At 33.3% G+C, this 56,341-nt stretch overlaps 6 protein-coding genes and 3 non-coding genes across 10 annotated transcripts; 2 read left to right on the top strand and 7 right to left on the bottom strand.

Moving 5' to 3' along the window:
* Positions 1 to 16,560: 16,560 nt before the first annotated feature.
* LOC108199590 (suppressor protein SRP40) lies at positions 16,561 to 20,310 on the top strand. Of its 2 annotated transcripts, none has more exons than XM_017367487.2 (4): positions 16,561 to 16,951; positions 17,337 to 18,442; positions 18,596 to 18,693; positions 19,939 to 20,310. In XM_017367487.2, the coding sequence occupies exons 1-3, from the start codon at positions 16,882 to 16,884 to the stop codon at positions 18,686 to 18,688; spliced, it is 1,269 nt and encodes a 422-aa protein (XP_017222976.1). In that variant the 5' UTR covers positions 16,561 to 16,881; the 3' UTR covers positions 18,689 to 18,693; positions 19,939 to 20,310. The 2 variants fall into 2 exon arrangements, with proteins under 2 accessions (XP_017222976.1, XP_017222975.1); XM_017367486.2 differs by having other exon boundaries at positions 18,596 to 18,711.
* A 403-nt stretch (positions 20,311 to 20,713) lies between these two features.
* On the bottom strand, positions 20,714 to 21,759 carry LOC108199591 (membrane protein PM19L). The gene is made up of 4 exons (XM_017367488.2): positions 21,555 to 21,759; positions 21,236 to 21,455; positions 21,112 to 21,157; positions 20,714 to 20,988 (listed from the first exon to the last, which is right to left on the bottom strand). The coding sequence occupies exons 1-4, from the start codon at positions 21,679 to 21,681 to the stop codon at positions 20,902 to 20,904; spliced, it is 480 nt and encodes a 159-aa protein (XP_017222977.1). The 5' UTR covers positions 21,682 to 21,759; the 3' UTR covers positions 20,714 to 20,901.
* A 976-nt stretch (positions 21,760 to 22,735) lies between these two features.
* On the bottom strand, positions 22,736 to 24,785 carry LOC108197348 (large ribosomal subunit protein eL32z). The gene is made up of 4 exons (XM_017364937.2): positions 24,658 to 24,785; positions 24,452 to 24,563; positions 23,143 to 23,324; positions 22,736 to 23,061 (listed from the first exon to the last, which is right to left on the bottom strand). The coding sequence occupies exons 2-4, from the start codon at positions 24,539 to 24,541 to the stop codon at positions 22,932 to 22,934; spliced, it is 402 nt and encodes a 133-aa protein (XP_017220426.1). The 5' UTR covers positions 24,542 to 24,563; positions 24,658 to 24,785; the 3' UTR covers positions 22,736 to 22,931.
* Positions 23,601 to 23,683, bottom strand: LOC135148594 (small nucleolar RNA Z196/R39/R59 family). The gene has a single exon (XR_010286671.1). It is a non-coding gene; the product is annotated as a small nucleolar RNA Z196/R39/R59 family (small nucleolar RNA).
* LOC135148593 (small nucleolar RNA Z195/SNORD33/SNORD32 family) lies at positions 23,770 to 23,845 on the bottom strand. Its single transcript, XR_010286670.1, has one exon. It is a non-coding gene; the product is annotated as a small nucleolar RNA Z195/SNORD33/SNORD32 family (small nucleolar RNA).
* Positions 23,935 to 24,020, bottom strand: LOC135148610 (small nucleolar RNA U31b). Its single transcript, XR_010286687.1, has one exon. It is a non-coding gene; the product is annotated as a small nucleolar RNA U31b (small nucleolar RNA).
* Positions 24,786 to 25,668: 883 nt separating the features above from the next.
* On the bottom strand, positions 25,669 to 34,546 carry LOC108200124 (uncharacterized). The gene is made up of 10 exons (XM_017368201.2): positions 34,293 to 34,546; positions 33,445 to 33,581; positions 33,206 to 33,343; positions 32,123 to 32,233; positions 31,410 to 31,691; positions 30,205 to 30,404; positions 28,660 to 28,897; positions 28,216 to 28,326; positions 27,452 to 27,643; positions 25,669 to 26,082 (listed from the first exon to the last, which is right to left on the bottom strand). The coding sequence occupies exons 1-10, from the start codon at positions 34,495 to 34,497 to the stop codon at positions 25,741 to 25,743; spliced, it is 1,956 nt and encodes a 651-aa protein (XP_017223690.1). The 5' UTR covers positions 34,498 to 34,546; the 3' UTR covers positions 25,669 to 25,740.
* A 3,469-nt stretch (positions 34,547 to 38,015) lies between these two features.
* LOC108197617 (cold-regulated 413 inner membrane protein 1, chloroplastic-like) lies at positions 38,016 to 41,053 on the top strand. Its single transcript, XM_017365283.2, has 6 exons — positions 38,016 to 38,197; positions 38,286 to 38,441; positions 38,969 to 39,064; positions 39,219 to 39,283; positions 40,552 to 40,621; positions 40,700 to 41,053. Exons 1-6 carry the CDS (start codon positions 38,076 to 38,078, stop codon positions 40,869 to 40,871), a joined length of 681 nt encoding a protein of 226 aa, XP_017220772.1. The 5' UTR covers positions 38,016 to 38,075; the 3' UTR covers positions 40,872 to 41,053.
* Positions 41,054 to 42,103: 1,050 nt separating this feature from the next.
* Positions 42,104 to 44,369, bottom strand: LOC108198724 (PLASMODESMATA CALLOSE-BINDING PROTEIN 1-like). Its single transcript, XM_017366500.2, has 4 exons — positions 43,995 to 44,369; positions 43,100 to 43,699; positions 42,758 to 42,800; positions 42,104 to 42,680 (listed from the first exon to the last, which is right to left on the bottom strand). Exons 1-4 carry the CDS (start codon positions 44,053 to 44,055, stop codon positions 42,419 to 42,421), a joined length of 966 nt encoding a protein of 321 aa, XP_017221989.1. The 5' UTR covers positions 44,056 to 44,369; the 3' UTR covers positions 42,104 to 42,418.
* Positions 44,370 to 56,341: the final 11,972 nt, after the last annotated feature.

Raw genomic sequence — 56,341 nt, 5'->3', positions numbered from 1 at the left:
CGAGCTCGTTAACTTAACGAGCCGAGCCGAACGAGCTCTTAACGAGCCGAGCTCGAGCTTGTTCGCGAACAGCTCGGTTCGTTAAACAGCCCTAGCAAAATTTATGTTTTATGTTCTCCCAACTGCTATTCCAAAGTCGTGTGATGAAAAAAAATTATTTAACAAAATTAAATAGACGTTTTTAATTTCATTTTTAATAAATTCATAATTATCTATCTGTTAAAAGTGATTTTAATTTTATGTGAAGTTTAAAATAGGGAAAATAGATTTTTTTACCATCCAACTAATTATTTATTTAGAAACCTACCACCGAACTATAATCTTTTTCTTTTTTGTCACTAATGTTAGGTACGGATTTTTTTTGTCACTAACGTTAGGTTCGGATTTGATTATTAACACTATATTATTCATTTTAGTATTATTAAAATATAGTGATAGTCTGCAATATAATGATGATCTGATATGTGTCGATATTTTTATACGTAATACTCCATAATATTGCAGACTACCACTATATTGTTATAATGCTAAAAAAATAACATATTGTTAATAATCAAATCCAAATATAATGTTAGTGACCAAAAAAATCCAACGTTTCGTAACTTTTATTTGAAAAAATTTCTTTTTTTAATAAAAGTTTAAACATCAAACTTTTATTCAGAGAAAAAAAATTTAAAAAATACATTATGGAACTATACTTTAAATGAGAATGGAAAAATGTGTCAAAAAATAACGTAAAGAAATGAAGGGGGCAGAGGGAGTATAAAGATATAGACACATATCATATCACCATAATTTTGCAGACTAACACTATATTTTAATAATGCTAAAAAGAATAACATAGTGTTAATAATCAAATCCGAACCTAACGTTAGTGATAAAAAAAATCTGAACCTAACATTAGTGACAAAAAAGGAAAAAATTATAATTCAGTGGTACGTTTCTAAATAATTAATAAGTTGGGTGGCAAAAAAATCTATTTTCCCTTTAAAATAAAAAGGTTAATTATCTAGTTGGTCACTGAAGTGAGTTTAATGTATATCAAGATGGTCACTAAAGTCACCATAAATATCAAACAAGTACCTTGAAATATGAGTTCAAGCAATAAAAATATTATTTATAGAGTTTTACACATTATTCTTAAATGTTCCATAACCAAGTAAAAGGTTGTGACTTCTAGTATTTATGATAATATAATTAGACTTTATCAAGCTTATTTATTATTTATTAGTTATTTTGTATTATATAGTTATTTTTTAGTTTTAATTGAAAATAAATAATAAATAAACTTGAGAAAATCTAAATATATTATCATAAATACTAAAATTCATAACTTTTTAGTTGGTCGTGCTAACATTTAAAAATAATGTGTGAACCTCTATAAATAATATTTTTACTGCTTAAACTCATATTTCAAGATATTTGTTTGATATTTATGATCATTTTAGTGACCATCTTGATACTGTTTTCAGTTCAGTGATCAGCTTGATATATTTAACTCACTTCAATAACCAACTAAATAATTAACCCTAAAATAAAATATCATATAACTGATGCCGTATTTTTAGAATCTAAGCACACTGTCTCATCTAGCTCATGGGTAATGGAGAAATATTGAAAACATGAAACAATTTGACTAATACCGTCTCTGTTTCAAGTGGGTGGATTTTCAATCTGATTTATCTTGTTTTTGTGATTATGCTCCAGATCTAAGGTTTATCAATCTTTAATTACTATTTCGGTTTGGTGTAGTCTCTCCTTGGTGAGAGTTAGGTTGTTTCTCTCCTTTGTTTGTGAGAGTATGATCTTTATTTTAGGATAAACATTGTTAAGGGATTGCAATTATGGCCGATAGCTCAAACAAGATTAACTCCAGTCGGCTATGGAGAAGAGTGTACTTTTAAATATTTAATCTTCAACGAATCGCGTGATTCCATAAAGAATGGATTAATCAGCGATTGTTTCTGTTTTATGTTTGTTCGACGCAGCAAATTTCGTACGACTTTTCATTATTGAATTGATTTTCTACTCTTAAAAAAATTGACTAATACCTCAAAATCCATCAAATTATAAAATCCATCAGTTTTTAAATATCATGAGATTTTAATAAATTTTAAATAATCTCAATTGAATAAGCGTATTGAACACAACGTGTTTATTATGCTTATAAAACGGGCTAACTTTTTTAATAACCGAAAAGAAAACTCATTTAAAAGGCACAAGATTTAAAGAAGGGAAGAAAACAAAAAAGGTGAAAAAAAAAAGGGAGAGAAGGAACAAGTAAAGGGTTATCCCGGACAACAAAAAAGGTCAACTTAAAATAATACTCCCTCCGTCCCACTAGATTCTTTACAGTTTCCTATTTTGGACGTCCCACTCATTTCTTTACATTACAAAACTTTCCTAAAATAGCTAATGGGTCTCACCATTTTCCCACTTTTTCTTACTTTTCACACTACCTTTACTCCACTATCTCTCTTTTATATATTAAAAATCAATGGGTCCCACCACTTCACCCACTTTTCTTTCTCTTTTCCACTACTTTATACATATTTCTTAACCTCCGTGCCCAAACTCAATGTAAAGAATTGAGAGGGACGGAGAGAGTACAACTGTTATTCAAAGACAAAACAAAATTGCCATATGCAGTCAAAAAACATCAATTATGGAAATACTTCGAAAGAAACATAATAATATAAACAGACGATACACAAAAGCATTACCACAATTTGCAATATATAATATATATCTAGCTACGAATGAATTAAAAAAATAAACAACAAAATACATAACCAAGAACAAAAGATAAATATTACACATACTAAATATATTTATAGGCTCATAATCAAAGAGAAACCACTCGTAAAATAAACCAATACAAGTTAGTGATATTCTCAATACAATTTAGTGATATTTTCCTTAGAATTTAGTGATATGTGTTGCAAAAATTGGTGAAAATCTCTAGGAGTCAGCGAAACCTCCAGATCTGTGCTTAGATCTGTGCTTGTTACCAATTCTGGGAGTAATAACGACGGTGGAGATAACGGAGGATGTGGACATGGGAGGGCGGGAGCATGGAGGGGATGGGGTGAGGCAAAAATAGGGCTGCAGAGGAGGCGGGGCGGCAGTGGAGGAGGGACGATAGATGAGGCAGCTGAGATGGCGGATGAGGTAGACAACGGGATGAAGCTGTGGTCTTAGACGGCGTAGCTTCGCCGGAGCTGTGGAAGACAACTGGGGTTGCAATTAAAAGGCGGCAGTTGAGTTGAAAGAGGCTGTCTGACTCATCAACTCACCCCCAATTGCTGAGTTTTACCAGAGAAGATTCAAAATTCCAAATATGAGTATGTCAAATTTTCTTTATCATCTTACTATTGATAACAAATTTGGTCTTTATCAATTTCTTTACCAGCTTTCTCACTAGGTTTGTAAACGGATCAGATCTAACTAAATCAATATCATAATCCCTTTAATTTATTTGGACTCGGATCGGATCGGGAGTCGGATATTTTACAAGTTAATCCATATCCGATCCATTCGGATCATGGATAATCGGATCGAAGATCCGATCCACTAAAAATTAAAAAAATAAATATATTTTGTACCATCGACAATGTATTAACCGTTCATAAAGAAAAAAAGTGATATTTTCTAGCTATATTAATTCATGAATTTTAACTTAACAAGCACAAAAAGGAACTAATAAAGCACTAAAGTAAAGTTTACAGTTTCATGTTATTGACAAAAATGCAACTGAAAAATTTTGTTGACTGGTCCAGTAAAACCTTCAACAGTAGAATGTATCAAGTGAATAGAAAATAATAAGTAAGTTGCTTCCCAAATGCCCACTATGATCTGCTCCTGTATGTATAAGGATTTAGGACTTAGGAGTGGCTATACGGTCATGAGAAAATATGATGTAGTGTTTTGTATTGTATTTTTTAATTTTTTTGATTTTTGTATGTAATAGAGTTGGGCTCAATGGAGACCAAAAACTTTGGAGTCCTTAAAGACTACAAGATCTACCGTTAAAATAATCTGACAATTAATGGACATGATTAAATATTCTTTGTCCTGCATTTCTTGTCCAACATTTTTAGTAATGTAATATTAATAATTTACACTATTCTTGTTCTGCATTTCTACTAATGTATTATTAATATTCTTGTCCTGCATTTCTTGTTTTAGTTTTAATTCAAAACTATCTTTATAATTTACATTATTCTTGTCTTGCATTTCTAGGTGTGTAATATTAATAATTTGTCTCGCATATTTGTGATATATTAAAGTGTTATTTTGTCTTGCAACAAATCCAATTCGTTGCAGAACAATGACAATAAGTTTAGTGTCAATCATAGCAATGTCCAACTACATTTTTGTTTTGTATGCAATTATTATTTTTATTTGTTAGGATTTCGGTGATTGAACACCAATATAATGGAATTATTATTTTATGTTATGCAAGATTTAGAAGTACCGCCTGTTGTTCACCGATTTAGAAGTGCAGAACATGATAGGGAGAGAAAACGAATGTGCAGGACAAATAACACGAGCCCTTGGATGTGTCAGAAATGAGTGGCTGTGATTAAGTCTCTCCATCCTCCACATAATTCAGTCTCCATAGAATTTTTCTCTATATACATATATGTATTGAAGTTTTAATTATAAAATAATTAATGTATATTAATGAATATATTTATTAATGTCTAATAAATAGGTTATTATGAAACGCCAATAATAACCTCTCTGTATATAATATATTTATAATGAGTAAGGGCAGATTAGTCTCTTCGAATTAAATTACTCATTATTGTTTTATTAGATATATAATAGAATCGGGCAAAATTATGTTAAAATCGATGACTAATTGGGTAAAAATTGGATTAATTGGTTGAAAATCAGGCTGAATATTAAAATTTACAAAATTGTGGGGAAAATTTGAAATTTGAAAAACTATTATATATATTTACTATTTTTACATATATAAGATAAAATTAATTCTGAATAATGATCTTATTAATCATTCGGAATAATCGCCGATTTTCAAATTCTCGCTTTTTACAACTCTGGATATTTATTTATCTATTGTTAAATCACTAGCTTTTTTGGCCCGTGCTACGCACACGGGTATTGATTCTTTGATTTTTATCGACTTAATCTATACTTTGCTTAAAAAAAAAAAACTTAATCTATACTTTATGTCGTGATTAACCCCAAATCTGGCGGGTAATCAGCGTAGTCAAATTATTTATTATGAGTTTTAAATTATAGAATTTTAAATGTTTATTAGCATTTTGTCTCGTGCTACGCACACGTGTATGTTTTTTGTTTTTTTTATCGAGTTAACCTATACATTTTTATTAACAAACAGTATGATATGAGATATAAGTTATGAAAGCAACGTACGTAAGAGTCAAAATACTCGAGTTTTGTTATTAGCGAACAGTACGTTGTAGATGTTAAAAATAATATATACAAATGTCGATTGAAAAAATAAAATCACGCAACAGAAATTATAACGACGCGGACTATATAAATCTTTATATTTAGAAATATATATAATTATTAACTTAACCTGATTATGCAGATTACAGAGCTTCCATCCATTCCTCAATTATAAAATTAAGGTGAATATGCTGATGATAGAGTTTCCTCCCGTCCTTAATAAAAATTGATAAATATGTTAATAAATAATTAACCTTAAAGTAATACATCAATTAGGGAATACATATGTATTCATAATTTAGTTACATTACTAAAATTATATAATACTATAATTATTGCCTATATTGAAAATTGATACTAAGAGAATATACGTGATAAATATCTATAATGGTATAGATTCTGTATTGATTTTATAACGGAATAGATTTTTCATTAATATCATTACAATAACCAAATATTTAATATAATAATAATATTTCATGTTTGAATAAAAATTTATATGTTCATGAATCTATGATCAAATCATTATTTGTATAGCTAAAATAATAAAAAAATATTCAATAATTGTTTCCAAAACATTTATAAAAGATATGAAAAATAGTAATGACTATACAATTAAAATTTCTCGGTGACGCCTCGAATCTTAAATAAAACAACAAAAACTATAATAAACTATATGTAAAAATTTTATTGTTTAGTTATTTAAATGAAAATTTTCTCATTTATGAAAAATTTATTTAAATAAAAATATACATGTAGCATTTTCGCCCATGCTACTCACACGGGTATGAATTTTTTTTTATCTAGTTAAACTATAAATTTTTTATTAACAAACAGTATGATATGAGATATAAGTTATGAAAACTAACGTATGTAACATTCAAAATACTCGAGTTATGTTATTGACGATCAATACGTTGCGAATGTTAAAAATAATATATACGAATGTCAATTTTAAAAAAAAAATCACACAACGGAAATTATGACGACACGGACTATATAAATCTTTGAATTTAGAAACATAAATAATTATAAACTTAACCTGATTATACGTATTATAAAACTTCCATCCATTCCTTAATTATAGAATTAAGGTGAATATGTTGAGAAATAATTAGCCTTAAAGTAATACATCAATAAAGGAATACATATGTAGTCATAATTCAGTTACATTACTAAAACTATACATATGCTATAATTATTGCCTATTGAAAATTGATAATAATAGGATATACATCATAAATATCTACAATGGAATAGATTCTGCATTGATTTTATAACGGAATAAATTTTTTATTAGTATCATTAATATAACCAAATATTTAATATAATAATATTTCGTGTTTAGAATAAAAATTTATATCTTCATGGATCTATGATCAAATCATTATTTGTATAGTTAAAATAATAAAAAATATTCGGTAATTGTTTCTAAAATATTTATAAAAGACATAAAAATAGTAATGACTATAAAATTAAAATTTCTTGGCGATGCCTCGAATCTTAAATAAAATAACAAAAAATATAATAAATTATATGTAAAAATTTTATTGTTAAGTTATTTAAATGAAAATACTCGAGTTATGTTATTGACGATCAGTACGTTGTAGATGTTAAAGATAATATATACAAATATCGATTAAAAAAAATAAAATCATGCAACAGAAATTATGAGGACGCGGACTATATAAATCTTTGTATTTAGAACATAAATAATTATATACACTTAACCTGATTATGCGTATTATAATTCTTCCATCCATACTTCATTATAAAATTAAGGTGAATATGCAAATGATAGAGTATTCTCCCTTCCTTGATAAAAATTGATAAATAAGTTAAGAAATAATTAACCTTAAGGTAATACATCAATAAAAGAATACATATGTAGTCATAATTCAGTTACATTACTAAAATTATATGCTACGATTATTGCCTGTAATGAAAATTGATAATAAGAAGAGATATACGCGATAAACATCTATAATGGAATAGATTCTGTATTGATTTTATACCGGAATAGATTTTTAATTAGTGTCATTAATATAAATAAATATTTAATATAATAATAATAATTCATGTTTGGAATAAAAATTTATAATTTTATGGATCTATTATCGAATCATTATTTGTATAGTTAAATAATCAAAAATATTAGGTAATATGTTCCAAAATATTTATAAAAGATATGAAAATAGTAATGATTGTATAATTAAAATTTCTTGGCGTCGTCTAAAGGCGACGCCTCGAATGTTAAATAAAATAACAAAAAATATAATAAACTATATGTAAAATTTTTATTGTGAAGTTATTTAAATGAAAATATGCTCATTTATGAAATTTTTATTTAAATAAAAATATACTCGTAGCATTTTGGCCCGTGCTACGCACACGGATATAATTTTTTGTTTTTTAATCTAGTTAAACTATACATTTTTTATTAATAAACAATATGATATAAGATATAAGTTACGAAAGACAACGTATGTAAGAGTCAAAATACTCGAGTTATGTTATTGACGATCAGTGCGTTGTAGATGTTAAGCATAATATATACGAATGTCGATTGAAAAAAATAAAATTACGCAACAAAAATTATAATGACGCGGACGATATAAATCTTTGTGTTTAGAAACATAAATGATTATAAACTTAACCTGATTATGCGTATCATAAAGCTTTCATCCATACCTTAATTATAAAATTAAGGTGAATATGCAAATGATAGAGTTTCCTCCCTTCCTTAATAAAAATTGATAAATAGGTTAAGAAATAAATAACCTTAAGGTAATACATCAATAAAGAAATACATATGTAGTCATCATTCAGTTAGATTACTACAATTATATGCTACGATTATTGCTTATATTGAAAATTGATAATAAAAAGATATACGTGATAAATATTTATAATGGAATAGATGCTGTATTGATTTTATAACGGAATAGATTTTTAATTAGTATCATTAATATAATCAAATATTTAATATAATAATAATATTTCATGTTTGGAATAAAAATTTATAACTTTATGGATCTATTATCAAATCATTATCTGTATTGTTAAATAATCAAAAATATCAGGTATTATTTTCTAAAATATTTATAAAAGACACCAAAATAATAACGACTATAGAATTAAAATTTCTCGGCGTCGCCTAACGGCGACTCCTCGAATCTTAAATAAAATAACAAAAAATTATAGTACACCGTATGTAAAAAATTTTATTGTCAAGTTATTTAAATAAAAATATGCTCCTTTATCAAATTTTTATTTCAATAAAAATATGCTCATAGCATTTTGGCCCGTGCTATGCACACGGGTATGATTTTTTGATTTTTTTATGTAGTTAAACTATACATTTTTTTTATTGACAAACGGTATGATATGAGATATAAGTTCAGAAAGGCAGCGTAGGTAACAGTCAAAATACCCGAGTTATGTTATTGGCGATCAATACGCTGTAGATGTTAAAGGTTATATATACGAATGTCGAATGAAAAAAATAAAGTCACACAACAGAAATTATAACGACGCGTACTATATAAATTTTTGTATTTTGAAACATAAATAACAATAAACTTACCCCAGTTATGCAAGTTATAAAGCTTCCTTCCATTCCTTAATTATAAAATTATGGTGAATATGCTGCTGATAGAGTTTCCTCCCGTCCTTAATAAAAATTGATAAATATTTATAACGGGATATATTTTTCAATAATATCATTAATATAATCAAATATTTGATATAATAATAGTATTTCATGTTTGGAATAAAAATCTATAAGTTTATGGATATATTATTAAATCATTATTTGTATAGTTAAAATAATATAAAAATATTAAGTAATTTTTATTTAAAATATTTATAAAAAAACATGAAAATAGTAATGATTATATAATTAAAGTTTCTCGGCGTCGCCTAATGGCGATGCCTCATACCTTAAATAAAATAGTAAAAAATAATAATAAACTGTATGCAAAGAATTTTATTGTTAAGTTATTTGAATAAAATGATGCTCATCTATCAAATTTTAATTCAAATAAAAAAAATGCTCATAGCATTTTAGCCCGTGCTACGTACACAGATAGGATTTTTTTTGTTTTTTTTTCCAGTTAAGCTATACATTTTTTTATTAACAAACAGTATGATATGAGATATAAGTTATGAAAGACAACGTAATAGATTTTTCATTAGTATCATTAATTAAAGTGAATATGCTGATGATAGAGTTTCCTCCCGTCCTTAGTAAAAATTGATAAACATGTTAAAAAATACTTAACCTTGAAGGAATAATCAATAAAGAAATACATGTGTGATTTAAAAAGAAAAAAGAAATACATATGTAGTCATAATTGAGTTACATTACTAAAATTATATGCTACAATTATTGTCTATATTAGAAATTGACAATAAGAATATATACGTCATAAATATCAATAATGGAATAGATTCTGTATCGATTTTATAACGGAACAGATTTTTCATTAGTATCATTAATATAACCAAATTTTAATATAATAATAATAATTTATGTTTGGAATAAAAATTTATAAGTTTATGGATCTATTATTAAATCATTAATTGTATAGTTAAAATAATTAAAAAATAAATTTTTTTCAAAAATATTTATATAAGACATGAAAATAGTAATGACTATATAATTAAAATTTCTCGTTGTCGCCTAATGGCAACACCTCGTATCTTGAATAGAATAACAAAAAATTATAATAAACCGCATGTAAAAAATTTTATTGTTAATTTATTTAAATAAAAATATGCTCATTTATTACCACATGAAAATTATTTAAGCATTTTGGCCCGTGCTACACACACAGGTATGAAAAAAAAATGCTCTATTAATAATGAAATTATAACAAAAATTCTTGATCTGGAAATTGAATGTAATGAACATGAAAACTGTATAAATTAAACGAAAAAGTATCGTTGTAGTAATAAATGTCAAAATCTGTGGAAATCAAATGAAGTTTGACTTCCTATTCGCATATAAGCTATTACAGACCAGATTCATGTATCGAAAATTTGTAAAACCGAGTGTATGAATACTTCCTTATATATCAAGAGCTGAAATTATAGAATGAGAAAAGACTTCATTAATTTGAATTTATAACAATAAGTTTTGATTTGAAAATTAAATATAGTGTATATGTAAACCACCACATTTAATGCAAAAATGGATTGTAATAATAAATGCCAAAATTATTGAAAATCAAATAAAATTTGACTATTTTTCCTTATTGACTTATAAGTTATAGCAGGCTAGATTCATGTATTTGAAAATTTTAAAAGTCTAATATATAGAAACTTCTTTATCAAGAGTTAAAATTGTGAAGTGAAAAAAAAATACTCCATTAATCGGAAATTAAAACAAAAAGTCCATCTGAAAATTGAATATAGTAAATATGAAAACTGCACAGATTATACGAAAAAGTTTTGTAATATTAAATGCATTGAATATGGAAACCAATATATATTATACAAAAAAGGATTGTAATAATAACGGCCAAAATCAGTTAAATAAAATAAAATTCGACTATTTTTCCTTATTTACATATGGGTTATAGCATGATAGACTCATGTATCCAAAAATTTAAAAGGTCAAATATATAAAAACTTTCTTATCAAGATCTAAAATTATGGAGTGAAAAAAAACTCTATTAATTTGAAATTATAACAAAAAGTCTTGATTTGAAAATTTAAATATAATGAACGTGGAAACCACAAACATTAAATGTAAATGGTATTTTAGTAATTAATGTCAACATCAATGAAAATCAAATAAAGTTTGACTTCCCTATTTGCATATGAGCTATAACAGTCTAGATCTATGTATCCGAATATTTAAAAATCTAATATATAAAAACTTCCTTATCGAGAGCTAAAATTGTGAAGTGAAAAAGTACTTCATTAATTTGAAATTATAACAAAAGGTCTAGATTTGAAAATTGAATATAGTGAATATGGAAACCACTACATATTATACAAAAAAGAATTAATGCCAAAATCATCGAAAATCAAATATATTTTGACTACATTTCCTTATACACATATGAGTTATAGTAGGCTAGATTCATGTATCTGGACGGAAATTGGGTCATATTCATTCTCGGTGTCTCTTGTCAAAATACAATGACACGCAATAAGAAGTAAACAAAAAGCCTTGATCAGATGTTGGGAAAAAGTGAATATAAATCTTCACACGGTGAGCATCCGATAGTGGCCTGGACGAATCATCTCTTTTCAGCAGCTGCAAGGAAAACTCAATCATAAAAAAAGGATCAATAAATGCATTAGTGGACATATATGCATCATGATCACTATCAATACGAAAGGAAATTATGCAAAAATAATGTCAAAAAAATTAATTACAAAATATCATGTCATCTATACAATATAAAAAACTTAAAAACTGGAACAAAAATACAAAAAAATAGAACATACACCAATGCTAAGCCACAATCCCATATGTGGAGGTCGTATACTTTCAGAAAAGGCCTCTCCAGCTTTCCAAACTTTCACCCAATAACTACCTTAATCCAATATTAGGTGAATCATATGAGCTCCCTACATGAGAATACCTATTAATTAATAACAGACACAAACTTATTACAAATTGTTGTACATCACACTAATGATTCTACATGAAGACGTTAACGACAATACGATCGCGTCCAAGACTTTTGAGGAACCAAGACCAAGAGTACTGTATCTTGAAAATGAATGCGTATGAAAACTTTACTCTAGTGCGGAAATCAATTACCTGATGCATGTGCTTTCTTTTGATTCTTGAAAATTGTCTCAACACTTTTACCACGATCCACGTCCATTTCTTTTCACACCTGCAGAAACAAAAATTTACGATTATAATCGAGGATTTCGATACCGCAACATTATCATAAAAAGGATTGCAAAACCTGTTGACGACGTTGAATCCGTCTTCATGCTAAAAAAACACGACCACCGTTATCACTGCAATATAAAATAAATGTTACTACCATACACTCTACAAATCGAGAGAGAAAAAAATGATCAAATGATTACAGATGCAAGTAGATAATAAGAATTTCGAATTTTAAATAAAAAATAGCAGAGAGCATAATGGAGGAGGAAGAGATTGATTTAGATAAATAAGCACGGATTTGTTATGATTAATTATCATGTTTGAATTTGAAATCAATTAGACGTAGTAATGAGTGCCATGATTGGAGGAACCGAATTCAATGCCTTTTTCAAACTCTCATATGGTTGGAAGATGCTATCAGATCCAAAAAGCTCAATGAGTGGCTTGATCAATGGAACAGCAATAAATGCCACGCTCCTGATATGGCAGGAACTTGCTGCATGCCCAGTGAAAATCGGGTGGGTCGCATAAAAACCCGGAATATTCTTTCATAGTGTTAAGTTGAATGAGAAAGCTGCCGGGTCGATCCGAAGCTTAATGGGCTGATCCAAGAGAAAGTGAAATTACCAAAGCAGCCTTAAAAAATGACTCATGCTTTAAGAATTATATAGATAAATATAAATATATTATACATATATGTATTGGAGTTTTAATTATGAAGTAATTTAATGTATATTAATGATTAGACATTAATGTCCAATAAATACCTTAACATTAAAAGTCAATAATGACCTTTATATATATGAATATATGTTTAATGAGTAAAGGGCAAATTAGGCATTTCGAATTAAATTACTTAAGTTTGCTCTATTAGATAGATAATAGATTTTAGATGTATCGACTCAATAATAAAATTTGATATTTCTATAAAGAATAGGAAAGTATTTTGTTTACAAAAACTTCTTGAAATTGATTTATATCGTCGAAAGTATAAATTATTTTACATATTTAAATACTTCTTGTCTCTTTTTACACGTCCTCTTTTACATGTCACTTTTGAAAATAATTCGCATCTTAAAAAAATATTAATTTTTTTCTAAAAAACATGGAAACAATTCGAAAGATAATATGAATAAGAAGTACTCTAAGATTGGGGATGGTAAAGGATCACCGGCTAAAAAGAAAATAGGACCGAGATTCACAAAGTATGCAAGGCTGAATGACCTTAGAACTCATATCTATATGAAAATTGAGAAAGATGTGGAATTCGATGGCCGAAGCCTGTAAAGATGATTTGAAAAAGAAAATAAAAAGATATACTATAGGTTCCACAATGACACGAGATACAAGACGTATGATTGTCGGTAGTTGAAAGACGAAATCGAGTTCTTGATTCGAAAAGACAAGTTATCCAAGTATACGAGGAATGTAGATAAGAACCATGTAACAATGATAACCATGTAAGAGATGCTGACGACAGAGATAGGAGAACTCAGCAGCAAGGACCTATAATCAATATGATCTCTGGTGTGACTGAAACAGGTACTTCCAGTAACTCTAAGAAGATTTACACTCGAGAAGTGATGAGCATCGTTGAGAACTCCCGATGAGGTTAAAGATTGAGATAGCATTAATTTTTGACAGATCTCACTTGGAAAGGGTGGAAAGGGTGAAGTTTCCCATGATAATCTACTAATGATTACTTTCGTTATTGGGAACTCATCTAAGAAGTTTCGTTAATAAAGAAGCTTCTGTAGATATCATCTTCCAGATACCTATGAGAAGATGAAATTGCCAACTCACCGTTGACACCGTCTGACATGCCAATCTACAAATTTAATGAATATTATAGAATAGTAATTTGTTATAATAAGAAAAAATGACGAATCATATATCGAGCAACTAAAATTTAATATAAAAGTTCCAAAGTTATATTAAGCAGTCCGTATATCGATAAATAATAATACATGCGATAAAGTTCACTGATTAACATGGGGTTAAATATCAACTAGGTGATTGATTGCGGTCCGATGACTCAATTTGGTCACTGATTGGAAAATTGACTCAAATTAGTCACTCATTTAAAAATTTACATCAAAACTATCACTTAATCATTAGTCAAAATTCTGAAAATATTATATCTCGAGTTTCGCACATTTTTTATAAATGATATTACATCCAAATGAAAGATTTTGAGTTCTACTATTTTAGCTAATATTGTTAGATTTTTAAAATTTTATCAACTATTTATTTTTATTTGAATCAAATAAAAAAAATCAAAAGATTAAAAATAAATAGTTGATAAAAGTTTAAAAATCTAACAATATTAACTAAAATAGTAGAATTCGGAACCTTTCATTTGGATGCAATATCATTCATAAAAAAGTGCGAAACTCAATATATAAAACTTTCAAAATTTCGACTACCGATAGAGTGATATTTTTGATACAAATTTCTAAATGAGTGACTAATTTGAGTCACTTTTCCAATCAGTGACCAAATTGAGTTATCGGGCCGCAATCAATCACCTAGTTGATATTTAACCCGATTAACATGTATTGTTGTTGTATCAACAAGTTATTTCACTAAATTTACGTTAAAACAGATGGAATACAAAAACTAATATTTGCCCGAAAAGAAATGTATAAAAATGCTTGGCCGACTTGAAATAGTTGGTGAGTTGTAAATTCCATTAATTAAGTTGTTATTCGTCAACTAATTATCCAAAAGTTCAATACTAAGCCGACATAACAGTTGTTAGCAAAAGCCAAAGTTATTACACGAAGGCATGAGGGCCTCAAATTCTATATATCATTGAATTGCTTTCATCATATCCCATAGCATATACAGTGGCGGAACCAGGATTAATTTCGACCCCGGGCTAAACTACAACTGAACTCTACGATTTTGCATAATTTGATAGCGTTGTAAGATAATTTCGTCGTCAATGTCTCTAAATATGACCTTCTCGATGTAAACCAGCATGCTATCGTTCAACCACTCATCCCCATCTTGTTACGCAAATAAGTCTTAAGTATTTTCATTACAGAAAACACTCTTTCAAAAGTAGCTGTTGCGACAGTTAAAATTAAAGCTAACCCAGTGAGACGGTAAACCAAAGGATAAGCTGTACTTCTATGTGTTCCGACCATCTTAATAGCAAGCTCTGCAATATTTTGAAACTCAGAGAAACTATTATCATTTTGCACATCATAAATGAAATTATCCAGCTGATTTGTTAACAAAACTTGGTCCATTTCAGAGAAATGTAATTTCAATTTGAGCTAATTTTTTTTATATATAATCATTTTTAAATTTGTCCCCGGGCTAAAAAGTTGAAAAAATATATATTTTACTTATTATTATTTTCTCAGCCGGGGCTGGCGCCGGGGCTAGCCCCCCTTGGTTCCGCCCCTGAGCATATATATGTGATACAAATAATATTGGAACAAGAAAAAGAGAGTTGTTAGTATTGGCTATTAGAACAAGCCACAAGGAAGTCTTATAATTTACCCAAGGTAAATTCCATCGACTTGTTGAATCAATTTACTCGCTCTATAGGGGATTCTAATTTTTTGTGCGTGACTTATTTTTAGATGGTAAATTCTATTTAGAACTATTTCAGTAATCAGTTTTTAAGTGGTGATGAGACCCGTGATAAGATTTTTGTTAAAGTATGTTGATACTATATGGATCTTGTGTTTGCAATTTGGATATGTATTAACAAATTTTATAAATATAATATAATTTCGATAAATATATATATTCATTGAATTCAAATATAATAACAACTAATTTTATAATACGTGCGATGTAAAAATAATTTACAAGTCATCTAACTTTTTTTAATATTTAATTTTGTTTAGAAATATGTATTTATATTAAAATCATATGCATCTTTATATGCGATAAATAGCCGAGTTTGAAATATTGACATTTTTTTGGGTATGTCTAATAAGTTCTAATAATTAATTTTATAAAGAGACTTTATATATAAACTCCGCGAAAATTATTTTAATTGTAAATATATTGATGTTCTTAATTATAATGAAAAGAAATATGATAGAAGAATTTTTAAAATAGGAAAATTACAGACTTTATTTGAATTTTAACAATATAGAATGTTTATAGCCAGATTCACGTGAAAATTTTAAAATTATTTTCACAAAAATTAAAAAATAACAAATAATTTGTTATATTCATCGGATCCCATCCCACGAATAAAATATACTATCCCACGAGAAAGATACCGCAGGGGAGGCTCTGTAAGACCAAAAAGGTCCAAAGATTCCCGGAGGCCTCCTCTTGTTCCCAGTCATCGCAGGGTATATACACCCTGTCTTTTACTCTCCCCTAATCCCCACTATTATTTACTCCAAAACACACACTCACACACTCACTTCTTTGAATTTCCTTCACATGCCTCACCACCATATCTACTGAGAGAGAGAACGAGAGAGAGAGGGAGAGACAGAGAGAGCAATCAATCTACTCACCCAACCCCACGATCCCATTTGTATATATAATCTCTCTCACATAATCATCGACCCCAGTTCTTTAATTTCACATTAATCATGCCATCAGGTGCTAAGAAAAGAAAAGCTGCCAAGAAGAAACAGCTTCAACACATTACACACTCTCATGGTATCTACTCATACTTTATGTCTCTTTACTCTTTTCTTTATTGTAGCCCCCCATCCCTATTATTACTTACTTTTGATCTGTCTCTATAATTCACTTGGTGGGTGTGTCTTGTTTCTTTTTATTATTCTATGCTTGTTTTGCTTTTAGTCTATTTGTTTGATTTTGGGACATGGGTGTCACTTGTTTTGCTCGTTTGGATTGATTTCAGTGTGTGTTTCTGTGTGAATAGGGTTTTGTACTGTTTTTGTGTTTAGTGTTTGTTTGATAGTTTTTAAAGTTTTCAGCTTTTTTTATTCTTGGTTGGTGATTTGGGTTTAGGTGTGGTTTTTAGTTTGTTTTGAATTACTGATTGTTGAGTTTTTGTGAATGGATCAAATTATGGTAGGGGAGGATGTGAAGCACTTTGATGAAAAGGAGAGTGATGGTGGGGAGGTTAGTTCTCCTGCTTCTCGGGATGAGTCCGGGAATTCGTTTGGGAAGGGAGAGGGGGTTGAGTTGGGGAAGACGGAGGATGGTTCATCGGGTCAAGTAGTTGGTCCCGGGAGTGATTCTTTGGAACAAGAGGATGCACAGAAAGTTGGTACAAAGGAAGAGAGCGGTGTTCAGGTTGAGTGGGAGTTGAAGTTGGAGGATGATCACAAAAGCAATAATATAAGTATTGAATCTGCAGAGGAGGTGCATGGTGAAGGGTCATCAAGCGGAAGTAGTAGTAGCAGTAGTAGTTCTGATGATGAATCTCAAGAGGTTGAAAAGAATACAGCTGTAGTTGAAACTGGACTGGTCGTTGATGCAGATGAGCCTGTTGAAACTGGACAGGTTCATGACTCCGTTGAGTTTGTTGAGACTTTGGCTGAAGTTGTAAGTCAAGTAATCGAAAATGTTGAAGTAGAAGAAAATGTTGATAAAGTTGTTGAAACCGGTTCTTCTCTTAAGCTTGATGATTCATTATCAAGCATAGTAAATCAAGTAAGTGATAGCATCCCGGCTAGAGAGACTGATAATAAAGTTGCTGAAGCTGTGCATATTGTTGAATTAGCTGAGCCTGCCGACTGTTCCTCGGAAGTGGTATATAAGGTGAATGACACTGTTCAGAACGGAGAGACTCGTAATGGGGATGTTGAAGTGGCCCCTTTGGTAGAATCAGTGAAGAGCCCATTGATGGAAGAGACAGTTGAAGTGATTGAGAGTGCTTCAACTGAAAATCCTAATACTTCTTGTTCGGTTGAACTGAGTTCCCCTGAAGTGGGAGAGAAAAGGATACTTACACTGGTTGAAAACAATGCTGTTTCCCCTGAATTGGTGGATTCAGGATCAGAGGATAAGGAGCTTACAACATCAGAAGAAACAGTAGTGTACTCAGAGGCAAAGGCTTCTATTGCTGAAACACAGGAAGACAAACTTGAGCTATCATATAATTCTTTTGTTGGCAATACTAGTAACGGTGCAGTGCCTGTTCCAGATTATCAGAATCCTGAATCCGCTGATAATAAGGTAATTCTTCCTACATCCACACACATGCATCCAGACTGTGGTTCGTATTTTTCTCCTGAAAGGTCAATGGTCCATCATATCAGCTAATCTACTTGTAGCTAGAAATTGTCATGCTCATAGAATTATTGTATGTTTTTTGTATTTGTTTTGCAGCCCCCTGTAGCTTCTACATCACAAGCAGTGCAGAAGACTTCCATGAAGAGTTGCTGTGGGTTATTTGAATTGTTTACAAGCTCTGACAGATAATTCAGGTCACTAGCTTTATATATGTATGTATTTCTGAACTAAGCATCTGTTTATGCTACATAACTGATTGTCTGCTTCCATTATTAATGCGAAAGTTGCCTACTTCATGTGCTTGATGGATCTCCGCCAATTTGAAGTACCTATTAAAAACTTGGAACTTGCCCAAAATTTGGTTACTTTTGCATTTTAGTTGCAAAGCAACTGGGTTGGTGTATATAATCGAATCTAGATTTAAAAAAATATAGTGATGACTAGGGCAGCTTAATTGGCCAAATGGCTGGTTGATAGGAATGGGAATGGGATTAAGAATTATATGGAATCCCAAAAGGTTCGGAGGGGATGATTTAATTACCTAGAGGTACTGGGGTTCCCAATCCATACAACCAAATTGTTAACTGAAATACTAGCATATTTATTGAGGAATGTGAGATTATAGATGCAGCCATTGAATATATACTTACAGGTAGTATATCTCCCTTCGTTTATAGCAGCTCTGCCAGCAATCATTATATAACCTGAATATGGACGCCTTACCAGAAAGGCAGAAACATAAACCATTTGGTTGGGATTTGACTGAAGAAAATTGAGACAGGAAATATATAGCATTAAGTAGAAAGATGGATGTGCAGATAACTATACGATATGTGCTTTTACATATAGTTCAAAAACTGGGAATAAGCAGATAACTTGGTAACAGATAAAGATTAGTATAGAACATGTGGTTTATAACTTCCTACAAGCTAGTAACTAGTTAATTGTTTCCTGTGATAAGCCAGGACCTTCTGTGAATCTGTGATGGTGGAAAATGAAACTTTTTGCTTAAATAGCCTTTTTCTCTATTATCGGATTTGCGATACTTATCCAATGATTGTCTGATCCTGGTACGGTACTAGTCCAGGCGGGATCAAGACTTTTCTTGTCATAGCGTGGAAACAAAAAGTTACGTTGTACTGAGCAGCAAACAGATTGGTGATGAGAGCCACCTGAAACCAGAACATGAAGAATGAAGAAAGCAATATATCATTTTAAGATCTCAAATAAACCATTCTTTTATAACTTTCAGTGGTGTACATTGATCACTACCCCTGTTAACCAACTACGGCATATTTTCTCGATTATAAAAAACACATGGGGATATGTGCATTTAACTTTAGCATGAATTGTTTTCTTTTCTTTACTTTGGGACCTAGGTTGTTTTGATAGTTGCTAAAGAATGTTGCATGACATTGTTTGTTTACCTTTTTATGCAGAAAGAGGGGATAGATTTGCTGGATTGTAGAATGCAAGCACGGATCCTAGAAGTTTTTTATACAACCTTTCATCCCTAAAAAAATAATAGCAGGGGCCTGACCATGCAAGAACCAGTTAAGGTTCTTGGTAGTGGAACATGTTTTTCTGTTAAACGGTTTACAGTCCTTTTTTGTTTTTCTTTCGTTTTTTTGGTTCTATACAGTGATGTTCCCTGGTTCTTTTTCTTTCTTTTATGGTTTATGTACAAACTATATTTAGTCGACCGAGAGTATTCGGTTCGAGTGCTGGGTTTTTGAGGATTAGTCCATTATTGATATATACTCTATAAGTTTTAAGATGATATTTGATGTATTAAGATTGTTTGATGTGAATTTCTTCGTTCTGTTACTTTCCGACTGTTGTGAGTACGGTGACCAGTTGCGATCCCTGTTTGATTCATAGCTATTTGTGAAGTATCGTTGTTATGGACTCGAACAAAGATCTTATTGCTTGCTTTAATCCATATCAAAGAAGGAATAGGCAGAGTCACAGAAGCTCTAAAATCTGAACGAATTCAGCTTCAGCTCCGTCATATTGAGCCAATGCAAACTTGTTTTGTGCTTTGTGTTAAACATCAATGCTTCATCTAATTGCTCTGTGTTAGACCATAAGATGTATGACTTGTTTGCTATTTACCAGAACTCAAACTAGCCATGCACATCTAATAAAGGAGCTCATCAGAGATCAAAGTGCTTATGAAAGGACTGTTAATTCATAATCAATTCGACAAGCACCTGATAAAATCAATCTTATAGAAGCCGCTGCTTATATTTTTCGATAGAAATACAAATTACAACACGCCAATCAGAAACAAACGGCCTGAACTTCGGCCAAATCTCTACACCACAAAGAGCAGAAAACACATTATATAGTAAGGCCACACAATGAATAAAATTAAACACATCCAGATTTATCACTTATGTTCATCTCCTCGTCGCGGCAGAATGGATGACCAGTATATACAAGACTTGGGTAGCAGAAAGAATTATTATGAATGCTTCCATCGTTCTCTGCATAAAAGATTTGATCACTATCATTCGTATGTTCTGTAAGATACTTTCTACTATATATCTGTGACAACGAGAAATAAATTTGTAGGTCTGTTGCAAAGGTATTATTCTTTGATCACTTACCAGGCGGGCATTTCTGACGTCCAACTCAATTTCTTTGCTGGCAAAGCTGCACAAAAGATGGTACGTTGATTGAGAGGATTGTATGAAGTTATATGTTCATAGCGTAAATGGGGTGAAGTATTACCCCATGGCAAGGACAGTAAGAGCCCACGCGATAGTAGCAGCAGAAGCAGCTGAAGGCAAGCTATCGTGATTCCAGAAACGAACATGATTGAACCCGGAGATTACAGAGGCTACCCCAACAACACCGGCTAGCAAAGAAAAGGTCACGAAGAAACCAGTTGCAGCGTTTCCCATTGGGAAGTAAATTGGCGAAAAATGAGCTGGAAGATCAAATCCTGGACCTGTCAAACTCATGCACATATTGTTAGAATACTAATCAAGCAGAGCCCGCGTGTGTTTGTGTGTTTGATATGAAATGCACACATGTGAAACAGACATACCTATGATGAAACCATGATCAATAGCTCTATTCATCGCCCATCCGCCAATGCCTAGAATAATAACAAACATGCAGAAGTTAAGGACTAAAAGCAGCGTCGCAGCAGGTTTCATCTGTTCCCCCGCCATTACAAGATACTGACAAGAATCTTGAAACTACGTACTTAAGGATTAGAGATAATGTGTATGGATTGCAGATGCATGTTAAGCGTGTAGGAGTCGATCTTATATATGGTTTGTGATTAGTATTAGACAATGTGTTTGATTCTTTCCTTGTGTTGGCAGAGGCTTTGTGGGGCTGTAAAGAGATGGATGATGCTTCAAATTGAGGGCAAGGCAATGTAGGATACCATACCAGATACTTTATTGTAAATTATCTTTCCTTTTCTTTACTTGATGGTACATGCTTTGTTTGGGCTATCATCTACTTCTCCAGTTGGTTCTTTCTTGGGGGGAAGGCTTTATATTATTTGCCAATTCAAAAGAAGTTGATGCATCTGTTGTTACTTTGTTGTAAATTATCTTTTCCTTCTCTTGACGGTAGAATCTCACAATTGTTATGACAACTGTTTTGACCTCTCCAACCGACAAGCAAGTCCAAGATTTATTTTTACAAAGCTACTCTAATCGCGGCAAATTGTACTAATCAGCCCTCCATGATTCCAAAATAAGTTGATACAGTTGTTCTTAGTTCTTAGATATCAGGCCTGTACATTATTGTATTTCATACCAACGGTAAAAAAACAGCAGAACCAAGTATGAAGTAACCAACCAAACATTTCTTAATGAAACTAGATTGCACTTTAACCACGGAAGAAACCACAGTTCCTAATGAAGCTATATTATTCAACCTAAATCATATTGGATTCGTAGCCTCGCATCTGCAGGCTTTGTATGGTACAAAACTATTCTACAACTTGCATCACAGACAAAACTTTAAAAGGCAGTACATCCCTTAGATCATCGAAGACAGAAAATGCTGCATTGTAAGGCCAAGAGTATCTATTCTGCACCGATTAACAAATGTAAAGCCTCTCTAATTTATTTTAAAATTTTACAGTAGGGAATGAGCACATCTGGTGCTTTCAATAATTATGAATGGTCAACATGTTTGCAGCTTGCATTCCAGAATGAGTTGCAGATTAATCCACTGAATAAACAAAAGCATAACAGAACAATCTAATGCAACATCAAAAATCAAGTCGGAAGAAACTCAAATATTTAAGAGTACACAAGCATACGAAGTTCGATAATCATCAATGTATTCCAACAAAGCTACCAAAAATTTAACACAATTATAGAATCTTTTCAGAAGCATCAAGATAACTGATAAAAGTTCAAAACTACTAAAAGTAATGTTGAACTTCCTAGAGCCACACTCATTCATCTTCCTGGCTACGCAACCTTGCAAGCTTGTTGGTAACTACAACATCGAGTTGGGCAGCTCTCTCCACAATCTCCTTCCTCTTCTTGGTGGATACATTATGGGCAATCTCTGCACAGTATTTTCTGCAAAACATTGAATGAACAGTAAATAACCATGTCCACTGGTAATAACTAAAAATGACTAGAGAGAATAAAGGTATTTACCTGTTGTGCATCATCAAGAGTTCAAGGTCCTTGGTGTTGTGCACAACAAACTTCTTGAAACCGTTAGGAAGGTAGTGACGGGTCTTCTTGTCTGTGCCATAACCTATGTTAGGCATCAGGGTGACTCCCTTAAACTTCCTCCTGACCCTGGAGTCAATACCCTTTGGCCTGCGCCAGTTGGGCTGTGAAAACATGAATAATCAAGTTAATAATGAATGCAATCCATCATATGGGAGCATATGAAAGACCCTTCTAAGAAAACGGAATTGATAATAAATACACACATCCTCAACACTGTGTGTACAGGTTTTCGACTTTTAGCAACAGAAAGGCAATATAGGTAATTGATAGTTATGTCACACATAATGTTTTTAAAACAGGACACCCTACTACAGATCCTCTCTAGATTTTCACAAAACTGAAAAACCAACCAATCAAAATCTATATAAATTGATCAATGCAGTCTCAGTCGAAAGATGGTGAATTGTTTATAATAATCACTGACAATCAGGATAATATACAATCTTCATCATAGACTGCAAGACCAACAAAATCTACACAACATGGAAAAACTAGTCATAACGACAGACAATCAAGACAACAAAGATGATTAAATTAAATTCATGTTGGAGATCAGATGGTAGTGCATGTTTTGTTCTTCATACAACTGCAGATTATATGGATAGGTATCCTCACATCTCCTTAATAAATTTATACTCAAACCTTGTACACAATCAAAACATTTTCAAGAAAAAATCATTTACACAATTTAAAAGCAAAAATGCTGTTAAGGAATCAGATATTGAAAAAATGTCCATCACCATATTACATCAACAGATGCAAGTTAGACTGGGGCGACAAAACTATTCATCACATTCCTTACTAAACCGACAACATCAAATACTCAACCACAGAGCAATTGCTCATTATACTACACTCCGAATAACAAACCACATTTCATTAGTAAAAACACATTAGTTATGACTCGTTCATTCGTGATAACAAATACAACAATTCATTAAAATACACAATTTTTATTCCGTAAAAATGTTGAGGAAACATCTTCACAATGAAACAAACTAATTCATCATCAGAATCACTATAAAAGCAAACATATATCAATTTTCACCAAAATCACACGTATATACAGGATCTAAAGCAGCTGGTGTATAAATTACTTTAAATAAGCATCAACTTACAGAGACAATTATTGATAAATATAAATTGATCTCAGTTAACACAAAACACAAATAAATTTACAAATAAAACATTATGAATTGAATTAAAGTAAATAGGTGTAAAAATGAACCTTGACAGTGACGAGACGGTCGCTCCATGGCCTCTTGAACTTCTTGACTCTCTTCTTCACGATCTTCTTCGTCAACATTGGCACCGCCATCTTTCTAGAACCTTCGATTTGCCTGAATATTAACAAAAACAGTGAGAATTCAATAGATACAGATATTTGTATGTATATTTATAGATTTATCAAGAACGAGAGAGGGAGAGAGAGACCTAGGGTTTACAGCGGCTGGCTACGATTTTTAGGGCTTCAGGTGATCTTATAAACAAAGCTTATAGGGTTTTTTCGGCTTGTCTTTTATTTTTATGGGCTTTTTGGTTTGGGCTTTAGTTTTGGGTCTCCAAACCCAGCTCTCTTATTCTTTTTTCGCAAAAAGCCCGTCTCTCTTTAACTTAACGGAATAAATATGAAAGCTACGATGAAATCAAACCCTGCTATTTTGCGTTAATCACACACCTCTATTATTTACTCTATATCTGATCTAATAATTATCTTAATAAAGTAATAAAGTAATTTTATAAGCAAAATGCATATTATATACATGAAATACCACGTCATAGTTTAAATACTACTATGATTTTTAACTTTCAAAAAAAAAATACTATGATTTTTATATTCATATGTTGTTGTATTTATGGGCTTACGTGCTTTTTATCTTCTTTTTTTCTTTAATTTCAGGGTGTTTAGATGAGATTTTCAAGATGAGTGTTGGAGGAGTGGTATGAGGTATTAGAATGTTGTTGTATTTATGGGTTTACTTGCCTTTTATCTTCTTTTTCTCTTTAATTTCAGGGTGTTTAGATGAGATTTTCAAGATGAGTGTTGGAGTGGCATGGGGTATTAGGGTTATAACGAGAAATCGGGTTAAGGTGATATGTGTTTGAGGTATCATATCTGATATCATGTGTTTGGTACAATTTTTGCAAGAAATAAGTTGTTAATTTATATTAATTAAAAATATTAATAAAATTATTATTGTTATATATTTTGCATCAATGATTCAATTCTGATTTATTAACATTTTTCAGCTTAAAATTGGATACAGTTTTAAGTCTCCGGAGGCTCGAGATCGGGTGCTAGATGAGATATTTTACCAAGAATGATGGCATCTTATATAAAGCCCTTCATCTTTCTATTTCGTATCTGTTTTTTTTTTTTTTTTTATCGAATTTCGTATCTGTTCTCTGTATTATTTATTGACAGACTGCAATACTCGCTTCACATACAGAAAATAGTACCAACCTTGATCATATTATTATCCCCGGATTGGCTTTCTAAAATTACATGATATACATTCACTCCTCAATCTCTATGATACAAACTTTACTTGATGAACAAGCTTTCAATGTACTATAAATGGAACTATTAAACTCGTACGAGTTCATAGACGAGGGAGTGATGTCAACCCACTCCTTGTCCACCATGCATGTGTGCGCGTTTGGTTTTTCAATGGCCTGTAGATAGAGATTATCAAGATTCTTCGTCAACTTTTTCATGAAATCCATTGAGAAGACCATGTGAAAATTTTCCTCATTGTTGTCCCTATTCTTGAAGTACCTAATCCCGACCTCTGCTCCACGTGCATGAACTACACCAGCTAACTGACTTTCACAGTATCTCTGGTTAGCAGCGCAGACCTGCATATACGATATGAGTTATGGCGAAAAATAAGATAACAGACCCTGTACAGGATATTCGACTTGTTACTCTTTCAATGAATAATCAAAGAAGAAATGGATAAAGCATAAATAACTTAGCAACTTAGGATGCACATCGCATTTGCCAAAGGATTTTCCTGTTAATTTCAAATTTCGGTTGTTTGAGCTCCTCGGCTATGTAAAGTCGCAGTTACCAACAGGCTAAAAAACTTATGAAATCTGATGCACTTGGTTTTTTCTTTTGCTAATTGAACTTGAACACACCAACTTGCCACTACAGACTCTTTGATTCTCAACCACTTTGACTCAGACACTCAGTCTTAGTAATCAAGGTTGATCCACTAAGCCAAAGTCAAAGGGTTCTATAGTTCCAAATATACGTCAAATAGCTTGACAGGTATAGACTAGTAAATCCGTAGTATAGGTAAAATATAATCTTTCATGTTTGAGTGATAATCTTCATTTGTTGCAATATATCAAATCAATGTAATTATACAGAGAAGTAATATTGGATCGTTAGTACTCGCACAAGTATTTTGTTACAAAGTTGTTAACTACCAGGTTATATTCTACAGAGAGTTCTATAATTATAGTTGATAACCCACTTAAATACATAATGACCTTAAGTTTAACTTGACAACAACTTTATCACACCACAACCTAATAACCTATAGGTACTTCACACTAGTTTTATGCTTCTATAAAATAATGATGAAAAGTAAACGAAAAAAAAAGTTACCTTCAAGAAACAACAATAAGAACACAGGGATCATCTCGTGATGGATACAGTATCTAATAGAGTATCTAATATAATCGATAGGAATATTCTCAATGATATCCTTCTGCTTTTGACTTTTTCTAGTGGCGCCATTTCGTATTTTCACTTATGAGTGGTACCCTAGTATTTTAAGTTTCATACACCTAATACCCTTCCGTTACCCAAACGTTAGTCAAATGTTAGATTGTAAGGAACCACATGTAGAAGTCAAAATATAAGTATTTGTTGAAAAAGTTGATAGCACAAGCCACAAGGATATCATAAAAAATAGTCTTTGAAACACTTTCTCAAGTTTAAAACTACGTTTTGTGCAGTATTTTTATGATTATATTTTTGAAGTAGTAAATTGTTGCGGATGTTTGAAAGTGAGAAAAAAATGAAGTTTAAATGGTTTAATTTTAACATTTAGTTAACAGAATGGCATGATATACGTGAAACTTAAAAATTCAATAATACCACTCATAAGCCAGGAAAAAAACATTTAGAAAAGTCAAAAGTAAAGGTACAATTAAGAATGTCCCTAATTGAGAAAAACTGAGCACTATCATTTTCAAAAGCAAAGTGCCTAACCTCAATATACTCTACACCCATGACTGAAAGATTCTCTAGAATATTTCCCGATGAAAGTGAGCTAATAACCCCTCCTGATCCAACCGGTACTTGAAGTATCTCCCATGGCGTCTGCATTAAAATCTTATGCTTGTTAAGCTCTTCAGCAGGCTTACTAACCACAGGCAGCTTCTCTTCTTCTAAGAACCAGACCTAAAACAGATATTCAAGCAAACCAAATCAAAGATAGTCATTTTAGACAGAGGAATTACATCATAACAAATCAAAGAACGAATTATTAAAGATAATCATGAAAGGGTGTTGACAAAAACTGAAGCAAACATACCCATCATGTCTAAAATGAAAGCGGGGTAAGGGGAGGGAGAGGTGCGCAGCCCTTATCGCCTCCAGAACCCCCCCCCCCCCCCCCCCCCCCCGTTAGTATAATATGCTAGAGCTAGAAATATGTTGAAAATTATGAATATTCTTGAGAATTTACGAGGAGCTGCAAAACGGCATCATATGGCAAATGAACTTGTCCATGAAAGAATAGAAAACTGTTTCGCCGATAAGCGTCCTCTAGCTATGTAAATGGTTAACAGGAAGTAGGAAACACCACAAAACTAAAGTAATGGTATGACATTACTGTCACGTAAACCTATGATCCGGGATAGCTTGAGATTTATTACAAATGATGTTGCACTGAGAAGATGTTCGATTACCTAGAACCTAACAGGTAAATACATGTGAAACAAGAGGAAGAATTCAATAACTGCACCGTTTACCTTCTTTTCATCAAAACCGAAGTGATCGTTTTCAGAGAACGTGCTTTCAAGAGTACCCAATACATTAGCAGGAGAAACACATATTAGTGGCACAGATTTAAGGTCTTTTATCTGCATTGAGCAAGAGTTCTGTCAGAAGAACTTCACATAACAAAGGAAATCATTTATTTGTCTAATCCATATATAAATGTATATTCAAGTTTGTTTCTACTGAATTAACTGAAACCCAGGCATGTTTGACCAATAAAGTTTTATTGTGTGCAGGGCTTAATTAATTGTCGGTAGAATTCAGTCTCCTAGATATTATATACGAGCGAAAAACAGCTCCAGCCCTAAATTCAAATATGACCACAAACCCAAATATCTACTGGTGTATATTACTGTCAGTTTCCTGTATAGTCGAATAAATTTTGTGTAATTGGATAGGTATTGAACAATCTCTACCAATCTATGATCGTTGGAAAGTAGCGACTGTAGAAGCATGCATGGAGAGTCCTCTGTACTTGAAGTCTCAACGATTTCGTGGTCAAACTCACTTGCCAGATTTCCAGTGTCATCCATGACTACGATCATAGCAACTTTACCATTTTCAAGCAGTTTAGAGCTTGTTTTGATGCTCTCTTCTGAGGTAATCAACATTTGATCAGCCAAATTTGCCTCGATATACTCCCTCAAATCCCGTCTGAGAGAAAAGCATGCATTTTAACCATGTCAATGCATGTATGATATAATTAGTTTATATAAAAGGAGATGCAAGGGCAGTGCGCGCATTGGGTCTCAATAATCTTATTTAAGTCACAAAACAACCATGTGCTTCACCACATTCATCTAGGAGAAAGACAAGGGGAACTCATATTACTCATGTGAAGCAGCATATAAAAAGCCAGGAGACATTAGACCTCTGGGAAATGGCATTTAACATTTTGTAACCCAAAACCAGAATCTACTTGAGTTATGCACTTTACACATCCAAGCAGGTAAGGAGAAAAGTAAACTATTTTAAATATAACCGAACTGGAGATCTTTTGTAGTCTGTAGGTCAGTCTGTTAAAAAATTAGCATCGCATATGAAATAATATTTATTTATTTATACTTAATATGTACTCTCTCCGTCCCTAATCATATGTCCATTTCAATTTTCTAGAAGTCAAATTGACCACTCTTTGACTAAACATTAAAAATATTCATTTATCATTTTAAAGAACAAAAGGTTACATTTTAAAATAGAGTAGATGTAACTTTTTTTGGTATAATTTTATTTTATCTTTTTTAATTATATAATACATATAAATTTCAGTCAGACTATAGTCAATTTTGACTAGTCAAAATGGACATGTATTGAAGGACGGAGGTGGTACTTCCAAACCTTTAATAATTTTGATCTATTATTCAAACCATAATCTTACTAGAATTTTAAGTACTTATATTAAATCTCATTACTATTACAATAACGTTACTTTCTTATCTATATCAAAAATTTATTAGAACTTTACATATTACGCAATTTCAGAATACTATTATAACCTAAGTAGATGTGTTCTGTAGCCAGTAATTCAGCTTTGACTTTTAGTTAAACAATATTTAATATATTTCAAGTAATAAATATGCATTCCTACTTAATATCTGCTTGCAAACCTCTATGAATATAATTATTATTACTACAGAATCCTATGAAGACTAGAATCCCTTATATAGTTATTAACATTAAATCTCGTTAAAGTTATAATACTATAACATTTTTTTAATATTAAAATCATATTAACATTTGGAATATTAAGTATAAATATGATATGCAATATCTTTAATACTTTAATATTCAGGGCCGGCTTTAGACATACTTGTATAAGTTTAATTAACAAAACCAAAATTTAATGGACAATAAATGATAAGGACAAATTGATTCCCATGTCTTTAAAAATGGTTTATTTCCTCAGTGATGCCTGCTCGAATTATTAAAATACAGGACAAATCCCTTCCCAATAAATTTACCTCTTTGAGGTTGTTTCAATATTCTGTAACGCCAAACGAAGCAATTTGGAATTGACACCTACGATCTGATTTGCAAGTAAGGCCCCCTCGGATTTTCCTCCACGTCTAAATCCATGAAAAACATGCTGCTGCTCCAAGTCACTCAACTTCTTCTTTGCAGCTACTACACGTTTCTGAAACTTCTTTCTCTCTTTCCATTCCTGAAAAGCACAAAGGTCTTTAAATCAGATCAAACTTCATCCAAAAGATGGATATAACACAGTGAATGATGAAGCATAACTAGCAACTACTGCAACTGTTATGCATCCAAAATGTTACTAACTTTTTTAGCAGACATTACATATAAGTATCCTCTAGATCAAACTGCAATTAAAAGAGCTAACTGTAACTTGGCCAAAAGAAAAAAGAAAGGAGCTAAATGTAGAAGCTCACACACTTAACACTTCGATATCTTGTTAAAAGCAGCAATATTTTTTGACAATGGACCTATTATTGTAATGTACAACATGGAGAACTTTGTAATGAAGTCACCTTCATTTTCAAGTATATAATATATTATATTTTAGGAAGGAGTATGAGTTGGACTTCACAACTGTGATATATTTTTTTAGAAAAACTAAAAAGTAGAAAGTGGAAAGTGGCAACACTTCCAAGCAGATCACTGCATATCACACTAAGTTGAGACACACTTAAAGATGTCCAAACTTGCTAGGTTACTGGAAATGTATAAATCTGCACCTGTTGCCTTGGAAGATTGAGCCCTTTTTTTGCTTTCACTTGATTAATGTTTGCTCTAAGGAGCCATTGTCTTGTATCTTCCCCTCACAATAATTCTTTTTTTTACTAACTAATAACTTGTTCTTTTGTATATGAGAATTCTATTATGGACGTGGAATAACTCCTATGAGGAGGGGAAGTATTGATCCACTTATACATCAGTATCGTGAAAACTGAACAGACCCCAGAGATCGGTCAGAAAGATCACGAACTTTAGCTATCAACAGAAATATTATATTTAACACAGCCAAATGAAGATCACTAAATTTTCTCCTCATAATTTACATAAAAATCTGATTAAGCAAAGCTGCTTCTTGTAACTCCAAAAGTCAATGCCCTTTGGATCCTAATATGGTATGCAGAAGAAAATTGGATTTATGCAAGATCCATATCCGATAAATAATGAAGAAAAAGAGATTATGCCTTACAAGTTGGCGCCTTTCTTTCTTTGATCTTTCATCTGCACGTATGTTTAACTCAAGGAGCCCTTTTGGAGGTGTAATTAACATTTCTCTTTTGTTCATGTCAACATTAGGAACAATTGCTTCAACAAATGGAACCCACACAAGTGGAGCAGAAGCAAGGATCTCTGATTCTGGTTTTCCAGCTCCATCAGACAGTTTGGGAGATCTATTAAGTCTAACTTGTAAAAGGTCTCCTGCTCCACTGTCGAAAACATTAACAACAGTTCCGACATTTTCACCAGTTTCCTGTTGACAATATAAGACAATAAAAATATTAAAGAACCAACAAATGGCTTTTAATCACAAGTCATAACAGACGAGTCAAGAACTCCCCCAGTATGTTTAATACCAAGTGAAATGTACAAAACACTATTCGATGTTCAATTAATATTTTAGAAGTCACGACAGTCTGCGGATGCAGATATTTGATGTACCTGTATGAAGAAGTCTTAGCTACCATACATATATAAAACACATACAACCATCTTCCAATCCTACCATTATACTGACTAGAATCCTTTCCAGAGATGGGCTTCAATTCAAAGACTCCTTATCCATTTATAAATAAACACTAGAATACATGCATCATGCATCATGCATAACTTGAATACTCTTGCTTTTGATGCCAAATTGCGCAATTTAGGTACAAAGTTAATACAATGCACCAAAATACAAACCTTAAGAATAATTTCCATGCCAATGAGATCACGAGTGTAAAACTCGCCTTCTTCCAAGTCTGGTCTCTCTTCTTCTGTAACGAGCAGAGTTGACCCAACAAGTTGCTGAGCCTGAAAGTATACTGGATAAGAAAATGTACCAATCTAATGCATTTACTACGGACTAAATAAAAACGCATTTAGACATTAGATTACTGTAGGTTAGACTACTTAGATATAATTGCAGTATGTAAATGAAAAGGGTTGTTAGCATACAAGTTTGGCAGGATCATCCAGAGTTTGACTTGGCCCGGCTTAACTCATACACTATAAACAAGCGAGCAATTACAATATTTTGGTAGTTAACACAGAAATTTGTTTAAAGCTCTGCTCAGCTCATTTAGGTAAAATTCAGGCCAGATTTTTAATAAAGTTTGTTTAAAAATCTTGTTGGGCCTGGCAAGTTAGCATATTTGAGGTTTTTACCATCAAAAAATTTTTGGCTGCAAGTTCAGCTCATCTAGCTATCAGCCCAAATAAGTTAAAGAAATTCGTTGATCACCTAACTTATCGGTGTAAATTACTTGACGTCTCCGAGCTAATATGATCAAACAGTCAATACTGAAAAGATTATTTTGTTCACATTCTGGTGGACCTCACCAAATCCATCAATGGTTGTAATTACGTAGCATCCATCTATCATTAGTGTTAATTACAATTTGTCATCTGAAAAAATGAGCCTATAGAAAACAAATTATCGGCAATGCAATATAATGATTTGGAAAAAATCTTACGACCCATGATGTATTAAATCAGAAAAACAAACACTAATCTATACATCCCCCAGTTCACACTCACACTTTCAAGTGCAGAGACGCTTGTCTTATCTTGTCTTATTATCATCTTTAAATTATCCTTTTTTGTGCATGTAGAGGGTGTGGAGATAGGCCAACAGCATTTGAGAAAATGGTAATACTTAAATCATTTATTACACGACATATTGATAAGGTAACATAATATATCCATACTATAAAAAAAATGTATACAACACATAAACTATTCAGGCATGTAAAAAGGAATACATTTATAATTGCAAATAAACACCTGCTCTACTGTGTCAATTTCACTTAGTTTAAGTATCCAACTCTTCTGTCCTTTATGTCCTCCCCTTCCCTCCACCAATATAACTTCTTGAATGGTCTCTCTCCCCGAAATTTGTTGCCTCAACCATCTTTTTCCCGGCTAAAGAGAACCAAAGTCTTAGCTTTACTATGGAGTCTGAGGTATAAATGAAATATGAAAACAGAGAATGATATGTTGCAAAGCTGCTTATGGACATTTACCGTGGAAAATCGCAATTCTGGAAAACCGGTGCTTGGATTTACCCGTACCTCTCCTTGAAGACCATGAACACTGGATATGTACCCAACTTCAATGAAGCCTGATTCATTCTGACTGGTTTCTGCAATATCCTGTGTAACTAAAATACAAGAAAAAGAAAAATATACATATGTCAATCAACCAGTCATATCCATAATCAATAAAATGATATTAGATCAATTCTTTGTAAAAAAAACATGACAATCCTATAACGTTCAAGCAAGCTACATAGTACCAAAACTGTAACATGTCCAACAATGCAGGTGTCGTTTAATAGCTATAGAAAAACTTAATACCAATTGTGTATACCATTCATTTATTTGATCGACAATACGAACAACTCCTGCAGACGCTGCTGCAAACCAAGAATTCAGTCTCAAATATCATTTCTGCTTTTAGCAATAGCAAAAGCTCAAGTAATGAAGATTCATCAATAGCCTAGTGGCAAACCTCATTCCCCAATTCCAGAGTATATGTAGCATAAGTTCATTACCCCGAATTAAGAAAACAAAACGATTTCAACATGTGGAATTACAATAGAAACATATAACAAAAACATATAGTTAAAACAAAAATTCAATTCTAAATAAAACAGAATACACAACTTCATCACTTTCTGAAGTAAACATGTAGTTTCAAACAAAACTGGATTTAATAAAAGAGAATACAAAAGTCCATTAATTTCTGAAGTATATGCAGCTAATTCACAAACAAGAACTCAAACCCACGAAAAGAAAATCAATATAAAGCAAACCCAATAAAAGAAACTTCGAAATATCTATAAAAGATTAGAACTTGGTTGAGCAATTACCAGAATTGTGCAGAGAAGATAGTCTGCAAGTAGCATTTTGTGAAGAATTCAAGGGTACTTGACCAAGCCAAGAGAATATATTAAACCTTAATTTTGAATGTGTGTGTGGTTTTGGAGCTATGAATTGTTGAAAATTACAGAAAAGAATTGAAGAATGAGCAGAGGGAACACAATTTGAAGAACAGAGAAGGTTAGGGGTCTGCATTTTTTAGGTTGTCTGCAAGAGGAGTGGGAACAATAGGATAAAATATGGACTCCAACATTTTAAAATTGAATTAGATAATCTTTTAAGAACATTGCGTATATGTTTATTAAATATTAATAAAGTTAATTTACATAAAGAAAATATGAAATTTAGTTAATTTTAAAAATATAAATGAAAATATATGATATTAAATTGACCTTGAAAATATAATGTTCAATGAAATTGCATCAATTACAAATAAAATATCAATAATAAATATAAGGCTTAATTCCTATTTAATACTCAATGGGGGTGTATAACGAAGTGACTTTAATATTTTAATTCGCCGATTCAACTCTTCAAAATATCTCATATATTCTGACTAGCACTCCTACCAGGATGAAGTCAAAAAACGGAATGTAAACTTGACAATTACTATTGAAAATATTTGCTCATTCCTCAATCCCTGAAAATGGCATTAGATGTATTTAAGGGACCAAGTCCTATATAGATAGTTCCGGAACAAGATTGCCTTGTATCCTTGTCGTCTGGTTTTGCCTCTTACCTAAAGTAAGAGTGTAAGATTAAAGTCTTCTGATTACATTACTTCTTGTTTATGATTTTGTTTATGATCTGTTAATATACTAGGCAATGGATGATCATAGAATTTTTCAGATTATATTCTATTTGCTTCCTTCGCGATCTTCTCAAAAACTAGACAATGGAAGGTCATTCTTATTCAATCTGAACAGGTTAAAGTGTCATTTATGGATATATAATTGTTAAACCAGGTATAACGACTCTTTTACGACTTGCTAGCTCCAGGAAGCAAGTTATTATATTCATACTACTGTCCATGTTGTTAGCTATAATGGTTATTTATGATAACTTCTGTATTATCTTGTGTTAAGCACATATTCCATGGTTTAGAATGCATGGTTAGCTTGTGAATTAATAACGGTTGACGATATAGGCACTCATTTTTCTTTATCAATGATTTTTTTACGCGTCTAAACGAGATGTTGTTACTTGGAATGCAATGATTGCGAGATATGTTGCTCATAGATTGCATAAAAAAATGTTTAAGATGTTTGATGAGATGATAGGTTGTGGAGAGTTGCCTGATGATGAGAGTAATAGACAGAATGTCTCTTAACTAATCTCACAGATAACCTGCAATATTTCTCTTTTAAACTTCACGAGCGTGAAATGTCATTTTGTCAATCAGTTATATACTTTTTCTGGTATGAGGACTAATCAGAACATATCGAATACTTGGAGAGTTGAATGACTGAGTTAAAATGTTGAGATCGTATCGGTACACCCCCAAATATTGAGGATAAAAATGCATTAAGTCTATATATAATCATAAAAAATATATATGTTTATCTACGATTAAGTCAATCACCTAAAATAACAAGAGAGCAGTTTTGAATAAAATAACAAGAGAACATGTTTTGAAGTATATTAATGTTGTCATTTTTTTAAATAAAAGATTATTTGAAAATGTTACAAATCTTTTTTAAACTATATGCATGATCTTGATTTAGGATTTTTTTTTTTTAATCATTAATGGTTGGACATGATTGATGATGTATATTTTGAATTATGAAAGACAATTAAGTATCATATTATTCGATGATGATATATGTTTTTCAAGTTATAATTTTTATAAATTATTTTGTTTCTATTAGTATCTAACCAATGATATCTCTTTATTTAGATTTTATCTTATTTCTTTTCTCTTTATGATATATACAGACTTACGCTTTTAACAATATTTTATAATTAGATATATTATTTTTTATTATTTATATATCGACTTATATTCAACTTGTTTTGTTTGGTCTTAATTTCAAGATTCTTATAAGAGATTTTATAAATATTTTAATTAGACAATAAATTTTTATTATCTAAATGTTCAAAGTATTTTTATATGTTTTTCGATTAGATGATAAAATTTTTTGAATGAAAAAAATTACTGACATGTATTCATGATCGAGCATGTGTGATTTTAACATTAGAAAAATAATGTGTGTCAAGCGGTGAAAAGAATGAAAAAAAAACTATAAATAAATGAGTGAGATAGAGAGAGCATGATTTAAACAATCATTCAAAATCTTAAGGCGATTAAAAAGACATAATACACATGTGAATAAACTTATTAATACAATGCAGCAAAATGACTAGACTAAATGCAGCAATTGGATTGAAAATCACATAAAGAGGAAAATGAAGTCGGCAGAATAGGTATGATCCGGTTTTGGGGCGATAGCCCATTTGGATGGAGACGGGCAACTCGTAAAAATCAAGATATTTCATATTCTAAGATATTTCACGTGATACTATGACAATAACATAACTGGTATTTTTAGTTTCCTTTTTTGTTTTATAATTAAATTGTTATTAACATCCTTGTATTTATCCTCTTCGTTTTTGTCAAAAAATAATAATAATTGTTTCCAGACTACAATTAAATTACTGTTTCAGAAAATTTGACATATATATTGGATATCAAAATTTTGAGTTCGTATTTGTAATATTTATTTATTTTAAATGTTAATTAATTTCTTATAATATAGTGTATATTTTATATTATCATCAGCTGTTCGTACATTTTTGAATTTTGAGTGCTCGAATTGAACAAAAAATGACTGAACATTATAAATCATTCTTATAAAATTTAAAAAATATGATAATTATATTTAAGGTAGGTTATATATACTTTTACTAGTATAATTTTATAATATATATGTAACTTCCCCATATGAGTGAGTTGAAATTCAAAACGTATCTAAATATGTTAAAAAAGAGAGAATAATTTTATTAATCTAGATTATAATCACTAAATATCTGTATCGTAAGAAATTTTAATTGGGTTATGAGACTCAATCAGAAACAGAAACAATATAATCAAATTAATCGAAAATTTAATGAATTCGACCAACTACATAACATTGATCAAATAAATGTGATCCATTATAATCAAAACCGATTATATTGCAAGTAACATTGAAGAAAACATACCGAGATTTTGACTTTTATCACCTTATTTAAGGTGTAAAGAATATATATTTATAAAAATATAATTTTTTCCAGACAAAAATTAAATATCTATATTTTATTTTAAAATTTTTATAATAATATATAAACGGTTTTTCTATGGTGTGCCCAAGGGCACACACTAAGCACTAAATTTTATGAGTTTGGTGCATTCTTATTGGTCATGTAATCATAAATATGGATGGCCCCCCGCATTTACACCAAACTCCACCAATCAAAATCCACTAAACCCATCAAATTTAGTGGTTAATGTGTGCCCTTCGGCACACACTAGAAAGACCCATATATAAAAATACGGTTTTTCTATGGTGTGCCCATGGGCACACACTAAGCACCAAAATTTATGAAATTGGAGGGTTTCTATTGGCTTACCTTCTTTAATAATAATGATGGACCCCCCTGCAGTACAACAACCACACCAATCAAAACCCTCCATTTTTATTAATGTTAGTGCTTGGCTTTAAATCACGTGTTGGAAAATAGTTTCTGACCAATATAATGGTACACCGGTTACACTACCGCAGTACTGCACACTAATGGCGCTTTCTCTGTCAACACCTCCCGCTTTCTCTCTCTACAACCACCGCCACTCTCTCTCTCTAAAATCTCGACCTCAGCAGCAACACCTTCTCTCTCCTAGCTCATTCACTCCTCTCAGGTAACTAACCACACATACACTCACCATCTTCCACTATTCAGTGTCTTTATTGTATATATTCTGATACAATCTTGATTGTTTTCGCTAGATTATCTTCAATTGAGTATAAAAATGGAGGAGGAGTCGTAAATATAGTTGGACAAAAACGACGTCGTTTTGGCGGAACAGTTTGTTACAGAGGCGTGGGAGGAGGAGCATTGTTCTCGCCTCGTAATCTTCAATGGATCGCCACGGTTTCATCTGCGTATTACTCCTTGTCACTACCACAATTTACATTATTTACATAGCTCTCTTTATTTTCAATTTTGTCGAAACCCTGCTAGCGGGATATAGTGAGTATGTTAATTTTGAAATATGAAGATTATAAGATTATATTTTAATTTGCAGTTTGTTTATTCTTATATGATATTTATTGATCATTTTATAATAATTTTATGAACTAGCATTGGTTCACGTTCTAGTTTATTTAGGGGACTCTTGATCCCATACTGTCTCTTGGTGTTGTTAATCTAATGGGATTTTAAAAGTGATTGGATATGAGCAGTATAATTGGGTGTATTAAGTCTTAGAAAATTAAATTAAGAGGAATTTAGGTCTGAATATTGTAATAGTCCGTCTATATTTCTAGCATCTGATGCTAGTCGAATTTGTCACATTTAGACATTGCATCGAGATTTGATTTGAATGGCACTCCGGCAGACTTAAGGTATGATGTTGTTGCTGAGAAGAACTTTATATTGAGCTCTAACAATTGACTTTGTATCATTATAGGGTATTAATGCTTGCAAAAGGCACTCCAATACAGAAATCTTTTATCGTCCCTATATTTGCTCTACAAGCACCTGCAAACATTGTCTCGTGGATCAAGTATGTCTGCCAGCTTCATTACCTTATGTTCCATTATACTACTTATTCGGCTTGGAATTGTTATCTGGTCTTTGTCATCAATGAGATTCTAATTGATATAGCATTAGTTCCTGCTTTTGTCTATAGCTATACTTACTGGTATCATGATTTGCAGGGGAGAATATGGTGTTTGGACTGCTTTTTTGGCTCTCTTGATTCGTCTCTTTTTCTTTATTCCTGGTACACATGTACTTTCTTTAATATTTCACTAATTTAACTTTTGAGTGATTGATGGTTAATCTACTTATTGCATTGATCCTCTGTATCAAGACTAAAAGATATTTGATGTTAATTGTGAGTTGTACCAAAAACAAGGTTCAGGACACAATATAATCACATGATTCAGTCACCGGTATTGTTTTAATAAGAGCCAAAAATATATTATTACCTCAAAACTATATTCATTCAAAGTAATTATATTATGTCTGTACCTGCTCATTTGCTAATTATTCTTGTTGTTTGAAATCTGATTCTACTTTGATTATGTTTTAGCTCACCTGCTCAGTTGGTTACCGAATTCTGTTTTCCTTAATACTTTTCAGTTGTTCGGGTCTTCTTCATTCTGCTATCTGCGTCATATTTTAAAATGTATCAGATAACCAAATTCTAAACCATGGAATTTTGCATCAAATATTTCTTCATTTTAGAGATCAACTTGATTTGTGCACTAAAAAATTCAGAAGCATAAGCACTACCATCCATATTTCTTCATAAGACATATTTATTCCCATTTTAAAAGTGATATTTAGGAATATAGCCCTCAACGTTGATCCCCTGTCAACTGGAAATTTATTGAACTCTCCATAAATCATGAACTCCTCGCAACCATGGAATTTTGCATCAAATATTTCTTCATTTAAGAAGTAATCAACTTGATTTGTGTACTATAAAATTCAGAAGCATAAGCAGTACCATCCATATTTTTTCACAAGACTTGTTCAATCCCATTTTAAAGTCATATTCAGGAATATAGCCCACAACGTTTATTCCCTGTTGACTGAAAATTTATTGAACTCTCCATAAATCACGAACTCCTCGCAGTTTGATAAAGTTCCTGTTTAGTCTCTCTGCAACACCCTTCTATTGTGGCGTCAAGGAATGTGTGATTCACATAGTTCCCTGCTGCTTGAAAAAGAAACAAATGTATCACATATTTCCTCCTTCCCAAGTATTTTGTTGGTCGGTACTGGTCTTAGTCTATTCACTGGATGAAGTTTTGAGCTACCCAATGGTTATAATAAATCAATCTTCTCTAAGAGATTTCTACATAACGTGGCATCTGTCAATTTCCATGCAAGTCATCCTGAATATCACTAAGTGCATTTAGGTACAAGAATAAAATACAACCATTGTAAACTGAATATGAGCAGCTTTACTATCATTATTGTTGTAATTTTAAATATAATACTTTGCTCTTGAGATCTTACCTTGCATCTTCTTTCGTCTAGGTGAATTGGAGCTGCCATTTATTGCTTTACTTGTAGTACTGGTTGCTCCTTACCAAGTCATGAACCTGAGGTAATTAAGGCTACCTTCCAGATAACTGACATCCTTTACTTTTAAACATTGCATAAATCTGACAGTATCTCACGTCAGGGGAAAGCAAGAAGGTGTTATCCTTTCCTTGGCTATAGCTGCATATTTGGCTTTCCAGCATTTTACACGAGCAGGCAGCTTACAGAAGGCATTTGAACAAGGTTCCGTAATTGCTACCATCTGCATCATCTGTGTCCTTGCAGTGCCGTGCTTGCTCTTGATTGCATTTTAATATAGATGTAGCAGTCTGTAAATTATGAACTAATACCTTTACAGGAATGAGGGTACAAACATACTTTCTAGAATGAAGTTCTTTTAACCTCGTAATAAGAATTTTAGGCATACACTACATGCAATACAATTACATGGACTATGTGATTACGCATCTTCACATGGTAAAGATATTTTCTTATACATCTGATGTTGCCTCTAGGTCTTCCTTGCACTTTCTTCAAATTTGGGTACCACTCTGCAACAATCAGTTTACAAGTAGTTGGGTGAAATGTGTAACTATGTTACAGGCCACCTGCATATTAATTGTAGCCCTTGTTATGCTTAGACTTTGGATATGCGCCTATTTACAGACTTCAATGGTTCACTTCTAGTTTTGGCTTTTCCAAATGGTACGCAAAATGTTTTTGGCTTCCGGTTGGTACAGAATATTAGAATAGTGTAAGTGTACCAATTGGAAGCCAAAAAAATTTTGCTTACCATTTGGAAAAGCCAAAACTAGAAGTGTACCATTGAGAATTTCCCTTATTTTAATAACTATGACTCTATGAGTAATGAGTGATGGTATTTGAATTTTATATTTTATGTAATGATGCTTTATAATTTCTTATTTAGTTGTTTTTAAAGTAACGTGGACCGGGAATCTTAATATAACTCTTAGTAACTTGTTTTTGTGGATCTTAATTTTGGCTTCGTTTTCTAATTTGGAAGTAATTTTCTATATATATATTTTTTAAAAATTCGGTGTTTTATTTTGGTATTTGGTTTTGACTGAAATATTCAATTTGGTTTAGTAAAATAACCGAAATTATTTCGGTTATGATTTTTAAGCTTATTTGGTATTTCAGTTATTTGATATTTCGGTTCTTTCAATATTCGGTAATTGGGTTCATAATCACCCCTAGCTGGCATGACACATATTCTATATTTTCTGCTGGCATGTTTCTTGGTTTTGCTTTATAGCAAGTGCTCTTTGTTGACAGTAAATGTGATATGATATCCCATATGCTATCTATGCTTCACCTTATCAAGTTTAAAAAGCCCGACTAAGCTACCTGTGATTCCGATATTGCTCCATATTGCCTTCTAATGATCTGTTCAAGATAACCGACCGGTTCTAATTTCTGTTCTGTTTAACAGAGTAAACTGACATCCAGTAGCAAACCCCATTATTTTGGGTAAACTACAGGAGGAATTCTTGCTACGAAACCAAACAAAGGTTACTAGGTAGAATTGAAGTGAAAAAAAATTCAGAAGTTTGTTTCTATCCTGGTTATCAAGTCAGTTGATAGTTGTTACATGCTCTACTCTAAATACAGCCCTAAAAATGATTTGTCCTTTTATCCTGTTAACTGAAGTAAGAGTAGCTATAATGAACCCTCTGGATGTTATGCTCTTGAATTTATCTGTCTTCCAGTCTGACTAAATTTTGCGGTATATCTCATTGTTCAACGAGTGATGCCTCTGTAAAAACTTGTAAGTACTGCAGGCTGCTGGGTAAGATGCCATAAAGTGGCGGTGCTACTAAGCTTCATTTCTGCTTAGAAGTTAGAACTCTTCTGCAATCAGTGATACTACCAGAGAGGTCATTATGAATAAAACCATTGAGTTGAATGATGTGAAATCGGCCGAGTTGGGTGATTCTGTTGGCTCTCCACCGAAGCCTGATGGTTCTGTACCATCAACTGTTGGTGGGCTAGGCATAGAGTCGAATCCTGTTGGTGGGCTAGGCATAGAGTCGAATCCTGTTGGTGCACTAGGAGAGGTTGGAGTTGGATAGATCGGTGAAGGGTTGAGTGGCGGACTTATGCTGCATATGAAAAATTCAGATACTTGTCAGTGTTTTTTCTTCGTGACAGAATGAACCTAGACTGTTTCGCAAATTACCTTGTGGTGGTCTTTGGCGTGGAAAAACGACAGCTTCCAGAACCTGAAATAAGTTCAAGACGTGACTTAAACTTAAAATGCCAAACTTCATAAATTTAGACAATATTTTCTGCTATAACCTTTCAGGGGGGCCTGTGAAAATCGTTCGTTGATATGATTATAGGAAACTCCCATGATAATTCATACAGATACAGTTTCTGCACTCTAGGACAAGTTCAATTGTTTACATCAATTTTGACTCTATGTTTGAGTTGTTTATCCTGCTACAGGTGCTATTGAATTTTAGTAAGAGGATATTTTGCCCAAAAAGATCAGGAAAATATTACTGTTCAGGTATCTTACTTGGGTCATTGTTGGAAAGTTGTGCTGCTCCCCCAAAAGCGCAGCTAGTGGGTGCAGGGTTCTTCTGGTAGTAGTCGTTGAAAGCATATGAAGCATGATCCCGAAGGGTGTTTGGATTGTAACAAGTGGCACCTGGTTGAATTGCAGAACAATCTGCACCTCCATAACCACAAGCGTAGTCCAGAGCTACCTGTAATGCAGTTTCTGAAGCAGTTGGATTTGCGACGCACCAAGATCCGCCAGAGGATGCAGGAGTTGTTGTAGTTGGACTTGTTGGAGTTGTGGTCACGGTTGGTGGCAAGGGGGTGATTGTGATTGGTGGCACAGGGTTGAACGAAGGAGTCGTCGTGGTTGGTGGCATGGGGTTGATTATGATTGGTGGCACGGGGTTAAATGAAGGAGTCGTCGTGGTTGGTGATGGGGGATTTATTGGGTTTATAATAGGCGCCGTCGTTGTGGGTGTTGTAGGGTTGATGATTGGTATCGTATCAAGTTGGGAAGTGTATTCTGAAACCTCTGGGAATGATTGGTTCACTTCATGAATCCACTCTCCATTTTGCCAGATTACTTCTGAAGGAGGATTTTCTACTAATGCTGAACCTGAATAAACCAGAAACTAAAATGGTGACTCGAAAACAAACCCGGCCAGAAAAGTATGAATCAACCTCTAGTCCTTTTTTTCTTTTATCTAAAGCTCTGAAAGCTACTTTAAAATGAAAACTTATCATTACATTGGAGTTTCATTATTTCTAGAAGAGTCCAGACAATAACAGTCATAACTAATGGAGACCTATAAACAGAGTAGCTGCAATGTTCATCTTTACAATTTGTGATGAGAAAGATGCAAGACTGGAAAGTGTATAAATCGAAAGCCTGAGCATGCAGCCATACAAACCTGAACTTAGGAGTTGACACAGGAGAATAATAACGAAAGTGCGAATAACTCTGGCTCCCATCTCCCAAAATTAGTTCTGAATTTGAAGTCTGAAACCCTCTTCTCTTGAGCGAGCAGGTACAAAATATCCGACTTCACGGAACTTGAGAAGCTCTAAGATGATGGCAATGTGAAGAAGATGATACAGCTTCCTTGCCTTAAATGACTTGATTTAGCGTACATGCAAAAGTGGAAAGAATCAGTGTTTTCTTGTGTTAGAGAAGTTGATATGAGATTTATGGGTGGAGGAATATTAGAATTCTTGAAAAAAGAGGCATTTGGTAGTTACAGACTGCAAGCAAGAGGTGCCGTAGCCAAAATAATGTTCATGTATGGAGAGGAACAATGACAGAAAGTTATCTGGCTTATTGTCTATCAGAGAACCATCTCTCTTATTATCAAAAGGTCTGAGGATTTCAGATTCACTTGCATATTGGTATTGTAACGCCCCAGATCCGCATCCCACAGATCTGGCTTGTTACTAAGCATCTGGATCAAACAACACTTGCATTACTTAATAATATCTTACAACAAAAACTCTCGCCCCACAAGTCCAGGGCCGATCGTCTCATAACATCATTTCCAAGACTAACTTGATTACATATTGGGAAGTCTGGTTACAGACTATAATAACTATTGATAATACTACCAAACGGCGTAATCTAGCGGCCTCAGTTTGGGTGATGCGCCTTCTCCTTTCCCGTGCCAGTACCCGTTTCCGGGCGGTTCTCCTTAGTCGTGCCATACTCGCTTTTTACTGCTTAAAATAATATAAAGTAGATGCAAGAATGAGCAATCACATTGCTCAGCAAGTTCACATAGCACATAACAACAAAGAGCAGCATAATCGAGTAAAACATCGAAGGAATTTCAAAACAAAGAAAGGAAGCAGATAATGCCAATCAACAGAACAATTTCACAAATAAGAAAAGGCTGGTCTTCCACCTTTCGGTAACACTACATGGTCCGATCATAACCATTTCGTGCTTCCCGTCCCCCTGTGTAATCTTTGCAGTCTGATCGTCACTGCATAAGATACACCTCACACTCTCATTTTGCTAGCACAAGGGTTAACATTTGTAACCCTAGACTATCCACACACAGCAGATAGTCAAGAAATTACCATCTCTTCCACGAATTTTAATAAATTCGTGTTGACCAGCTTAACCAGAATCCTCCGAGTGCACATTACTTTGTCTAAGGAATGCGAACAATGCATCCTTTATTTATTAGTCAAGAAGTTTCAAGATTTCACAATGTCTAAGAAATATTGAATGTTATTAGGAGCGGTTACTTCCGAACAAAAGAAGAACCCGAAATGAATAAGATTTTCCGGTTATCACTAATATTTGATATCAACTCGGTCAAGTCAATAACAAACATATTTAAAATATTAAATGCACAAGAATGTGTCATATTGGAGAAAAGAAAATAGCGAACTTGCCTGGCGTCCTTAGCTTTATAAATAACGGCTCCGCTTTTCCAATATTAAATAGGTATTCTAATCAACACACACAAAATCGTGGTTTAGAAATTTATCTAAAAGAATTTAATAATTTAATACTACGAATATTTTCACTAATTTTCCTTGTAATCTCTTGACTAACGCTATACTTCAACTTATTACCTTTATATTATAAAAATTTATGCTTCACTAAGGTTGAGTAATAATTAGTCTTCCATTATTTAAATAATAATTATTCATTTGTCTATTAATAATGCCACTTGTCCTATTGTCATTAATTTGACAAATAATCCGCCTCAAGCTGCCGACTTGTTTTTAGGTATCAACTTATTTTAAATGTATTACTCGGAATATTAATTAATTACTTTAGTATAAACCTTCCAATGCTACCCCAAGGACTATTGACTAACTCATTAAAATTCTTAACTTATAATCCCACAAATTAATCTTACTCTATAGCCTAGTTATTATATAAATTACTTCCTACTTTTAATTTATTTACAAATGGCCTTTTTATTAATATGTCCGCTTACTACCAAATTTTTAACACTTGCCTTCCGTTCCCGACTTAATAATTTTATTCAACGCCATTATTTAATAAGTCTCTACAAAAATTAATAATTTAAATTTATTTAATTTAAATAACTCAGCTGGTGAAAAGTCCTTATTGCCCCTAATATAATTTCTCACAAAATTCCCTTTTTCCTCCATATCCCCCCCAGCCTCTCTTTCTCTCTCAATCTCTCTCTCTCTCTCTCTCTCCCTCATTCTCTCGCTCTCCCTCTCTCTCTCTCTCCCTCTCTCCCTTTCTCTCCTTCGCTCTTCTCTCCCTCGCTCGTTTTCTCCTTCTCTCTCCCTCTCTCTCACCCTCTCTCTCTCTCTCGCCCTCTCTCTCTCTCTCTCTCCCTCTCTCTCTCTGTTTCGCGTCGTCCCGAACCAACACCGCCGCTGGAGGCGGCGTTCCGACCGACACCGGCTGCTTCACAGCCTCTCGCCGTAACTCGACTCCCCCCCTTTCCTCCGATCCTTTCTCCCCTTCCCCATCTGTCCATCTCCCTCTCAACTGCTCGCCCCTCCTCCGTACACTTCCAATCGCCGCTGTAGAGCTCCGTCGGCGTTGCCGACGCGAGCTCCGGCCTCCCCTCCGGCAGCACCTGCTTCCAATCCTCCGCCTCAACTGCTCCGCCAAAACTTTAATCAACTCAAACTTAATTCCCCCAATACTCAATTATTCACCAATCAATTAAATACCCAATTTTAATCAAGAACCCTAACCCTAATTGTTAAATATTTGGGTGAAATTCATGATGTTATGGGTTGATTTATATGTACTGGTTTTATTGTTTATCAATTATCAAAGCAAAAGCAGTAAATAAAATGGTCCACAGCAGTTCAACATTCAATAAATAATCATTTAAATTAAACTCAATCAATTCCATATTTAAGGAAAAGATGAGGTATGGGTTTAATACCTTACTGGAACAACTATTAATCAGTAAGCTTGAACTTAGCTCCTCTGTTTTCTCCCTGGATGGAAGTATCCAAAAAAATTCTACTGATTTCCTTTGCCATTTATAGGCACCCTTAATTACCATTAAGCCTTAATCACTTTATTAATTAACATCAATTCTTGTGCACTACTTGGTGGCCACTCAATTGCCTTGGCCACCACTCAAAAATATTATAGTGCCACATTTTAAATTCCTGGGTTCAAATTCCAAGGCTCATTTAGCCGAAACCAATTTCTGCTCGACTCGACCTATTCTCGTATCGTTTCGTTTATTTTCGGATAATTTCCGAGACTGAAATAGAATAATAATTTAAATTATCGAATAAATCATATATATATTATTAATATTTGTTATATTATTTTTGAATCAATCTCTAAATTAATAAAAATATAGAGATAAAATAATTGGCTTATTCAAAATATAATATTGGCTCCTGAGCTGGTAACTAAATAAATACTCGAGCTGCATATATTTTTCGTACAGACCAAATTCTAAATACTCGGTCCGCGAAATATAACACTACATATTTTATGATTTTAGTAATGTAGCTCCTTCTGCCAAATAAAGAATTAAGCGAGCCAGCTACATTTAAAAAATCCGCGTTTACTAATCTTGAATATTTTAATACTTTCGTACTCATATAAATTAAGTCCCGGCCTTACCAAATATTTCTTCTATATATAAGAATTTAAGTAATCGTACTAATCCGTGCCTTAATTTAAATAAATCTATTTTGGACTAGAAAATATTTCTAGCACGTGAATTAATTAAATTAAATCATTACACACTTACGTAGTTAGGAATTTCTTGGTTGTTACATTCTTCCCTCCTTAAGGGATTCCGTCCTCGGAATCTCGATTAGTGCCAAACAACTCTGGGTAATTCTTTCTCATTTCTTCCTCTAATTCCCACGTAGCTTCTTCAACAGCTTGATTTCGCCATATTACTTTAACTAACTTGACTCTCTTGTTCCTCAACTCTTGAATTTTTGAATCTACTATCTCTACTGGTTGCTCTTCGTATGTTAGATCAGGTTGAATATTTACTGGCTCGTAGTTCAAAACATGGCGGTTGTCTGTCTTATAAACTTTTAACAAAGATACATGGAAAACATCATGGATATGTTGTAAATCTGGGGGTAAGGCCAATTGATACGAAACACTTCCTACCTTTCTCAAAATTTCAAACGGTCCTATATATCTCGGGTTTAACTTACTTCTTTTTCCAAATCTAATTACTCCTTTCCAAGGTGATACTTTCAAAAGCACTTTTTCTCCTACATCAAAGGCTTTCTCATTCCTTTTTAGGTTAGCATATTTCTTTTGCCTATCTTGAGCTGCCACTAGTCTTTTTCTTATTTTCTCAATTGATTGTTTGGTATGTTGAACTAGTTCTGGTCCTAAAATCTTTTTCTCTCCAACTTCATCCCAGCAAAGTGGTGATCTACATTTTCTACCATACAATGCCTCAAAAGGTGCCATTCCAATACTAGCGTGATAGCTGTTATTATAAGAAAACTCTACTAGAGGTAAGTGATCATCCCAGCTTCCTTTGAAATCTAAAGAACAAGCTCTTAACATATCCTCTATAGTCTGGATTGTCCTTTCACTTTGTCCATCTGTTTGAGGGTGGTATGCAGTACTCAGGTTAAGCCTGGTTCCAAAGCATTCCTGAAATGCTTGCCAAAATCTTGATGTAAATCTAGCATCTCTATCCGACACAATTGATATTGGCACTCCATGTTTAGACACAACTTCATTCATGTACATTTTTACTAATCTTTCGAGGGTATATTTTTCACTAATAGGAAGAAGATGTGCCGATTTTGTCAATCTATCAACAATTACCCAAATAGCATCATGATTTGCTCGAGTCCTAGGAAATCCTACTATAAAATCCATGGTAATATGTTCCCATTTCCATTCTGGAATCTCTAGTGGTTGCAATAATCCACCAGGTCTTTGATGCTCAGCTTTTACTTTTTGACATGTTAGACATTTACTCACCCAGTCGGCAATCTCTCTTTTCATATTAGGCCACCAATAATTTCTCTTTAAGTCTTGATACATTTTGGTGCTTCCTGGGTGTATAGAATATTTTGACTCATGAGCTTCACTCAGAATATCCCTCTTAAGATCTATCAGGTTAGGAATCCAAATCCTATTGGCAAACCTCCTAACTCCTTTTTCATCTTTAACACTTAAGTACTCATCACCGGTCAATTCAGATCGTCTTTCTTCAATCATTAATTCTTGACTCTTTTTGATTCTTTCTATTAGTTCCGGTTGTACTAACATCTCATAAATCCTTCCCTCCTTATTCTCCGAATCCTTGATTTCCAATCCTAACCTTTCCATTTCTTTAACCAATTCCTTTGGAAGAGACATCACATTGATTCTTTCTTTTCTACTTAAAGCATCCGCAACTACATTTGCTTTCCCTGGGTGGTAGTTAATTGTACAATCATAATCCTTTATCAATTCTAACCACCTTCTCTGTCTCATATTCAACTCTTTCTGAGTAAACAGATACTTTAAACTTTTATGATCTGTAAATATCTCACACTTCTCACCATATAAGTAATGACGCCAAATCTTCAAAGCAAACACTATAGCAGCTAGTTCTAGATCATGGGTAGGGTATCTCAGCTCGTAATCCTTAAGTTGCCTAGAAGCGTATGCTATCACTTTTCCATGTTGCATCAGCACACATCCTAGTCCCTTATGAGATGCATCACTATAAATCACAAAGTTTCCTGTTTCATCAGGTAAAGTTAACACAGGTGCCGTTGTAAGTCGCTTCTTTAATTCCTGAAAACTTTCCTCGCACTTAGGGGTCCACTCAAATTTTTCTTCTTTCCTAGTCAATTTGGTCAGAGGAGTTGCAATCTTAGAGAAATCTTTCACAAATCTTCTATAATATCCAGCTAATCCAAGAAAACTTCTTACCTCTGTCGGGGTCCTAGGCCTATCCCAATTTGATACTGCCTCAATCTTTGCAGGATCTACTGATATTCCTTCTTTAGAAACTACATGTCCTAGAAACTGTACTTGCTCCATCCAAAACTCACATTTTGAAAATTTAGCACATAACTTTTCTTTCCTCAAAGTTTCCAAGATTATATTAAGATGTTCAACATGTTCTTCCTTCGTCTTAGAGTAAATTAGTATATCATCAATAAAAACAATGACAAACTTATCTAAGTACTTTTTAAATACCCTATTCATAAGATCCATAAAAGCTGCAGGGGCATTAGTTAATCCAAAAGGCATTACTAGAAACTCATAGTGCCCATACCTAGTCCTAAAGGCCGTCTTAGGTACATCTTCGGGTTTGATTTTCAATTGATGGTATCCAGACCTCAAATCTATCTTTGAAAAATAAGATGCTCCCTTTAACTGGTCAAACAAATCATCAATCCTAGGTAAAGGATACTTATTCTTAATTGTCATCTTGTTTAATTCTCGATAATCAATGCACAATCTCATGCTTCCATCTTTCTTTTTGACAAACAAAACAGGGGCTCCCCACGGGGACACACTCGGTCGAATTACTCCCTTATCTAGCAATTCCTGCAATTGGGTTGCTAACTCTTTCATTTCTGCTGGTGCCATTCTATAAGGGGCTTTAGATATCGGTGCCGTACCAGGGACAAGATCAATGGTGAATTCTATTTCTCTATCAGGCGGTATCCCAGGTAGTTCCTCAGGAAATACATCTCTGTATTCTTTTACTACAGGAATTTCATCAATCTTAGGGCTTGCCTTACTTACATCTACTACATGAGCTAAATATGCTTGACACCCTTGTCTAAGAAATCTTTTGGCTTGAATAATTGTCAAAAATTTTCTAGCTTGCTTTTGACCTCTCACCATGACTCTCTTTCCATTAGCACCTTTCAAACTCACACGTTTTCTTCTACAGTTTATTTGCGCATCATATTTTGTTAACCAATCCATTCCAAGAATCACATCAAACTCTCCTAGTTTAATAGGGATAAGATCTATCGCAAAGTTTTGTGTTTGAACTAATATCTCACAGTTTGGACACACCTGATCTACCGTGATTACTTCTTGATTGGCTATTTCTATATTCATCATTTCTCTTAAAGGTACAGATTCCATTCCTAACTTATTCATGAGTCGAATAGAAATAAAAGATCTACTTGCTCCTGAATCAATTAACACACAGGCATTTTCAGAGTTTACTAGGAGCGTACCTGATATGACATCATTATCCACCATAGCATCCTTCAGGGTCATGTTGAGGGTTCGGGCAGTGGGCTTGTTGCTCTTGATCTCTGGTAGTGCAGGTAGTTTTGGTGTAGCACTTTCCTGCTGGGTTTGTCTACACTCTTTCGCCACATGTCCTTTCCTTCCACAATTGAAACATGTAATTGACTTCTCCTTACAGGCAGAGGCGTAATGACCTTTCTTTCCGCAATTATAACAAGTAGTGGATTCCTGATAACATGGGGGTGGATGCTTCTTTCCACAAGTCTTACAATCGGGTAATGGAGGTCTTCCTTGTAACAAATTTGCAGTTTGTGCAGTCCTAAATCTTTGACTTCCCTCTCGATTCTGTGGCACTTCTCTCTTTATAAAAGGTTTCTTCACACTCGGGTTCCAAGGTTTCTTGCCGGAATTCTGACTATTCTGTGGAGTCTTTCGCTTCCTATCGCCTTTTTCTTTGTTATAAAGCTCACTTCCTGACTCAACAATACAAGCCTTATGTACTAGTGTTGCGTAACTAGTGATTTCTAAAACAGCAACTCTATTTTGGATCCAGGGCTTTAAGCCCTGCTGAAAACGTCTAGCCTTCTTCTCGTCCGTATCTACTTGATGCGGAACGAACCTAGAAAGCTCGGTAAATTTAGCCTCGTACTCTGCTACAGACATATTCCCCTGTTTGAGCTCCAGAAACTTGAGCTCCATTTGATTCTCTAGATGTTTAGGAAAGTATTTTTCTAGGAATAACTCAGTAAACCTAGCCCAAGATATAATACTAGATCCCTCTAATACTCGCTTAGCTTCCCACCAGTAGTTAGCTTCACCTTTAAGCATAAAAGCAGCAAAAATAGTTTTCTTCTCTTCTTCTACACCGACTATCTCAAAAGTCTTTTCTATCTCTCGTAGCCATATCTTGGCTTCAACGGGATCTACTGTCCCTTTGAATTCTGGGGGTTGCAGAGATTTGAAAGATTTAAAAGAAATAGTGGGTTTAGTAAGCTGAGAAGAATTCCTCTCTGGGTTAGCTTGAAGATTTTGTTGAAGAAAATCAACAAACATTTGAACAGGGTTGGATTGGGGTTGAAATCCCGGTGGAACTTCAGGGGTTGGCTCATCAACTGGGTTGTCATCTGGATTTGAACTCATCTTGATTCTATTAAGAAGAGACAAAACATGTTAATAAAAATCATGGTTACTTGAAAGTAAAACAGGGTTTAATTTCTTTGAAACTCAGTACAGAAGTTGAAAATAACTTTGAATGTCTTATTTAAAAAGATATTTTGTGTCAAAGTTGCATATTTTGAAAACTTTTTAAAGAAATCTGCAAAACTTATGTGTCGCTGAAAACCCTTTTAAAATAATTAATTAGTCATTTTGAAAATATTTTCTTTTTCTCTTTTATTCCCGTTTTTAGAAAAATCTTCTGGTTGAGAATTGATATGCAAAATATCTGACAATAATGAACATGTTGAAAGTAAATGACAAGTCGAGGGTGCAAATAAACAGAAAGAAATTAACAGCAAAACTCATAAGTGAAAACATCATAGAGGTGGTCATAATATCCGAAGCTTTAAAAGTACAAGTCATGATAGAAACAAAATACATCTGATCATGTCATTCCTACAACATCATATCTAGTCTGGCTATAACTATACAAAAGGGTCCAAACTACAACACTACTGCCAGATATGTATATATCGATACTATAGCATCTGCAGCAAAATAAAAGGTAGTGCATGATACTCTAGTCGATGCTATCTAGTGTCTACAAGTCTACTAAGTATATCAAAACTATATCTGAGATACACACAGCTACGTGTGTTATCTCCCAAAAGTAAAACTGTACATATACCATAAGTCAACTAGTAAAATATCCCTGACACCCGACGGAGAAACTCACGGAATGCTCTATCCACCATCATAGAGATCATAGGGCCATCAACTAGGCCAGAACTGGTAGACGGAACTCCATGCATGTCTGCTCGAAGTCCCTGAAACACTGAAATAGCAATCTGATACATGATCTCTGAACCAGTGTCTCGAGCCAAGAAGCCCGGTCTCGCAGAAGTAAACAGGGGATCCTGTGATCCCTGGAAACCAGCCCTCATCTGCTGGACAGAATCTCTCACCTGTAAGTATCTCTGGACCAATGACTGGTGCTCATATGGTGGTAGAAAAGCGAAGTCAGGAATAGGTGGTGGTCCATCAAACTGGGTAGGTACGGTCATGGGTGCATGAACAGGAATAGTAAAAGGTGATGCAGAAATGATAGGAGTCGGTAGAGGAGTAGTGGATACGGGTGGAGGTATAGGGATACCTACCGTAGCGGCTGATACAAAAGTCTGAAACTGGTACTGATCGGTAACTCTGGGAATATCGTAAGTGTAGAGATAGGGAGTAGGCTCGAACTGACTAAGCAGCTCAGGAATAGTAGGCTCCTCTCTCACAGGAACTGGCTCAGGAACAAGTGGTACAGGAGCAGTGTCTGGAGGAGTCGGGGTCAACTCGGGTAATGGGGTCTCAAGATCTAACAACTCTATGAAGTCATCATCAGAAACCAGGTCGACAATCTCTGGAGGAGGTGGCTCTATGATCTGAATCGAGGAGTCATCAGAATCGATGTCAATAACCATAACATCTGATGAGGAGTCACTGGAATCTATAATCATCACATCCATAGAGGGATCACTGTCATAAGTAGAGTCAGTGTCCATAGATATGATCTCTAGAGTAGAATCACTGCTAGTCTCTATCTGGGAAGAGAGGTCTGTATCGGAATCTCCCTCGTATCCTGACATCTACAAAACAAATAAACATTATTATTACCAATTATATGATTACTCGTAACTATAAAATATATATGTATACTCATAGGGTTTACTAACCCGTTGCGTATGTACTCTAACATACGGGATAGGTTCAACAAGGGTACCTATCTTAAACTTTGTGTCGTACTCGCTAGTTATATTCCTAGGGTTTCTCAAATCCTAAGGATATAACTATAGCTCTGATACCAAACCTGTAACGCCCCAGATCCGCATCCCACAGATCTGGCTTGTTACTAAGCATCTGGATCAAACAACACTTGCATTACTTAATAATATCTTACAACAAAAACTCTCGCCCCACAAGTCCAGGGCCGATCGTCTCATAACATCATTTCCAAGACTAACTTGATTACATATTGGGAAGTCTGGTTACAGACTATAATAACTATTGATAATACTACCAAACGGCGTAATCTAGCGGCCTCAGTTTGGGTGATGCGCCTTCTCCTTTCCCGTGCCAGTACCCGTTTCCGGGCGGTTCTCCTTAGTCGTGCCATACTCGCTTTTTACTGCTTAAAATAATATAAAGTAGATGCAAGAATGAGCAATCACATTGCTCAGCAAGTTCACATAGCACATAACAACAAAGAGCAGCATAATCGAGTAAAACATCGAAGGAATTTCAAAACAAAGAAAGGAAGCAGATAATGCCAATCAACAGAACAATTTCACAAATAAGAAAAGGCTGGTCTTCCACCTTTCGGTAACACTACATGGTCCGATCATAACCATTTCGTGCTTCCCGTCCCCCTGTGTAATCTTTGCAGTCTGATCGTCACTGCATAAGATACACCTCACACTCTCATTTTGCTAGCACAAGGGTTAACATTTGTAACCCTAGACTATCCACACACAGCAGATAGTCAAGAAATTACCATCTCTTCCACGAATTTTAATAAATTCGTGTTGACCAGCTTAACCAGAATCCTCCGAGTGCACATTACTTTGTCTAAGGAATGCGAACAATGCATCCTTTATTTATTAGTCAAGAAGTTTCAAGATTTCACAATGTCTAAGAAATATTGAATGTTATTAGGAGCGGTTACTTCCGAACAAAAGAAGAACCCGAAATGAATAAGATTTTCCGGTTATCACTAATATTTGATATCAACTCGGTCAAGTCAATAACAAACATATTTAAAATATTAAATGCACAAGAATGTGTCATATTGGAGAAAAGAAAATAGCGAACTTGCCTGGCGTCCTTAGCTTTATAAATAACGGCTCCGCTTTTCCAATATTAAATAGGTATTCTAATCAACACACACAAAATCGTGGTTTAGAAATTTATCTAAAAGAATTTAATAATTTAATACTACGAATATTTTCACTAATTTTCCTTGTAATCTCTTGACTAACGCTATACTTCAACTTATTACCTTTATATTATAAAAATTTATGCTTCACTAAGGTTGAGTAATAATTAGTCTTCCATTATTTAAATAATAATTATTCATTTGTCTATTAATAATGCCACTTGTCCTATTGTCATTAATTTGACAAATAATCCGTCTCAAGCTGCCGACTTGTTTTTAGGTATCAACTTATTTTAAATGTATTACTCGGAATATTAATTAATTACTTTAGTATAAACCTTCCAATGCTACCCCAAGGACTATTGACTAACTCATTAAAATTCTTAACTTATAATCCCACAAATTAATCTTACTCTATAGCCTAGTTATTATATAAATTACTTCCTACTTTTAATTTATTTACAAATGGCCTTTTTATTAATATGTCCGCTTACTACCAAATTTTTAACACTTGCCTTCCGTTCCCGACTTAATAATTTTATTCAACGCCATTATTTAATAAGTCTCTACAAAAATTAATAATTTAAATTTATTTAATTTAAATAACTCAGCTGGTGAAAAGTCCTTATTGCCCCTAATATAATTTCTCACAAAATTCCCTTTTTCCTCCATATCCCCCCCAGCCTCTCTTTCTCTCTCAATCTCTCTCTCTCTCTCTCTCTCCCTCATTCTCTCGCTCTCCCTCTCTCTCTCTCTCCCTCTCTCCCTTTCTCTCCTTCGCTCTTCTCTCCCTCGCTCGTTTTCTCCTTCTCTCTCCCTCTCTCTCACCCTCTCTCTCTCTCTCGCCCTCTCTCTCTCTCTCTCTCCCTCTCTCTCTCTGTTTCGCGTCGTCCCGAACCAACACCGCCGCTGGAGGCGGCGTTCCGACCGACACCGGCTGCTTCACAGCCTCTCGCCGTAACTCGACTCCCCCCCTTTCCTCCGATCCTTTCTCCCCTTCCCCATCTGTCCATCTCCCT

The sequence above is a fragment of the Daucus carota genome, chromosome 8 (assembly GCF_001625215.2).
Source record: "Daucus carota subsp. sativus chromosome 8, DH1 v3.0, whole genome shotgun sequence".
Lineage (NCBI taxonomy): Eukaryota > Viridiplantae > Streptophyta > Magnoliopsida > Apiales > Apiaceae > Daucus > Daucus carota.
This window is presented reverse-complemented; position numbering and strand designations above follow the sequence as displayed.

Coding starts and splice junctions, on each gene's coding strand:
- LOC108198724 (XM_017366500.2), bottom strand. CDS start 44,055: ATGGGAGCCAGAGTTATTCGCACTTTCGTTATTATTCTCCTGTGTCAA. Junction 43,700..43,994: donor GTGTCAACTCCTAAGTTCAG/GTTTGTATGGCT, acceptor TGGTTTATTCAG/GTTCAGCATTAGTAGAAAAT. Junction 42,801..43,099: donor ACTTTCCAACAATGACCCAA/GTAAGATACCTG, acceptor AACTTATTTCAG/GTTCTGGAAGCTGTCGTTTT.
- LOC108197348 (XM_017364937.2), bottom strand. CDS start 24,541: ATGGCGGTGCCAATGTTGACGAAGAAGATCGTGAAGAAGAGAGTCAAG. Junction 23,325..24,451: donor ACCGTCTCGTCACTGTCAAG/GTTCATTTTTAC, acceptor ATGTTTTCACAG/CCCAACTGGCGCAGGCCAAA. Junction 23,062..23,142: donor CTCTTGATGATGCACAACAG/GTAAATACCTTT, acceptor AATGTTTTGCAG/AAAATACTGTGCAGAGATTG.
- LOC108199591 (XM_017367488.2), bottom strand. CDS start 21,681: ATGGCGGGGGAACAGATGAAACCTGCTGCGACGCTGCTTTTAGTCCTT. Junction 21,456..21,554: donor TGATCATGGTTTCATCATAG/GTATGTCTGTTT, acceptor TGAGTTTGACAG/GTCCAGGATTTGATCTTCCA. Junction 21,158..21,235: donor CTTACTGTCCTTGCCATGGG/GTAATACTTCAC, acceptor TCTTTTGTGCAG/CTTTGCCAGCAAAGAAATTG.
- LOC108199590 (XM_017367487.2), top strand. CDS start 16,882: ATGCCATCAGGTGCTAAGAAAAGAAAAGCTGCCAAGAAGAAACAGCTT. Junction 16,952..17,336: donor ACACATTACACACTCTCATG/GTATCTACTCAT, acceptor AAATTATGGTAG/GGGAGGATGTGAAGCACTTT. Junction 18,443..18,595: donor CTGAATCCGCTGATAATAAG/GTAATTCTTCCT, acceptor TTTGTTTTGCAG/CCCCCTGTAGCTTCTACATC.
- LOC108200124 (XM_017368201.2), bottom strand. CDS start 34,497: ATGCAGACCCCTAACCTTCTCTGTTCTTCAAATTGTGTTCCCTCTGCT. Junction 28,898..30,204: donor ATTGAAACAACCTCAAAGAG/GTAAATTTATTG, acceptor CTTTTCTCTCAG/ACGGGATTTGAGGGAGTATA. Junction 27,644..28,215: donor TCGGTTTTGATGAAAAGAAG/GTAAACGGTGCA, acceptor TATCTGTTTTAG/GTCTGGTTCTTAGAAGAAGA.
- LOC108197617 (XM_017365283.2), top strand. CDS start 38,076: ATGGCGCTTTCTCTGTCAACACCTCCCGCTTTCTCTCTCTACAACCAC. Junction 38,442..38,968: donor ATCGCCACGGTTTCATCTGC/GTATTACTCCTT, acceptor GTATCATTATAG/GGTATTAATGCTTGCAAAAG. Junction 39,284..40,551: donor TCTCTTTTTCTTTATTCCTG/GTACACATGTAC, acceptor TCTTTCGTCTAG/GTGAATTGGAGCTGCCATTT.